The sequence below is a fragment of the Phyllobates terribilis genome, unplaced genomic scaffold, assembly GCF_046119375.1.
Source record: "Phyllobates terribilis strain yellow unplaced genomic scaffold, ASM4611937v1 Scaffold_888__1_contigs__length_569004, whole genome shotgun sequence".
NCBI classification, from domain to species: Eukaryota; Metazoa; Chordata; class Amphibia; order Anura; family Dendrobatidae; genus Phyllobates; species Phyllobates terribilis.
Genome location: NW_027363648.1, coordinates 216653 through 288741, shown reverse-complemented (window position 1 = coordinate 288741; position 72089 = coordinate 216653).

Here is a 72089-nt window from a genome sequence, read left to right as displayed (position 1 = left end):
GATTCTATGGTATTACTAGGAGGCTGATTCTATGGTATTACTAGGAGGCTGATTCTATGGTATTACTAGGAGGCTGATTCTATGGTATTACTAGGAGGCTGTTTCTATGGTATTACTAGGAGGCTGATCTTATGGTATTACTAGGAGGCTGATCTTATGGTATTACTATGAGGCTGATCTTATGGTATTACTATGAGGCTGATCTTATGGTATTACTATGAGGCTGGTCTTATGGTATTACTATGAGGCTGATTCTATGCTATTACTATGAGGCTGATTCTATGGTATTACTAGGAGGCTGATTCTATGATATTACTATGAGGCTGATTATATGGTATTACTATGAGGCTGATTCTATGGTATTACTATGAGGCTGATTATATCCTATTACTATGAGGCTGATTAAATTGTATTACTATGAGGCTGATCTTAAAATATTACTATGAGGCTGATTCTATGGTATTACTATGAGGCTGATTAAATGGTATTATTATGAGGCTGATTAAATGGTATTACTATGAGGCTGATTAAATGGTATTACTATGAGGCTGATTCTATGGTATTACTATGAGGCTGATTCTATGGTATTACTGTGAGGCTGATTCTATGGTATTACTATGAGGCTGATTCTCTGGTATTACTATGAGGCTGATTCTCTGGTATTACTATAAGGCTGATTCTATGGTATTACTATGAGGCTGATTCTATGGTATTACTATGAAGCTGATTCCATGGTATTACTATGAGGCTGATTAAATGGTATTACTATGAGTCTGATTTTAATACCATAGAATGAGGCTGATTATATGATATTACTCTGAGGCTGATTATATGATATTACTATGAGGCTGATTATATGATATTACTATGAGGCTGATTATATGGTATTACTATGAGGCTGATTATATGATATTACTATGAGGCTGATTATATGATATTACTATGAGGCTGATTATATGATATCACTATGAGGCTGATTATATGATATTACTATGAGGCTGATCTTATGGTATTACTATGAGGCTGATCTTATGGTATTACTATGAGGCTGATTCCATGGTATTACTATGAGGCTGATTATATGATATTACTATGAGGCTGATTAAATTGTATTACTATGAGGCTGATTCTATGGTATTACTATGAGGCTGATCTTATGGTATTACTATGAGGCTGATTCTATGGTATTACTATGAGGCTGATCCTATGGTATTACTATGAGGCTGATCCTATGGTATTCTTATGAGGCTGATTCTATGGTATTACTATGAGGCTGATTAAATGGTATTACTATGAGGCTGATCCTATGGTATTCTTATGAGGCTGATCCTATGGTATTCTTATGAGGCTGATTCCATGGTATTACTATGAGGCTGATTCTATGGTATTACTATGAGGCTGATTAAATTCTATTACTATGAGGCTGATTATATGGTATTACTATGAGGCTGATTCTATGGTATCACTATGAGGCTGATTCTATGGTATCACTATGAGGCTGATTATATGGTATCACTATGAGGCTGATTATATGGTATCACTATGAGGCTGATTCTATGGTATTCTTATGAGGCTGATTCTATGGTATTACTATGAGGCTGATTAAATTGTATTACTATTAGGCTGATTCTATTGTATTACTGTGAGGCTGATTCTATGGTATCACTATGAGGCTGATTATATGGTATCACTATGAGGCTGATTCTATGGTATTACTATGAGGCTGATTAAATGGTTTTACTATGAGGCTGATTCTATGGTATTCTTATGAGGCTGATTCTATGGTATTACTATGAGGCTGATTCCATGATATTACTATGAGGCTGATTCCATGGTATTACTATGAGGCTGATTAAATGGTATTACTGTGAGGCTGAATCCATGGTATTACTATGAGGCTGATTCTATGGTATTACTATGAGGCTGATTCTATGGTATTACTATGAGGCTGATTCTATGGTATTACTATGAGGCTGATTCTCTGGTATTACTATAAGGCTGATTCTATGGTATTACTATGAGGCTGATTAAATGGTATTACTATGAGACTGATTATATGGTATTACTATGAGGCTGATTATATGATATTACTATGAGGCTGATTATATGATATTACTTTGAGGCTGATTATATGATATCACTATGAGGCTGATTATATCCTATTACTATAAGGCTGATTATATGATATTACTATGAGGCTGATTATATGATATTACTATGAGGCTGATTCTATGGCATCACTATGATGCTGATTATATGGTATTACTATGAGGCTGATTCTATGGTATTACTATGAGGCTGATTATATCCTATTACTATGAGGCTGATCTTATGGTATTACTATGAGGCTGATTCTATGGTATTACTATGAGGCTGATTCCATGGTATTACTATGAGGCTGATTCCATGGTATTACTATGTGGCTGATTATATGATATTACTTTGAGGCTGATTATATGATATCACTATGAGGCTGATTCTATGATATTACTATGAGGCTGATTATATGATATTACTATGAGGCTGATTATATGGTATTACTATGAGGCTGATTATATGATATTACTATGAGGCTGATTCTATGGTATTACTATGAGGCTGATTATATGATATCACTATGAGGCTCATTATATCCTATTACTATGTGGCTGATCTTATGGTTTTACTATGAGGCTGATTCTATGGTATTACTATGAGGCTGATTATATCCTATTACTATGAGGCTGATTATATGATATTATTATGAGGCTGATTCTATGGTATCACTATGAGGCTGATTATATGGTATTACTATTACGCTGATTCTATGGTATTACTATGAGGCTGATTATATGGTATTACTATGAGGCTGATTATATGATATTACTATGAGGCTAATTCCATGGTATTACTATGAGGCTGATTCTATGGTATTACTATGAGGCTGATTCTATGATATCACTATGAGGCTGATTATATCCTATTACTATGAGGCTGATTCTATGGCATTACTATGACGCTGATTAAATTCTATTACTATGAGGCTGATTCTATGGTATCAATATGAGGCTGATTATATGGTATCACTATGAGGTTGATTATATGCTATTACTATGAGGCTGATTCTATGGTATTACTATGAGGCTGATTCTATGGTATTACTATGAGACTGATTCTATGGTATTACTATGAGGCTGATTAAATGGTATTACTTTGAGGCTGATTATATGGTATTACTATGAGGCTGATTATATGGTATTACTATGAGGCTGATTATATGCTATTATTATGAGGCTGATTCTATGGTATTACTATGAGGCTGATTCTATGGTATTACTATGAGGCTGATTCTATGCTATTACTATGAGGCTGATTCTATGGTATTACTATGAGGCTGATTCTATGCTATTACTATGAGGCTGATTATATGCTATTACTATGAGGCTGATTCTATGGTATTACTATGAGGCTGATCTTATGGTATTACTATGAGGCTGATTCTATGGTATTACTATGAGGCTGATTCTATGGTATTACTATGAGGCTGTTTCTATGGTATTACTATGAGGCTGATTCTATGGTATTACTATGAGGCTGATTCTATGGTATTACTATGAGGCTGATTCTATGGTATTACTATGAGGCTGATTCTATGGTATTACTATGAGGCTAATTCTATGGTATTACTATGAGGCTGATTATATGGTATTACTATGAAGCTGATTATATGGTATTACTATGAGGCTGATTATATGGTATTACTATGAGGCTGATTATATGATATTACTATGAGGCTGATTTTATGGTATTACAATGAGGCTGATTATATGGTATTACTATGAGGCTGATTATATGATATTACTATGAGGCTGATTATACGGTATTACTATGAGGCTGATTATACGGTATTACTATGAGGCTGATTATATGCTATTACTATGAGGCTGATTCTATGGTATTACTATGAGGCTGATTATATGCTATTACTATGAGGTTGATTCTATGGTATTACTATGAGGCTGATTCTATGGTATTACTATGAGGCTGATTCTATGGTATTACTATGAGGCTGTTTCTATGGTATTACTATGAGGCTGATTCTATGGTATTACTATGAGGCTGATTCTATGGTATTGCTATGAGGCTGATTATATGGTATTACTATGAGGCTGATTCTATGGTATTACTATGAGGCTGATTCTATGGTATTACTATGAGGCTGATTCTATGGTATTACTATGAGGCTGATTATATGATATTACTATGAGGCTGATTATATGGTATTACAATGAGGCTGATTATATGGTATTACTATAAGGCTGATTATATGGTATTACTATGAGGCTGATTATATGGTATTACTATGAGGCTGATTACATGGTATTACTATGAGGCTGATTATATGGTATTACTATGAGGCTGATTACATGGTATTACTATGAGGCTGATTCTATGGTATTACTATGAGGCTGATTTTATGGCATTACTATGATGCTGATTATATGGTATTACTATGAGGCTGATTAAATTGTATTACTATGAGGCTGATCTTAAAATATTACTATGAGGCTGATTCTATGGTATTACTATGAGGCTGATTAAATGGTATTATTATGAGGCTGATTAAATGGTATTACTATGAGGCTGATTAAATGGTATTACTATGAGGCTGAATCCATGGTATTACTATGAGGCTGATTTTATGGTATTACTATGAGGCTGATTTTATGGTATTACTGTGAGGCTGATTCTATGGTATTACTATGAGGCTGATTCTCTGGTATTACTATAAGGCTGATTCTATGGTATTACTATGAGGCTGATTCTATGGTATTACTATGAAGCTGATTCCATGGTATTACTATGAGGCTGATTAAATGGTATTACTCTGAGGCTGATTCTATGGTATTACTATGAGGCTGATTCTATGGTATTACTATGAGGCTGATTCCATGGTATTACTATGAGGCTGATTCCATGATATTACTATGAGGCTGATTAAATGGTATTACTGTGAGGCTGAATCCATGGTATTACTATGAGGCTGATTATATGATATTACTATGAGGCTGATTATATGATATTACTATGAGGCTGATTATATGATATTACTATGAGGCTGATTCTATGGTATTACTATGAGTCTGATTATATGATATTACTATGAGGCTGATTATATGATATTACTATGAGGCTGATCTTATGGTACTACTATGAGGCTGATTCTATGGTATTACTATGAGGCTGATTATATGATATTACTATGAGGCTGATTATATGATATTACTATGAGGCTGATTCTATGGTATCACTATGATGCTGATTATATGGTATTACTATGAGGCTGATTATATGATATTACTATGAGGCTGATTATATGATATTACTATGAGGCTGATTCTATGGTATTACTATGAGGCTGATTCTATGGTATTACTATGAGGCTGATCTTATGGTATTACTATGAGGCTGATTCTATGGTATTACTATGAGGCTGATTATATCCTATTACAATGAGGCTGATTATATGATATTATTATGAGGCTGATTATATGGTATTATTATGAGGCTGATTCTATGGTATTACTATGAGGCTGATTATATGGTATTACTATGAGGCTGATTATATGATATTACTATGAGGCTAATTCCATGGTATTACTATGAGGCTGATTCTATGATATCACTATGAGGCTGATTATATCCTATTACTATGAGGCTGATTCTATGGCATTACTATGAGGCTGATTAAATTCTATTACTATGAGGCTGATTAAATTCTATTACTATGAGGCTGATTATATGGTATTACTATGAGGCTGATTCTATGGTATTACTATGAGGCTGATTCTATGGTATCACTATGAGGCTGATTATATGGTATTACTATGAGGCTGATTATATGATATTACTATGAGGCTGATTAAATTGTATTACTATGAGGCTGATTCTATTGTATTACTGTGAGGCTGATTCTATGGTATCACTATGAGGCTGATTATATGGTATCACTATGAGGCTGATTCTATGGTATTACTATGAGGCTGATTAAATGGTATTACTATGAGGCTGATTCTATGGTATTCTTATGAGGCTGATTCTATGGTATTACTATGAGGCTGATTATATGGTATTACTATGAGGCTGATTCTATGGTATTACTATGAGGCTGATTCTATGGTATCACTATGAGGCTGATTATATGGTATCACTATGAGGCTGATTATATGATATTACTATGAGGCTGATTAAATTGTATTACTATGAGGCTGATTCTATTGTATTACTGTGAGGCTGATTCTATGGTATCACTATGAGGCTGATTATATGGTATCACTATGAGGCTGATTAAATGGTATTACTATGAGGCTGATTCTATGGTATTCTTATGAGGCTGATTCTATGGTATTCTTATGAGGCTGATTCTATGGTATTACTATGAGGCTGATTCCATGGTATTACTATGAGGCTGATTATATGGTATTACTATGAGGCTGATTAAATGGTATTACTATGAGTCTGATTATATGATATTACTATGAGACTGATTATATGATATTACTATGAGGCTGATTATATGATATTACTCTGAGGCTGCTTATATGGTATTACTATGAGGCTGATTATATGATATTACTATGTGGCTGATTATATGATATTACTTTGAGGCTGATTATATGATATCACTATGAGGCTGATTATATCCTATTACTATAAGGCTGATCTTATTGTATTACTATGAGGCTGATTCTCTGGTATTACTATGAGGCTGATTATATGATATTACTATGAGGCTGGTTATATGATATTACTATGAGGCTGATTCTATGGTATCACTATGATGCTAATTATATGGTATCACTATGATGCTGATTATATGGTATTACTATGAGGCTGATTCCATGGTATTACTATGAGGCTGATTATATCCTATTACTATGAGACTGATTCCATGGTATTACTATGAGGCTGATTCCATGGTATTACTATGAGGCTGATTCCATGGTATTACTATGAGGCTGATTATATGATATCACTATGAGGCTGATTCTCTGGTATTACTATGAGGCTGATTATATGATATTACTATGAGGCTGATTATATGGTATTACTATGAGGCTGATTATATGATATTACTATGAGGCTGATTCTATGGTATTACTATGAGGCTGATTATATGATATCACTATGAGGCTCATTATATCCTATTACTATGAGGCTGATCTTATGGTTTTACTATGAGGCTTATTCTATGGTATTACTATGAGGCTGATTATATCCTATTACTATGAGGCTGATTATATGATATTACTATGAGGCTAATTCCATGGTATTACTATGAGGCTGATTCTATGGTATTACTATGAGGCTGATTCTATGATATCACTATGAGGCTGATTATATCCTATTACTATGAGGCTGATTCTATGGCATTACTATGACGCTGATTAAATTCTATTACTATGATGCTGATTATATCCTATTACTATGAGGCTGATCTTATGGTATTACTATGAGGCTGATTGTATGGTATTACTATGAGGCTGATTCTATGGTATTACTGTGAGGCTGATTCTATGGTATTACTATGAGGCTGATTATATGGTATCACTATGAGGCTGATTATATGGTATCACTATGAGGCTGATTATATGGTATTACTATGAGGCTGATTCTATGGTATTACTATGAGGCTGATTAAATGGTATTACTATGAGGCTGATTAAATGGTATTACTATGAGGCTGATTCTATGCTATTACTATGAGGCTGATTCTATGCTATTACTATGAGGCTGATTCTATGCTATTACTATGAGGCTGATTCTATGCTATTACTATGAGGCTGATTAAATGCTATTACTATGAGGCTGATTAAATGGTATTACTATGAGGCTGATTCTATGGTATTACAATGAGGCTGATTCTATGGTATTACTATGAGGCTGATTCTATGCTATTACTATGAGGCTGATTCTATGCTATTACTATGAGGCTGATTAAATGCTATTACTATGAGGCTGATTAAATGGTATTACTATGAGGCTGATTAAATGGTATTACTATGAGGCTGATTCTATGGTATTACTATGAGGCTGATTCTATGGTATTACTATGAGGCTGATTCTATGGTATTACTATGAGGCTGATTCTATGGTATTACTATGAGGCTGATTCTATGGTATTACTTTGAGGCTGATTATATGGTATTACTATGAGGCTGATTATATGCTATTATTATGAGGCTGATTATATGCTATTATTATGAGGCTGATTCTATGGTATTACTATGAGGCTGATTCTATGCTATTACTATGAGGCTGATTCTATGGTATTACTATGAGGCTGATTCTATGGTATTACTATCAGGCTGATTCTATGTTATTACTATGAGGCTGATCTTATGGTATTACTATGAGGCTGATTCTATGGTATTACTATGAGGCTGTTTCTATGGTATTACTATGAGGCTGATTCTATGGTATTACTATGAGGCTGATTCTATGGTATTACTATGAGGCTGATTCTATGGTATTACTATGAGGCTGATTCTATGGTATTACTATGAGGCTGATTCTATGGTATTACTATGAGGCTGATTATATGATATTATTATGAGGCTGATTTTATGGTATTACAATGAGGCTGATTATATGGTATTACTATGAGGCTGATTATATGGTATTACTATGAGGCTGATTCTATGCTATTACTATGAGGCTGATTCTATGCTATTACTATGAGGCTGATTATATGCTATTACTATGAGGCTGATTCTATGGTATTACTATGAGGCTGATCTTATGGTATTACTATGAGGCTGATTCTATGGTATTACTATGAGGCTGATTCTATGGTATTACTATGAGGCTGATTCTATGGTATTACTATGAGGCTGATTATATGGTATTACTATGAGGCTGATTCTATGGTATTACTATGAGGCTGATCTTATGGTATTACTATGAGGCTGATCTTATGGTATTACTATGAGGCTGATTGTATGGTATTACTATGAGGCTGATTCTATGGTATTACTATGAGGCTGATTCTATGGTATTACTATGAGGCTGATTCTATGGTATTACTATAAGGCTGATTATATGGTATTACTATGAGGCTGATTCTATGGTATTACTATGAGGCTGATTCTATGGTATTACTATGAGGCTGATTCTATGGTATTACTATGAGGCTGATTCTATGGTATTACTATGAGGCTGATTCTATGGTATTACTATGAGGCTGATTCTATGGTATTACTATGAGGCTGATTCTATGGTAGTACTATGAGGCTGATTTTATGGCATTACTATGAGGCTGATTATATGGTATTACTATGAGGCTGATTACATGGTATTACTATGAGGCTAACACTATAAAGTTGACATGGTCATTACTAAGAGGGTGACATGGTATTATTCTAATCATGAAAGCGCTCATTATATCATGTGGTGCAAGTGTACTTCTCTATATTCCTACAACTTTCAGAGAAGAATGGTGAGAAAATAACTTTCTGCCTCGAGTAAGACAAGACTGGCATCACCATTGCCAACAAGCATCTTAAGAAAACTAATCCCATATCTCACTGCCAAAAAGTATGTCATCCTTTCTTAAATTATCTTTTTTTACTCTACTACCACTCTTACTTTAGAAAACCCAATGTTATACAAAATTGTTAAATGTGATCATTCAAATGGTATTAGATGTGATTTTTAGCAGGGCAATAATACACACAAAATACAAGGTTTTATCTCTTTTTTGAGATTGTGAGCATGTGCGACCACCAATCTTATAGTAAATAGAGCTGTGGTCGCACATGCTCACTAAGGCGTCATTCACACGATGCTCTTTGGGATCCCCGTTCTCATGATCGGAGACGGTCCCAGCGATCATACCCTCATTGATCGTACATTCATCACCTAACCTGTGCATAAGTGATATATGTGTTGATTATGAGAGAGCCCCTTTAATAGGCAGCCATATTTGGTTTCAAGATCATCCTAAAATAATAGGGAATCCTTTTTCTTACCGAGACAGAAGAGTAAGAAGACGCAGAGAAGACACAGACCTCCCATGGCGCCCTGGAGTTGTTCTCAGTAACGATTCCAGTAATGTGAAAGCCGCTGGTGAATTTAATGTGCGGGGGAGGTGACACCTGCAAGGCAATAGCAACTGAATCCTCTTAATTGCATTGTATAAAAATTGCATAGAAATCACGTGTCTCATTAAATGTAGAATTTATATTTATTTTCTATTATTTTTTTTTTCTTTTGGATCCCAGCCAGGGAAGATATGAATGTGGATCCTTATTTACCTCGAAATCTGATGCAATTTAACCCATGCATGCCCTGGACCATAGGCGGATTATGAGGGCAATCTGGGCTACCGCCAGGGGTCTGATACTACAGGGGAGCCCATGGCCAGATTGCCCTCAATATGGTGGTGCACATATCCCGGCAGGGAACTTTCCTGGAGCTCCGCTGCCGACAATACAGAATAGCAGCGCAGCTCCGGGAGAGCCCCTGTCACCTGTGCTGTGATGCGCCGACTCAATGACATCATCAGCCTGCACGTGCCATGCAAGGTTAGCATCAGTTTTTTTTTTTATTAATATGTGTATGAAATGTGTACCTATATATATGGGCTATGTGAGGGCTCGTACTGTATATAGGAGCCTATGTGGGTGCTTATTCAATATAGGAGGCTATGTGGGGGCTTATACTGTATATAGGAGGCTATGTCAGGGCTCATACTGTATATATGGAGGCTATGTGGGGCTCATACTATAGATAGGGAGCTATGTGCAGGCTCATACTATATATTGAAGGCTATGTGAGGGCTCATACTGTATATAGGAGGCTATGTGGAAGCTCATACTGTATATTGAAGGCTATGTGGGGGCTCATACTGTATATTGGAGGCTATGAGGGGGCTCATACTGTATATTTGGGGTTATGTGAGGGTTCATACTGTATCTAGTGGGCTGTGCGGGGGCTCATACTGTATGTAGAGGCTCAAACTGTATATAGGGGGACTGTGTGTGGGCTTATATTGTATGTAGCGGCCATGTGGGGGCATACTGCCCTGGGCTTCTGAGCTGTTATCCTTATTGCAGTATGGCTTATGGTGGTCTCCTTTTCTTGTCCTGATTGAAGGAATTCCCTGATGAACCACTGAATGACCAAAAGAGGGGAAAACGCGTCGGAAGAAGATGCCATTAAGCTAAGTACACAACTGTTTAGGCCATATAGGGTATATATGTATATGTATGTAAAAACACATCTGTTTAGACAAGCCTATCACCTCAACTCACCAACCTAACTCTCCCCTGTCCCCTCCTAAATGTTAATCTTAATCTGCTCCTGCCTATTCACCTGTCTCCACATCCTCCATGCCCCCAAATACCACAGGGTAACTGCCCTTAGACAAATTCTAGCTGATGACCATGTTCTTCCTATTGTGTCCCCCTATTTCCATATAGATTGTAAGCTTGCGAGCAGGACCCTCACTCCTCCTGTAAGTGTTGAAATGTCATACATTGTATTGTTTATATTGTCTGTGCATACATTATATATATATATACACAGTACAGACCAAAAGTTTGGACACACCTTCTCTTCTGCTAAGGACAGGCAACAAGCAGAAGAGACTTGTTTGGGCTAAAGAACACAAGGAATGGACATTAGACCAGTGGAAATCTGTGCTTTGGTCTGATGAGTCCAAATTTGAGATCTTTGGTTCCAACCACCGTGTCTTTGTGCGACGCAGAAAAGGTGAACGGATCGACTCTACATGCCTGGTTTCCACCGTGAAGCATGGAGGAGGAGGTGTGATGGTGTGGGGGTGCTTTGCTGGTGACACTGTTGGGGATTTATTCAAAATTGAAGGCATACTGAACCAGCATGGCTACCACAGCATCTTGCAGCGGCATGCTATTCCATCCGGTTTGCGTTTAGTTGGACCATCATTTATTTTTCAACAGGACAATGACCCCAAACACACCTCCAGGCTGTGTAAGGGCTATTTGACCAAGCAGGAGAGTGATGGGGGCTACGCCAGATGACCTGGCCTCCACAGTCACCAGACCTGAACCCAATCGAGATGGTTTGGGGTGAGCTGAGGGGGGAAGTGTAGGGCAGGCAAAACAGGTTCTGGTAGTGGGTGACTCTATTATTAGGGGGACAGACAGGGCAATCTGTCACAAAGACCAGGATCGCCGAACGGTGTGCTGCCTCCCTGGCGCTCGAGTCCGGCACATCGCGGATCGGGTTGACAGGTTACTGGGTGGGGCTGGCGAAGACCCAGCGGTCATGGTCCACATCGGCACCAATGACAAAGTGAGTGGTAGATGGAGGGTCCTTAAAAATGATTTCAGGGACCTAGGTAGGAAGCTTAGGGCAAGGACCTCCAAGGTAGTTTTCTCAGAAATACTACCAATCCCGCGAGCCACACAGGAGCGCCAACGGGAAGTTAGGGAGGTGAATAAGTGGCTAAAGAGTTGGTGCAAGGCAGAAGGGTTTGGGTTCATGGAGAACTGGGCCGACTTCGCGGTCGGCTACAGGCTCTACCGTAGGGACGGGCTGCACCTCAATGGGGAGGGTGCAGCGGTGCTGGGGAAGAAGATGGCTAATAGGTTGGAGGAGTTTTTAAACTAGAGACGGGGGGGGGGGAACCAAGGAAATAGGTGGGATGTGAGGCAAGGAAGGGGGAAGGGGAGAAGTGAATATAATGAGGGTGGAGAGGGGGGTGGGGATAGTACAGTTAAGCCCCCGTCTCACATAGCGATATCGCTAGCGATATCGCTGCTGAGTCACGGTTTTGGTGACTCACCAGCGACCTCACCAGCGATGTCGCTGTGTGTGACACTTTGCAACGATCAGGCCCCTGCTGTGAGGTCGCTGATCGTTGCAAAGTGTCCTGGACCATTTTTTGGTCGTTGGCCTCCCGCTGGTCAGCACACATCGCTGTGTGTGACCAGCGGGACCAACGATCTGGCTGGTAACTATGGTAAACATCGGGTTACTAGGGGCACGCGCGCACTTAGTAACCCGCTGTTTACCATGGATACCACTCTGCTACAGTGCGCGGAGGCTCCCGCGCACCGTAGCAGAGTGGTATCCATGGTAAACAGCGGGTTACTAGGGGCACACGCGCACTTAGTAACCCGATGTTTACCATAGTTACCAGCCTGCTCCTGCTTGCAGCAGGCTGGTAACGGGAGCAGGACATCGTGGAACGATTCTTTCCATGATATCGCTGCTCCCCTCATCGCTGGTGAGCCTGCCTGTTTGACAGCTCACCAGCGATGTATTATCGATGCAGCAACGATCCCTGACAGGTCGTATCGTTGTCGGGATCGCTGCTGCATCGCTTAGTGTGACGGGGCCCTTTGATCGTTAGAGAAGAATAGGATGCTAAATAACCCCAAAGTTTTATCTTGCATGCTGACCAACGCAAGAAGCCTGACCAATAAGGCGGATGAGCTGCGGGCGCTTATATCGGAGGAGAAGTATGACATCGTAGGTATAACAGAGACTTGGCTAGACGATAGCTACGACTGGGCGGTAAATTTATTAGATTATAGTTTATTTAGAAGGGACCGGAAAGAGGGGAAAGGCGGAGGAGTCTGCGTATATGTAAAGTCATGTCTAAAACCCAGACTAAGGGAAGATATAGGAGAGGGAGAAGAGGGGGTCGAGTCCATGTGGGTAGAGATAGAGGGGGCAAAAAATAATAATAAAATATTACTGGGGGTCTGCTATAAGCCACCAAATATAACAGAGGAGAATGAGAATCTGCTATTAGGACAAATAGACAAAGTAGCAAAACATAATGAAGTGATTGTAATGGGGGATTTCAACTACCCGGATATTGACTGGGAAACAGAAACCTGTAGATCTCAGAAAGGAAAAAGGTTCTTGACAAATATCAAGGATAATTATCTCTCCCAACTAGTGCAGGAACCAACGAGAGGGAAGGCCGTGTTGGACTTAATATTGACTAATAGGCCTGATAGAATAACTGAGGTACAGATAGGGGGGCACCTAGGTAATAGCGATCATAATATTATCGACTTCAAAATGCCCTTCAGTAGGGTTATCAATAAGGGAACAACAAAAACATTAAACTTTAGGAGGGCGAAGTTTGATCAGCTGATAGAAAACCTTCAGCTTATTGACTGGGACAAAGTACTTAATCAAAGGAATACGAATAGTAAATGGGAAACCTTCAACTTATTGACTGGGACAAAGTACTTAATCAATGGAATACGAATAGTAAATGGGAAACCTTCAAAAGAATTCTGAATACTCAGTGCGAGAGGTATATACCGTATGGGAATAAAAGGGCCAGAAATAAGAGGAAACCAATATGGTTGAACAAGAACGTAAAAGGGGCGTTAAATAGCAAAAAAGAGGCATTCAAGAGATTAAAACAGGAAAACAGTAAGGAGGCACTAATGTGTTACAAGGAAAAAACGAGAACCTGTAAAAAACAAATAAAAATAGCGAAGGAGGAAACAGAGAGACGTATTGCTAGGGAAAGTAGATCAAATCCCAAACTGTTCTTTACGTATATAAATAGTAAAAGGATTAAATCGGATAATATTGGACCGATAAAAAGTGAGGAAGGCAAAATCATAGAGAAAGATGAGGATAAAGCTAATCTATTAAATATTTTTTTTCGACAACTTTCACAAAGGAAATAGAACTAACAGGAGAAATGAGAAGTGACAAACTTAATCCTCCACTAAGTATGACAAATCTAACCCAAGCTGGGGTACAGAAACGCCTCAGTAACATTAAAATAAACAAATCACCAGGACCTGATGGCATACACCCACGGGTACTAAGGGAACTAAGTAATGTGATAGACAGACCGTTATATCTTATATTTAAGGACTCTGTTGAGACTGGGTCTGTACCACTTGATTGGCGACAGGCGAATGTAGTGCCAATATTCAAAAAGGGAGCGAAAAGTGACGCCGGAAACTATCGGCCGGTGAGTCTGACGTCCGTTGTGGGCAAAATTTTTGAAAGCTTCATTAAAGAGGCAATTACGGAGCATCTTGATGCTAATAATCTTTTAATCCCGAACCAACATGGATTCATGAGGAATCGCTCCTGCCAAACAAACCTGATTGACTTCTACGAGGAGGTTAGCTCTCGAGTAGATCAGGGGGAACCAGTGGATGTCGTGTATCTCGACTTCTCAAAAGCGTTCGATAGCGTGCCACATAATAGGTTGGTATACAAAATGAGAATGATGGGGCTGGGGGAAAATGTCTGCAAGTGGGTAGCTAACTGGCTAAAGGATAGAAGGCAGAGGGTGGTTATAAATGGAATATACTCAGATTGGGTAAGCGTCACTAGTGGGGTACCACAGGGGTCTGTACTAGGCCCAATGTTATTTAATATCTTTATTAACGACATAGTCAACGGGATAAATAGTAAAATATCAATATTTGCAGATGACACAAAGTTATGTAAAACAATTAATACAAAAGAGGATAGTGAAGACCTACAGAGGGATTTGGATAAGCTGGGTAGGTGGAGCATTAAATGGCAAATGAGGTTTAACGAGGAGAAATGTAAGGTCATACATATGGGAAGGAAAAATGGAAGTCACCAGTACTCACTGAATGGGAAATCATTGGGGAATTCAGAGATGGAGAAGGACTTGGGCATCTTGATTGATAGCAAACTAAATTGGAGTGCCCAAAGTCAGGCCGCTGCTGTAAGGGCAAACAGGGTAATGGGATGTATCAGAAGAGGTATAGCTGCAAAGGAGGAGAACATTGTTCTTCCACTGTACAAAGCACTGGTCAGACCACACTTGGAATACTGTGCTCAGTTATGGGCCCCAATATATAGAAAGGATATAAATGAGCTTGAAAAGGTACAAAGGAGGGCAACAAAATTAATAAAGGGAATGGAGGGACTGCAATACCCAGAGAGGTTGGCAAAACTAGGACTATTCAGCCTGGAAAAGAGAAGGTTGAGGGGGGACATAATAAATGTGTACAAATATGTTAGGGGACAGTATAGAGATCTTGCCCGGGATTTGTTCAAAAGGAGGGATATTACGGTAACAAGAGGGCATTCACTAAGACTGGAAGAGAAAAGGTTCCAGCACCAGCATAGGAAGGGGTTCTTTACGGTAAGAGCAGTGAGAATATGGAATTCACTGAGTGAGGAGACGGTAATGTCAGATTCACTACACCAGTTCAAGCGGGGACTGGATGCATTTCTAGATACCAGGCAGATTTCAGCATATACTTAAAAATAAAATAAAATAGTAGGTTGATACAGGGATTTATTCTGACTGCTGGTTTCAGAGTCGGGAGGGAATTTTTCCTCAGGTGAAGATTGGCCAAATCATTTGGGGTTTTTGCCCTCCTCTGGATCAACTTTAGCAATTACAGAACTAACAGGTCGAACTTGATGGACGCAAGTCTTTATTCGGCTTTGCAAACTATGTTACTATGAGCTGGACCGCAGAGTGAAGGCAAAAGGGCCAACAAGTGCTAAGCATCTCTGGGAACTCCTTCAAGATTGTTGGAAGACCATTTCCGGTGACTACCTCTTGAAGCTCATCAAGAGAATGCCAAGAGTGTGCAAAGCAGTCATCAAAGCAAAAGGTGGCTACTTTGAAGAACCTAGAATATAAGACATATTTTCAGTTGTTTCACACTTTTTTGTTAAGTATATAATTCCACATGTGTTAATTCATAGTTTTGATGCCTTCAGTGTGAATGTACAATTTTCATAGTCATGAAAATACAGAAAAATCTTTAAATGAGAAGATGTGTCCAAACTTTTGGTCTGTACTGTATGTATGTACAGTGGGGAAAAAAGTATTTAGTCAGTCACCAATTGTGCAAGTTCTCCCACTTAAAAAGATGAGCGAGGCCTGTAATTGACATCATAGGTCGACCTCAGCTATGAGAGACAAAATGAGAAAACAAATCCTGAAAATCACATTGTCCGATTTGGAAAGAACTTTTTTTTTTAAATTTTGGATATCATGGATGGCTGAAAGATAAGGGTCTGTTGATGACAGTGGATGTATGGATGAATACATGGAAAGATTGAAGAACTAGGAGACGGATGTTACAGACTGACAAAAAAAACAGTATGCCAATAGGACCAGACCCGTAGATGCAGAACCCAATAATGCAGCGGCCGGAGTCCTATTCGCAGCAGCGTTGGTAAAGGCATGTAAAGACAGACAGGCAGAGAGGCAGGTTACACTAGAAGACCGGGTTCAAGGTAAGGAAGAAGACCCCAAAGATTACTTTTGGGCATTAAGGAGAACTTGGTCAGAAATGGGATTTATTCCCGAAAATAAGACTAGTGAGAGGGTATTAGCAAGTGCTTTCATGAATAGACTAAAGAAGGAGATTGCAGAGAAGGTAAAAGCAAGTAGACCAGACTGGAGATCAGTGAAGGCAGAAGATTTAGCTAGAATAGCTCAGGGGGCGCAGCATGACATAGCGCAGGCAAAGAGAGCTGCCAGAATACATATAGCAGAGACGACCCCCAGAAAGAACAGAGGCAGAGGACGGACTGAAGGAGGAGGACAGAAACTGTGTTATGGATGTAAAAAGCCAGGACATTTTAGAAAGGACTGTAGGACCAACCCGTATCCAAATGCTCAGAGTACGGGTCCTCCAGCCAACCAAACAACACCCCCATAGGATGAGGGTAGCTTGCACATGAACCCCCTCATCTCCTTACCCCCCACTCCCAGTTGTATAGTGCAGGTGAACCTACCAGGGGGACATGAAATCGATTTCCAAGTAGATACGGGGGCCGACAATTCAGTAATTACGCAAGGTGATTGGCCATACACTGACACTGATTTTTCACATCATGTCATTGCCACCCCCTTCAATTCCCCGTCTGTCCTGCTTCTTGTCACTAAGAGAATTCCCCTGCAAATTCAAGGAGCTACTGTACATAGCCAGCTCATGGTATCGCCCCAAGGCCAATGTAATCTATTGGGAAATGATGTGTTGTCCCAATTACAAGCACATATTGAGTATCATCCCGATGGCACTGTCACCATGACCCCAGGTTTAAAACCAAGTACCCTTTGCAAAATTATGTCACTAGATATTGCCAGCATAGAAGAGACAAATGAGTTTCCCCCGATATTGGAGCATGCTGTACCACATGATTTTTGGGCCTCAGACAAAACAGATGTTGGTAGGTTAAGAGTTCAACCAGTAATGGTAAAATTAAAACCAGGAGCAATCTTACCTCAACAGAAGCAGTATCCCCTTAGCTCGGCTCAGGAGAATGCCATAGCCCAGCAAGTCCAAAAATTACTACAGAGGGGAGTCCTAGTCAAAACCCAGTCCCCTTGCAACACTCCCCTATTCCCAGTAAAGAAAAAGAGCGTGCCAGGACAACCAGCCGCATATAGAATGGCCCATGACCTCCGGTTGGTTAACAAAGCCACAGAACTTCTAACACCAGTTGTGCCCAACCCGCATACTCTTCTGTCACAGATACCTTCTAACTCTCTTTGTTTTTCAGTGGTCGATTTGGCAAATGCATTTTTCAGTGTACCATTACATCCTGACTGCCAGTACCTGTTTGCTTTCACGTTCCAGGGTAAGAGCACATACCAGACGCACCGACCAGGTGAGTAGAGGAAACACGATGGCAGATGCTGCAGCAAAAACAGCAGCCTGTAAGCTGCAACAAGGGCCAACAGTACGTCAGTTAAGTGCCCCTAAAAACCCCTTTGTGTCGGAGGACATCTTATCCCAAATGCAGGTTCAAGCTCAAAAGGAGGAGGTTGATAAGTGGTTAAAGGAAGGTGCATGCCTGAATGAAGCGAATGGGGTATGGGGGAAAGGGACACGACGATGCCTTCCAAGGGCACTGTACCCAGCAGCTGCCCAGATGCTACATGGGCCGGTACACCAATCTAAAACGGCTATGATGAGTGTGATGCAGAAACATTGGGTGGCACCAGGATTCTCCACCTGTATTGAACAACTAATAAATGGGTGCATGATATGTGCTACACATAATCAGGGTAGAGTAGTTAAAACACCACCCAAACACACACCCCTGGCCCCTCTATCCATTCCAGAGACTGCAAATTGATTATATTCAGCTGCCAAAGTCAGGATCATGGGAATATATGTTGGTCTGTATTGATTTGTTCTCAGGATGGCCAGAGGCTTTCCCGATTGCCAAAGCCACGGCTGCGGCAACCGCAAAGAAACTGCTTGCGGAGGTGGTCTGCAGGTATGGGGTACCAGAGGTAATTGAGAGTGACAGAGGTACACACTTCACAGGTGAAATAATGAATGAAGTCATGTCAGCTCTAGGAATTCAACAAGCATTCCACACCCCATATCACCCGCAAAGTAGTGGTAAAGTGGAAAGACTGAATGGGACATTGAAATTAAAAATTCAGAAAGCCATGGCTGAAACAGGAAAACCATGGCTGGATTGTTTACCGCTTGCTCTGTTTTCAGTAAGATACACGCCTAATAGAAAGACTGGACTCTCTCCATATGAGATATTGTTTGGCAACGTACCCAGCCTAGGGTGTTTCTATCCGCAAGCATTAGAAATGAACAACCATGTGCTAAGTTCCTACGTGAGGGCTTTACACAAAAAGATTAAGCAAATACATGATAATGTCTTCAGTTCTCTTCCAGATCCAGATCAAGACTCTAGCAGCCATACGCTGCAACCTGGAGACTGGGTGGTTATAAAAAGACACGTGAGGAAAAGCCTAGATCCACGGTTTGACGGACCCTTTCAAGTTCTGCTGACCACAAGCACAGCCGTTAAGCTAGAGGGAAAAGAGACCTGGATCCACGCATCCCATTGCAAAAAGATACTAGGAGAACCAGCGGACAAAGAATGAAGACATTGTTTATACTTACCTGCATCCTTGCGACCACAGGTGCATGGACTACGTTGGGCACTACAGATGGAGGCGACAATAGATTCATTAAACACCATCTTGCTCTAAACGATGGACTAAAGGAGCAAAACCAGACCATTGCTAATTGTTGGATATGTACACATGCCCCTGTGACGTCCACTAGCATACCCTTTCTCGCTGTCCCAGTCTCATGGGAAGAGATAAACTTTTGGGTGAACTGTTCAGATACTTGGGCCAATAATGCCACACAGAGACTGTGGCATACCACTGTTGGGATTCCCGTAGTAGGATGGCCAAAATTTCCCTGGTGGCAAGGGAACCTGACGGGTCAAATAATTCCCAGGTTGTATATAGCATTTAAAGGAGGGGAGTGGGTACCTCGTAACAAAACAAAATTACTGATCTAGGGAAAATACCTGAACAAGGATTGAAAATAAGTTTTAATGCCACTTCAGGAAGCAGTGATGCCTTTAAACCTTCCCTGTTGGAAAGATATCTACACACTTCTAATTGGGTGAATAATGTTTATTTTAAAAACGGGACAAGTGATACCTGTGCCAAAATACCTGGCAATCTACAGTGTAATGTAATCAAGTTATCAGAAAGGTGCACCTACGTGTGGCAATCCTGATGCTGGCTATTGCTCCCCTATAGGTCAAGGGCCTGGGTGGTGTATGATGTCAAATGTCTCTAAGTTTGTTGATTTAGTTCACCGTCTAATACTGCAACATTCAGCATTATGGAATCTCCCCTTATCCATGTATTGGGTATGTGGAGACAAGGCTTTCAAGTGGCTCCCAGTAGGAGTAACAGGAACTTGTACCTTAGCCAGATTGACACCCGCAACTTATATTGTTACTCCAGACCAGCTAGATCCTTTGTCTATCCCAAAACATACACTGCATAAGCGATCAGCAGACAATAAAGAAAGACCAAGTGGGAGACCCCATATAGTTCAAATGGGAGGGGTAAACACATTTTTCAGTGCATTGTTTATATACCCTATGTTGACACAAATGTGGGATAAATTAGTAGAAGCTACAGACTATCTTGATGATCTGATTTCGGATATTTTAGAAGTAGTTAACAGATCTCTTGCAGTACAGAATCAATTGATTATTGTCACGAACCAACATACCCTTGTACTAGATTATTTAACAGCAGCACAAGGAGGGATGTGCCAGATAATAGGGCTCGCATGCTGTCATTATATAGACAATCCTAGTGTATTGACGCTGAAACATAAGTTAGAGGACGTTGTAAAATTGAGGAAGCTTTATGATGAGGCCAACCTCAAGAATCAGGATTCCTGGTGGGCAAACACCTTTTCCTTTCTAAATCCTGCTAATTGGTTTAAAGGTATCGGTGGGTGGGTGGCTGGTATAGTGTAAGCTATTTTACAGGTTTTGCTAATGTGTCTTGCGGTTTATTCGGTTTTTAAGCTTTTTCTAATGTGTATTCAGTGTTGTACTAAAAGAAAATATAGAGATTCATATTGATAAATGAAGGAACCAAAGGATGGAATGTTATAGCAGAAGATGAGGCCCCTTAAGTTCAAAGACCCCATCTATGCTATATAAGTCTGAAAGTTACTTTAGGTAAAAAAAAAAACACCAGCTGTGAATGTTCCTTCTTGAATCAATAATGCGTCCTTGCTAGTCATCAGAATGTATCTGATTAAATGTGTCTAATCAAATGTGTCCGATTGAATGTTTCAACACAAGCACGAGAATAGAAATCAGTCTTTGTGTGCTAAAATTGTATAATCAAACCATATATGGTAAATCCGTTTTCTGCCTTCAGGGTGAATATAAAACCCATGCTTAATAAAGTTTAGAGCTTGTTTGACACACATCCTGTCCTGTATCTCAGTCTCTCCGAGCTCGTAATCCAAAGGATAGAAGACTCAGAATGCAGTGACCACAACAGTGACTGGCTGGCAATCCCTGCATGTTCATTGGCTCTGTAAAGAGCGGCAAACATGCAGGGCGGAGACCTGAGCTCCCGCCCGAGTAACCCGAAAATGCTCGGTGCTCGCCGAACATCCCGAGTAGTGAGATGCTCGAGCGAGTACCGAGCAGTGTCGAGCATGCTCACTCAACACTAACTATTTGCTCTTGTCCTCCTCCTTCTCCTGATCCTCCACCACCATATCACCAGGGTGACCGTGGTCTGTGATGCAACACCCACAGAATTTTTTTGAAGAGTGTTTATGATGCCCGTAAAAAAATTTTTTTACACAGTATGTTCATGTATACCCCCAGGACTAAATGTTGGTCAGCCCATACACTTAGTGCATGGGCATTACAAGTATAGGTCGCCAGCTCCTTTCTAATGGAAACATTTTTTTATGAGGCCCTCCTCCACGACTCTTCCAAGGGGCATTGAAGTGCCTCCAAATTTTTGGCAGCCCTTGCATTCACTGCATAGGCCAACACTATGGGAGACTCTCTCCTTTCTAATGGGAATTTGTCGTTACTGTGGCCCTGCTCTATGTGTCTTTAATTTCTTAGTGGGGTTTTACCTAAATTTGGTCAGCCGTTGGACTCACTGCATACCCTATAACTGTATAGCAGACCCTCTCCTTTCTAAGGGGAACATGTCGTACTCGTTACTGTGGCCCTACTCTATGTGTCTTTAATTTCTTAGAGGGGTTTTTCTAAATTTGGTCAGCCGTTGGACTCATTGAATACCCTATAACTGTATAGCAGACCCTCTCCTTTCTAATGGGAACATGTCGTACTTGTTACTGTGGCCCTGCTCTATGTGTCTTTAATTTCTTAGTGGGGTTTTTCCTAAATTTGGTCAGCCGTTGGACTCACTGCATAACCTATAACTATATAGCAGACTCTCTCTTTTCTAATGGGAATTTGTCGTTACTGTGGCCCTGCTCTATGTGTCTTTAATTTCTTAGTGGGGTTTTCCTAAATTTGGTCAGTAGATGGACTCACTGCATATCCTATAACTATATAGCAGACTCTCTCTAATGGGAATTAGTCATTACTGTGGCTCTGCTCTATGTGTCTTTAATTTCTTAGTGGGGTTATCCTAAATTTGGTCAGCCGTTGGACTCACTGCATACCCTATAACTGTATGGCAGACCCTCTCCATTCTAATGGTAACAAGTCGTACTTGTTACTGTGCCCTGCTCTCTGTGTCTTTAATTTCTTAGTGGGCTTTTTCCTAAATTTGGTCAGCTGTTGGACTCAATGCATACCCTATAACTGTATAGTAGACTCTCTCCTTTCTAATGGGAATTTGTCGTTACTGTGGCCCTGCTCTATGTGTCTTTAATTTCTTAGTGGGGTTTTTCCTAAATTTGGTCAGCCGTTGGACTCACTGCATACCCTATAACTGTTTAGGAGACACTCTCCTTTCTAATGGGAACATGTCGTACTTGTTACTGTGTCCCTGCTCTATGTGTCTTAAATTTCTTAGTGGGGTTTTCCTAAATTTGGTCAGCCGTTGGACTCACTGCATACCCTATAACTATATAGCAGACTCTCTGTAATGGGAATTAGTCATTAATGTGGCCCTGCTCTATGTGTCTTTAATTTCTTAGTGGGGTTTTTCCTAAATTTGGTCAGCCGTTGGACTCACTGCATACCCTATAACTGTATAACAGACTCCTTTCTAATGGGAAATTGTCGTTACTGTGGCCCTGCTCTATGTGTCTTTAATTTCTTAGTTGTTTTTTTCCTAAATTTGGTCAGCTGTTAGACTCACTGCATACCCTATAACAGTACAGCAGACTCTCTCCTTTCTAATGGGAATTTGTCGTTACTGTGGCCCTGCTCTATGTGTCTTTAATTTCTTAGTGGGTGTTTTCCTAAATTTGGTCAGCCGTTGGATTCACTGCATGCCCTATAACTGTATAGCAGACTCTCTCCTTTCTAATGGGAATTTGTCGTTACTGTGGCCCTGCTCTATGTGTCTTTAATTTCTTAGTGGGTGTTTTCCTAAATTTGGTCAGCCGTTGGATTCACTGCATGCCTTATAACTGTATAGCAGATCCTGTCCTTTCTAATGGGAACATGTCATATTTATTACTGTGGCCCTGCTCTATGTGTCATTTAGAGTCCCTCCATCATCAATAAAACAGGATGTGTCTGATGATGTGTCACACACCACATTGCCAGATATGGTTGTAGAATGTAAATATGACATTTCCCTGTAAATGCATTTGCCTTAAAAAATAACGTAAAACAAAACAAAACAGTAGGATCTTTCTTTGTTTTTATACTAAAGTCGCCAATGTAACCTCAATGTAATCACATTGTTCAGCTCCTGCACCTCCTCCTCCATCTCTGAAATTACCACATCAGTCACAAGCTGAAAGCACTGCCTTGGCCAAGCGGCAACAGGCAGTGCTGAAGATAACATGCTTAATGCTTAGGTGACAAACCACCTAGCGCTGTAGAGTTGTTGAAAGCTGTAACACAGCAGCTTGATCTGTTGCTCTCACCGCTGAACATACAGCCAGGCATGGTCGTGTGTGACAATGGGCGGAACCTGGTGACGCAGAAATGACAGCCGGAGTAGATACGGATTCCCTCTATGCCAGTCCTTTCACCAAGCTAAAGAATATGGCTGTGATGAAATACAACTCCCACTGAGAAGCTGTTTCAGATTGAAAAACATTGGGCCCACCAGAGGATTTGATTCTGAGGGTTCACCTTTCTCCCCCGCTCAAGAGCCCCATAGCAGCTGCAAAGTTAGCGCTCTCATGAACTCTCCTGATGTAGAAGCCAGGGCACACCAGAGGATTCTTCGTGGGACCGTCCAACCCTGCCAAGAAGCAGTCCTGGCTAAAAAAAAGTGTGTGGGAAGATTCCCGGACACTCTATGGCTGCTTTTTTACTGAGGTGGAAACCCACGCAAACACGGGGAGAACATACAAAATTCTTGCAGATATTGTCCTTGCTGGGATTTGAACCCAGGATCCCAACGCTGCAAGGCTTCAGTGCTAACCACTGATCCAATGTGCTGCCGTTCACCCTCTGATATCTAACAGGCTGGGGAAACTTGCACCTACTGCCACTCTATCTTCAGCTCCTTTGTGAGAAACTAATGTATTTGGGCAGCCACTCAGTCTACCAAATAAAATTCCTGAGAAGGAAATTGTGGAAGGCTTCGCTACTGGTACTGGGGGCAGTGCTAATACCATGGCATTGTACCATAGTTTACTGGAAATATTCCAGGCTGGTAGGAGGCAAGCAGATTCCCACAGAAAAGTACCAGCAGTAATGTTCAGGGACCCGCGCTTGTAGAAGGCGGAGACAACACCGGGAGAAATAGTGGCCGCTGGGGACCGAGTATGGACACGAGGCATGAGGTTGTGAAAAGCTTCCGCCTTCACGGGCCTAAAAGGCCACATTTCAAGTGAAAGCAGCTTTAGAGGACTTCCTGGGAGAAATCACAGCTGGAGTAGATATGGTTTCCCAAGTCCTTTCACCAAGCTAAAGAATATGGCTATGGTGAAATACAACTCAGCAAAAGAAGCTGTGGACTGGCTCCATACCGTCCCTGGCCACATTCACTTGACCACGTGTTTGTGGGTAGGCGGTCCTTCCCAGTAAGTGCACTGGGAAGGGCACGAGTAATGTTGTGGGACCCGTGCTTGTGGAAGGCGGAGACGATACCGGGAGAAATAGTGGTTGCTGGGGACCGAGTATTGACGCCCGGACGCCGCCGGCATGAGGCTGTGAAAAGCTTCCACCTCTACAAGCCTAAAAGGCTCCATTTCAAGTCCAAGCTGCTGCCCAGAAATCTGGCAGTTTAGTATTGCAGCCTGTGGGTGGGTGGCTGGCAGCATACTTGCGCTTGCATTCCAAGTAACAGAAAAATAAGCAAATAGTGGCCTCTATCATTATCATGGCCTCACCTCGGCACTAAGAACTCTCCTGAAGGAGAAGCCAGGGCCCACCGGAGGAGTCTCCGGTTTTCAGGTGGGTCCGTCCAACCCTGCCGAGAAGCAGCCCTGGCTAAGAAAAGTGTGGGGGAAGATTCCCGGACACTCTATGGCTGTTTTTTTAATGTGGATTGGACGTGCTTGTGCATGTTATTTCTTAAACTGGATTGCAGATCAGGCCATTGCCCAACTCTGTAGTCCTGAAATTAAATGCGCAAAGAAAGATGTTTGTGTGTCAAAGCACCACCGAGAAGTGCTAGTTGATGTTAGATGGGCTGCCATTCCTTCTGCAAAAGCTGCTTCAGAGGACTTCCTGGGAGAAATGACACCCAGAGTAGATACGGTTTCCTTTTATGTCAGTCTTTTCACCGAGCTAAAGAATATGGCTGTGGTGAAATACAACTCAGCAAAAAAAGCTGTGGACTGGCTCCGTACCGTCCCTGGCCACATTCACCTGTCCACGTGTTTGTGGTTAGGCGATCCTTCCCAGTAAGTGCACTGAGGAGGGCACGGGTAATGTTGTGGGACCCGTGCTTGTGGAAGGCGGAGACGACACCGGGAGAAACAGTGGTGGTTGGGGACCGAGTAAGGACACCCGGCCGCCGCCGGCATGTGGTTATGAAAAGTTTCCGCCTCCACAAGCCTAAAAGGCCACATTTCCTGTGCAAACAGCTGTCAAAAATTTGGCAGTATAGTATTGCAGCCTGTGGGTTGGTGGGTGGCTGGCTGCATACTTGCGCTTGCATTCCAAGGAATGGTGTAGGGACAACTGAACGCTGCACTGGAACAAGGACGTGGACGGTGATTGTTGCAAGTCTGCAACGACCGGTGCATGGCGGGAGGCATCTACGCATGCGCCAAGGAACATTTATGATGGGCACACTTTTAGGCAGTGACCTGGGAGTCAGAAATGCTTCCAGAGGTCTTCCCCATGCTGTTCCCATGTCTTTTCAGCACTGTATGCATGTGTCTGATGATGTGTCACACACCACATGGCCAGATAAGGTTGTAAAATGTTAAAATGACATTTCCTGGTGAATGCATTTGTCTTGGTTGAAAGCAATGCAAAAGTGCAAAAACGCATCACAAATGCTACGTGTGAACATAGCCCAAGGTGTGGAGGAGTATTTTTGGTTACTTATTTTGCCTTATATACAAGTCATTACCCTGGCAAAAAAGAAGCAAGACAAAAATATATCTCATACCCTACCATAATTATATATAAATGTAAAGCAAAATTGCATAATAAATATAGGGTACTTAGTGAACTATTTTTGATCAAAAAAAGTATACAAGCCGTCCCACCAGCGGCAAGGTGACCCTAAATTGGGACGGTACCTATACTGCCTATATTAAAAACCTTACTGTATATCAAAGTTGAAGTAATGCATATAAAAGGGTAGACAAATAGGACCGGGTCCCAACTCCAGACCACCTAGGCCCGTGGTAAGCTACATATATACCAATCAGCTCAACAAAGGGCATGCCACACCCTTAAATTGCACAGAATGCAAACAAGTCAAAAAAACAGACAATGTGAACTGAGGTCTAAGATGGCAGACATACAAGAAACAGAGGCATGTTCACACTAGCAAAAAAGAAGCAAGACAAAAATATATCTCATACCCTACCATAATTATATATAAATGTAAAGCAAAATTGCATAATAAATATAGGGTACTTAGTGAACTATTTTTGATCAAAAAAAGTATACAAGCCGTCCCACCAGCGGCAAGGTGACCCTAAATTGGGACGGTACCTATACTGCCTATATTAAAAACCTTACTGTATATCAAAGTTGAAGTAATGCATATAAAAGGGTAGACAAATAGGACCGGGTCCCAACTCCAGACCACCTAGGCCCGTGGTAAGCTACATATATACCAATCAGCTCAACAAAGGGCATGCCACACCCTTAAATTGCACAGAATGCAAACAAGTCAAAAAACCAGACAATGTGAACTGAGGTCTAAGATGGCAGACATACAAGAAACAGAGGCATGTTCACACTAGCAAAAAAGAAGCAAGACAAAAATATATCTCATACCCTACCATAATTATATATAAATGTAAAGCAAAATTGCATAATAAATATAGGGTACTTAGTGAACTATTTTTGATCAAAAAAAGTATACAAGCCATCCCACCAGCGGCAAGGTGACCCTAAATTGGGACGGTACCTATACTGCCTATATTAAAAACCTTACTGTATATCAAAGTTGAAGTAATGCATATAAAAGGGTAGACAAATAGGACCGGGTCCCAACTCCAGACCACCTAGGCCCGTGGTAAGCTACATATATACCAATCAGCTCAACAAAGGGCATGCCACACCCTTAAATTGCACAGAATGCAAACAAGTCAAAAAACCAGACAATGTGAACTGAGGTCTAAGATGGCAGACATACAAGAAACAGAGGCATGTTCACACTAGCAAAAAAGAAGCAAGACAAAAATATATCTCATACCCTACCATAATTATATATAAATGTAAAGCAAAATTGCATAATAAATATAGGGTACTTAGTGAACTATTTTTGATCAAAAAAAGTATACAAGCCGTCCCACCAGCGGCAAGGTGACCCTAAATTGGGACGGTACCTATACTGCCTATATTAAAAACCTTACTGTATATCAAAGTTGAAGTAATGCATATAAAAGGGTAGACAAATAGGACCGGGTCCCAACTCCAGACCACCTAGGCCCGTGGTAAGCTACATATATACCAATCAGCTCAACAAAGGGCATGCCACACCCTTAAATTGCACAGAATGCAAACAAGTCAAAAAACCAGACAATGTGAACTGAGGTCTAAGATGGCAGACATACAAGAAACAGAGGCATGTTCACACTAGCAAAAAAGAAGCAAGACAAAAATATATCTCATACCCTACCATAATTATATATAAATGTAAAGCAAAATTGCATAATAAATATAGGGTACTTAGTGAACTATTTTTGATCAAAAAAAGTATACAAGCCGTCCCACCAGCGGCAAGGTGACCCTAAATTGGGACGGTACCTATACTGCCTATATTAAAAACCTTACTGTATATCAAAGTTGAAGTAATGCATATAAAAGGGTAGACAAATAGGACCGGGTCCCAACTCCAGACCACCTAGGCCCGTGGTAAGCTACATATATACCAATCAGCTCAACAAAGGGCATGCCACACCCTTAAATTGCACAGAATGCAAACAAGTCAAAAAACCAGACAATGTGAACTGAGGTCTAAGATGGCAGACATACAAGAAACAGAGGCATGTTCACACTAGCAAAAAAGAAGCAAGACAAAAATATATCTCATACCCTACCATAATTATATATAAATGTAAAGCAAAATTGCATAATAAATATAGGGTACTTAGTGAACTATTTTTGATCAAAAAAAGTATACAAGCCGTCCCACCAGCGGCAAGGTGACCCTAAATTGGGACGGTACCTATACTGCCTATATTAAAAACCTTACTGTATATCAAAGTTGAAGTAATGCATATAAAAGGGTAGACAAATAGGACCGGGTCCCAACTCCAGACCACCTAGGCCCGTGGTAAGCTACATATATACCAATCAGCTCAACAAAGGGCATGCCACACCCTTAAATTGCACAGAATGCAAACAAGTCAAAAAACCAGACAATGTGAACTGAGGTCTAAGATGGCAGACATACAAGAAACAGAGGCATGTTCACACTAGCAAAAAAGAAGCAAGACAAAAATATATCTCATACCCTACCATAATTATATATAAATGTAAAGCAAAATTGCATAATAAATATAGGGTACTTAGTGAACTATTTTTGATCAAAAAAAGTATACAAGCCGTCCCACCAGCGGCAATGTGACCCTAAATTGGGACGGTACCTATACTGCCTATATTAAAAACCTTACTGTATATCAAAGTAATACAGGGTGTGGCATGCCCTTTGTTGAGCTGATTGGTATATATGTAGCTTACCACGGGCCTAGGTGGTCTGGAGTTGGGACCCGGTCCTATTTGTCTACCCTTTTATATGCATTACTTCAACTTTGATATACAGTAAGGTTTTTAATATAGGCAGTATAGGTACCGTCCCAATTTAGGGTCACCTTGCCGCTGGTGGGACGGCTTGTATACTTTTTTTGATCAAAAATAGTTCACTAAGTACCCTATATTTATTATGCAATTTTGCTTTACATTTATATATAATTATGGTAGGGTATGAGATATATTTTTGTCTTGCTTCTTTTTTGCTAGTGTGAACATGCCTCTGTTTCTTGTATGTCTGCCATCTTAGACCTCAGTTCACATTGTCTGGTTTTTTGACTTGTTTGCATTCTGTGCAATTTAAGGGTGTGGCGTGCCCTTTGTTGAGCTGATTGGTATATATGTAGCTTACCACGGGCCTAGGTGGTCTGGAGTTGGGACCCGGTCCTATTTGTCTACCCTTTTATATGCATTACTTCAACTTTGATATACAGTAAGGTTTTTAATATAGGCAGTATAGGTACCGTCCCAATTTAGGGTCACCTTGCCGCTGGTGGGACGGCTTGTATACTTTTTTTGATCAAAAATAGTTCACCAAGTACCCTATATTTATTATGCAATTTTGCTTTACATTTATATATAATTATGGTAGGGTATGAGATATATTTTTGTCTTGCTTCTTTTTTGCTAGTGTGAACATGCCTCTGTTTCTTGTATGTCTGCCATCTTAGACCTCAGTTCACATTGTCAAGTCATTACCCTGGAAAGGATGTTCCTTAACATATTTCTCAGGAAAATCCATTTTGGTTTCGTTTTTGTATGTTTGAGTCCGTAAAAGTGGCATAATACTCTGACATTGTTGTTGACAGCAGTGATATGAGAGTCAGAGATGCTTCCAGGGGTCTTCCCCATGCTGTTCCCATGTTACTTGAGCTCTGTTCCCATCGATTTGGGCAATTTTTAGGCCCTCTGCAGACCGCCGGGGGGAGCCGCCTGAAAAATGCTCGAGATTCCCATAGACTTACATTGGGCTCGTTGCTCAGGTCGAGCACCCGAGTATTCCAATGTGCTCGACCCGAGCAACGAGTACCCGAGCATTTTAGTGCTCGCTCATCACTACTAGACACTTATAAGAAAGGGGAGTGTTTTTTCTTCCTTTAAATCTTCCATTTAAGAAGGGCCCACAAGCTCTCAATAGGGTTTAGGTCAGGTAAAGAAGGGGCCATATAATTATTCTGTAAGGCCTTTAGTTGAACCAAGCAGTGGAGACTGATGCTGCGATGGAGCATTGTCCAACAGAAGAATCATGATTTTCTTGAAAGATGCAGACTTTTTCCTGTACCTCAGCTTGAAGACAGTGTCTTCTAAAGACTGGCAGTAGAATTGGGAGTTTATTTTGAGTTAATTTTCTGCTCTAAAAAGTCCAACTAGCACATCTTTAATAATTCAAGTTCAGAGCAGTGCCCACCTCAATCTTGCTGGCATCCAAAGGGAGATCTGTACCCATTTAAGATCCAGTCACAGGCCCATCCATCTGGTCCGTGAAGAGTTACTTTCATCTCATCAGTCCATAAAACCTTTGAACAATCTGTCTTCAGATATTTCTTGGCCAAGTCTAGATGTTTCCATTTCTGTGTCTTGTTCAGTGGCGGCTGGGTTTCGGCCTCCTCACCTTGGTTATGTCTCTGAGCACCTTGTACTTCTGGTCCTCCAGGGAGGTTGCAGATCTGGAATATGACAGCACTGGAGGACAATTTCTTCTTTGTCCCTTCATGTTTGATTCTTCTCAAATATTTGGTAGTTAATGTGAGTCTTATTTTTCTCAACATGTTTTTTTGTGTCCCTGTTGACTATTGGCAACAAAACTTTTGCTGGTTTTGTGATCGCACCTCAATATCTTAGCAATTTTAAGAGTGCTACATCCCTCTGTAAGACTTTTCAGTCAGTTAAATCTCTTTTTTTAGCCCATTTTGTCTGAGGAAAACAAGCTGCCTAATAATTCTGCACACCTTGATAATCGTATCCTTAGTCCGCACCCCCCTCATTACAGAAATACACATCACCCTGAGCCATAGTTTTTTTATTATGATGCAGGGTAAACCTGTATTTATTACCTTTGGGTGTTTCTTCTAAATATGCAATATACAAATGTTCCTATCCGAGAGTGGCTTCGTGATCCTGCCTTGCAAATGGAGGCAAAGTTGTTGCTTCAAGAGATGTAAATTTTGAATTAATAGTTCACATTTATCGAGACTCCAGAGATTAATTTTCTGTACATCAAAATGTTCATATGGTCACCTAAGCACCTTCAGCCCTGAATTGATTGAATGACCAAACACCATTGATCCTTTCCAACCATTGGATTTACTGGTGACATATGTTGGGAGCGGGCTCAGGATATGAACCTGCTCTGTACTCTGCAGGTGTCATCTGTGTTATACAGTCAGTGCCTGTGTGAACAGCAGCAACCAGAGCTAGCTTAGACTGCTGCTGATTTAACCATCTAAATGCCGCTGACACTCTCACACAGCTGTAGTAAAATATAACTTCTGTGGCGCAATCATCAGCAGATGATATAGGAGAGCATGTAGGAGGGACGCATATGTGGGTGTATTTAAAGGGGTTGTCCAGTCAAAACTGATAAGTCTGTAATCACACAGAATGACTGCAGACTTATGAATTATGCAGGCACTGTGCGCTGTGGGGATTCGCCGGTTTCAGACTCGGGAACAGAGGGTATGTATGAGTTATACATGCCCTCGACCAGTGGGTGCAGCTTCGCTCTCCATACACTTGTATAGAGCCAAGGCCGCACCCCATCTAGTGACACGGATGGCCAATAAGCGTGTCCGACTAGAGGGGGCAGCCTTGCTCCTTACAAGTGTATGGAGAGCGACTCTGCGCCCACTGGCCAGGGGTATGTATATCTCATACATGCCGGTCTGAAACCTGCCAACCTGGGGGATTCATAAGTCTGCAGTCACACAGAGTAACTGCAGACTTATCTATTTTGACCAGACAACCCCTTAAAGTGAAAATTGCAGGTGTTGTGGGAAGAAGGCTGTTATAATTACTTTTTGGAGGCTCTTGTGACAATTCTGGGTAAGAGGCTGCTTGTATCCACCATGGGGTGGGTGGAGGTGGCTTTGGCTGCTTTGTTGGTGGGAATAGAAATTGCATCTAGTGACTAAGACCATTTTGTTATAGTGCTGCTGAGATTACCTAAGGGTAACTAACTTTTTGAGGAGTGGGATATACTACTGTGATATGAGGGTATCTGAAATTCCTCAGTGTGCATTATCAAGCACTACCAAAAAGAAAAAGGAAAAAATATAAGGCCCGGACACCTGAAGTGTTAAATTAATACACAGGTGCACAAATACGCTACACGGCCAATATACACACATATACTGTATATTTCTTCCATACGGCACTGTTGGTTTGGTATGAGTCGGACATATTTCTGTGTATAATACATGAACCATGAGACTGTTGTCTTTGTGGCAGCTCTAGCGTGATCTATATATACTAGTGTCTATCAATTATTTTTACAGATGGTTGTTGTGGAGGTCCTGCTATGTGGGATGTGCTCTTCTTTCTCTGACTGTTTTACATCTGCCACTATTGGTCATTTCTCTCACCTTAGCCACTTAGTGGACCGTATATATCTTTCTATTTTGTGGATAATAAATATATATTTTTATTAATAGCTCTATCTCTGGCAGTTTTTTTTAGATCAGTGCCATTTACAAATATTGTTTATATATTGGCTACAATTCTCTCTCCTTCGGTATTATATTCTGATAAGAGATAACTGTAATAGGTCTAAATGAGCCGGGAGAAGAGCTGAGTGGAGACGGGACGCAGGACAGTCCCGCCGAATACGGGACGGTTGGGAGCTATGGCTCCTGTCAGTCAGCTTTCCCACACTCTGTAATATGAAATCTACCCAACTAAGCAGGTAATGTGAGGGGACGTGTCATTACACCATGTACTATTCAGGATGTATGAGGGCTTAGTGATGCCCCCTGTAAGAGCAGTAATGGCAGCCATATTGGTTGTCATCCTGCATTCCCAGATAGAGATACCTAGGGAATGAAACAATAACTGCTCCTATCATGTACCTCGCTGTGGACGCCTCTCTACAGGGGATTCTCCTTCTTCATGAATGTTCTCTGGAGGATCTGATCATGTGGCGTCCATGATATGTGGGGTCCTGACTGCAGGGGGCAACATTGTTGCAGATCCACCATCTCCCACTGAGCCACATCCAGCGTATCCAGTCCAGGCAATGCTCTGTGAGTTTCATAGTTCCCAGCTGCACTGACACATTGTAACAAACCCTCTCCCCTATTATATGAGCAGTGCAATTACTGTCTGGTTTAGAAAACCCATTCTTTCCAATGTCCTTTGAGGAACATCTGGGTAATTAATGGAGGAACCCAGCTCAGTGTTCTCATTTATTAGCCAAAATGGAGAAAGGTAACAGCATCTCCTGCTCCGGACCCAACACTCCCAGGAATCACAGCAATTAGCTGATTTATCACCATAGGATAGTAACGATATCAGGGGCGTTCGATCAAATTTATTCTAATGTGTATTAGGCCTTAAGACATAAGGGGCAGCATAATAATGACTACATGGACGTCCAATGAAATAAAGACAAGCACAAAGATATAAGGGGGGTAAAAAGAAGATTTTATTTATAGATTGAATTATTTTATATTTTAGTATTATGTATATGTGAAAATTATTCATCTATCAGACTTAACCTATTTATGGGCCGTGTTGATCCAGAGGAAGGCGAAAACCCCCTGTAAGGAATAAGCTAATTGTCCTCGTATCAGGGGGGAAAATTCCTTCCTGACCCCAAATAAAGTATGGCGGTCAGAATATATCCCAGGATCAAAGGCTGATACCTAATGTAATGTAAATACAAATGAAAAAAAATATATAAATTATTTTTGTAGGTTTGGATTTGATTATTTCAATGTCTGAAATTACATATCTTTTCAACTAAAATTATTGTAATTTTATACCTTTTTTGTTCTGCTACTATAGTGTGAGTCTCCTTACTAACCTAGCATACTAAATGTATTATTATTTATTGTATTTATTTATTATTATTTATTACTTTTTGTATTCATCTATCAGACTTAACCTATTTATGGGCCGTGTTGATCCAGAGGAAGGCGAAAACCCCCTGTGAGGAATAAGCCAATTGTCCTCATATCAGGGGGGAAAATTCCTTCCTGACCCCAAATATGGCGATCAGAATGAATCCCAAGATCAAAGGCTGATACCTAACCTGTGTAATGTACCTAACCTGTGTAATGTAAGTGTGATATATAAAAATCATTTTAGTTACTTAGACTAATTATCCTTTTTATTTTTGAGAACTAATTTTAATGGTCAACAAAGAAAATTAAAATTTTTCTAAAATTTCTCTTTTGCTACTAGTGTGTGAATCTACTTATTAATTTATGATACCAAACCTATTTAAGGCCGTGTAGATCCAGAGGAAGGCGAAAAACCCCTATGAGGAATGGGCCAATTGTCCTCATATTAAGGGGAAAAATTCCTTCCTGACCCCAAATATGGCGATCAGATTAAATCCCAGGATCAAAAGCCAATCTATGTCCTATATCTATGTGCGGAAATGTACGGTGTGCTATATGTATGCCTATAGTAGTGTGGGTGATGTGATGGGTGATGGGTGCGGTACTTACCAGGCCTGTGCTAAGGTGATAATGGCCGCTCTATACATTCTTCTGCTCAGCTGCCCAGGACTATTGCTTTTGAACACATCAGATGGAAACTTAGCACAGGCCATTCCTGGGGTAGAAGATCTTCTGGATGGAGGGATGTCAGTTGCCAGCCCAGTATTAGAGGAGGCCAAGTCAAGGGTCTGGGGCAGCAAAACAATGGCAGTGGTCCGGCATGAAGATGTTTTGGAGAGATATGATGTTGAAGGGCAGCCGAGGTGAAGTACACCAGCAGAGACGAGGTACGGGTCAGGAGGCATGAAGTTCTGGGCAGTTGGCAGGGGCTCATCCTGCAAGACATAAAAGGAAGACATTGATTATTCTCTCTGCCAGATCTTCTGTTATATTAGGGGAATGGTCTTTATAATGAACCATTCCCCTATGTAACATCAGATACAATGTACTGATATCATAGGTGTCCTGTGTGAACAGAGGTCACTCACCAGATGGTCGTGGATTCTTTTACAGTCCAGATCTTTTCATCCACCTAAGAGAAACAGAGACATAAAGTCATTGTTAGAAAATGTGAAAAAAGACAAGATGAATGATGATGATTACCACAATGTGAGAACACCTGATGGGAGTTATCCCCAGATGAAGAGATCCTTACCGGGCCCAGCTTGGTGACACGTACGTAAATCTGTCCACGGGGTGAAGGACTGTATGCTCCGGCCACTGCAGATGATGGTTCTCCAGAACTTGCCTGAATGGTGAAAATGGTGGCTCTGCTCTCCTTTCCTCCAATTCCTCCCAGCCGATGGTGGTAAAGAATGGATGCTCCCGAATGTTCCCGCTCACACCCAGGCGTGTCTGAGGGTCTTTGCGCAGCAGCTTCTTAATGAGATGTTTCACATGAGCATCAAGCCAAGATGGAAATTTTGGCTTTTCATTGATGATAGCTTTGAAAGCCATTTGCTTGATGGGGCCGTTGTAAAATGGGAATCGTCCTGCTGCCATCCTGGAAACGACAATCCCCAGGCTCCACCAGTCCACTGCTGCGCCGTATCGTTTTCTACGAAACACCTCAGGGGCCATGTAGTGGAAAGTGCCCGTCACTCCAGAGATGTTTTTGGAGGAGGTAACGCCATCTTGGGCGAGCCCAAGGTCGATTATACGGATGTGGCCATCTGCATCCAACATGATGTTATCTGGCTTTATGTCTCTGTAATGAAAAAAAAAAAAAGAGAAATCTGTCCAGTGATAAAAGAGATGGAAATTGAGTCATTGCCAGATCAGATAGAATAAGTGGCAGGACACAAGGAAAGCTGGGGGTCATATCTCTAGAATGTAAAGGGGACAGAGAGAAGGAGGAATGTCCTGCTTACCGGTGGACGATGTTGTGTCCATGGAGGAACTGGAGGCCACATACGATCTCTGCTGTGTAGAATCTGATGGAGAGAACAGAGTGTAGTATCAATGTCATCAAATCCTTCTCTAGCAATCCCCAAATACCATGGCACCCCACCTGCTGCATCCAGCACACTAAATACTGTATATGACCTGCCATTGCTACCTTAGCTACATGCTGACCCCAGATTTTTTTTCCATCTCCTTAGTTCTCTTTTACATACATTCTCCACTTTCTCACCTCACATTGCCGATGTTCAGGCAGCCGCACATCCTGATCAAATTCTCTAGGCTGCCACCGGACAGATACTCCGTGATGAAATATGCCCTCTGCAGAGACTGGTGTGCGGCATAGAGGTGGCATAAGAATGGGCAGTCTCTGGCAGCCAGGAGTATCTGCCGCTCTCTCATGATGGTGTCCTCATTGTCCTCTTTTTTGGTTATCATTTTGACAGCCATTTGGATGTTTCGGCCGGGGACTGATGCCAGGACCACCTAAGAGAGACAAATGGAGAATACTTAGAAGGCATCTGCAGGGAGTGGAAGTAATCTGGATTTTATAGCACACAAGGCACATGAGTAAACTGAATGGTCGCTCAGTCTGCTGGTAACCAGGTCTAGGTAGAGGAGCAAATCCATCTATCAGCATAATGCACTGCCTGCTCCATGGATGGGCTATGGAAAGGTCTTAAAGAGAACCTGTCATTCCCTGTGCAGAATCTAAACTGCTCCTATTGCGTTAGTGATACAATGTGTATCACTAACACGCTTTTTTCATTAAAATTGGCGCTAATATAATATGTAAAATCCACTTTATATGTTTGTATCATACCTGCTCTTTTAGTCATAGAGGTGCGATTCTTCGCATTTATTCAGAGTTTGTGCCGCCCACGTATTTAAATTCTGCTCCTGGCTTGTGCTGATGTAAGTATGGGGCGCTTGCGCAGTATGTCATGCCAGCAAAGCTTGTAGCGCTGGGAGCCGCACATGTGCTGTGACGAGCGTCTCCGGCCGCACACAGTGAAGCTGGGAACTACACAGCAGTGTCACTGTGCAAGCGCAGGGAGCCGCTAGTCACAGCGCATGTGCGGCTCCCAGCGCTACAAGCTTTACTGGCATGACATACTGCGCAAGCGCCCCATACTTACATCAGCGCCAGCCGGGAGCAGAATTCAAATGCGTGGGTGGCACAAACCCTGAATAAATGCCAGGAATCACACCTCTATGACTAAACGAACAAGCTCCTAGCCTTTCATCAATGAGAAGCAAAGGAGAGCCAGGCTGAAGTTTGCCAAGACCATAAGGATTGGATCATAGAGGACTGGAGTAAGGTAATCTTCTCTGATGAGTCTAATTTTCAGCTTTGCCCAACACCTGGTCGTCTAATGGTTAGATGGAGACCTGGAGAGGCATATAAGCCTCGGTGATCGGTGATGATCTGAGGATGGTTCAGCAAGGCTGGAATTGTGCAAGTTAATCTTTGCGAGGGACGTATGAATCAAGCTGCATACAAGGTTATCCTTGACAAACACTTGCTTCCTTCTGTTCAGGCAATGTTCCCCAACTCTGAGGACTGTTTTTTCCAGCAGGACAATGCCCCATGCCACACAGCTAGGTCAATCAATGTGTGGATGAAGGAGCACCACATCAAGACCCTGTCATGGCCAGCCCAGTCTCCAGACCTGAACCCCATTGAAAACCTCTGGAATGTAATCAAGAGGAAGATGGATAGTCACAAGCCATCAAACAAAGAAGAACTGCTTACATTTTTGTGCCAGGAGTGGCATAAGGTCACCCAAAAGCAGTGTGAAAGACTGGTGGAAAGCAGCCAAGACGCATGAAAGCTGGGATTAAAAATCATGGTTATTCCACCAAATATTGATTTCTGAACTCTCCCTGAGATAAAACATGAGTGTTGTTGTTTCTAAATGAATAAGAACTTGTTTTCTTTGCATTATTTCAGGTCTGAAAACACGGCTTCTTTTTTATTTTGACGATCTCTCATTTGCTACAAATAAATACAACATTTTTAGCTTTGAATTTTGGAGACATGTTGTCAGTAGATTATAGAATAAAACAACAATGTACATTTTACTCAAAAATATACCTAGAAAGAGAAAAATCAGAGAAAAGGAACATTTTGCAGTGGTCTCTTCATTTTTGCCAGAGCTGTATTATATTGCGCCAATTTAAATGAAAAAAGCGTGTTAGTGATACACATTGCATCAATATCAACGCAATGGGGACAGTTTACATAGTGCACAGGACAAGACAGGTTCCCTTTAATGAATAATTATCATTTTAATTTGTATTTCATAAATCAATAGCACACATGACAATAAGCAACTTTGCAATAAATCTTTTCAGAGAAATCTGTTTTTTCTCCGCCAGGACTGATTTTTAGCCTTCAAAATTCTCTATTTCATGGTAAAATCTATATTCAGTGAAGACAGATTGTTACATTACTGAGATAGGAGATGACAGTTGGTGCTGAAAATATTCTATGTAAGAGGGATGGGGGAGGAGGGGGAAAGTGGAGGGAGGAGTTCTGCATTTAGCTCCTCGATCTCCCTCCCTCCCCTTTACATGGAATACTATCAGCACCAACTGTCATGCTTTGAGTTGCCATTAGTGTGGTCAATAGCAATGTCTATCTATATTTAATAAAAACACAGAGATCAATGTCATTGACAATATGGCAGCCTGATTGTAGCCTATATTGACAATGACGTGAAAAAAAACAATGTCCCATACCCCCTACAGCTGTGACCCCTGAGGAAAAACATCCAGCATAAAAAATACCATGTTACAGCAGCACTAGACCTAACTATGGTGATATCTTAAATGTAATCTCACAGAAGAACGCTACAATGACAAACAACAAAGCATGACATGGCTGACAGCAGAGAAGAATACATGGGGATATAATAAATACTTCAGATTTCAAATAAATAAAAAAAGATGCAGGACTTACTTTGCCAAAGGCGCCCCTACCCAAGACTTGGTGGATGTTGAAGCGGCTGATGTTAAGCCTGGCATAGGGGCTGGATGATCCACGGTCTCCGCTGCATCCAGGTGTTGGCTCGTCCAATCGCCTCTTCTTGAATCCGGTCACGCTGGGCTCTTCTCTCGCTCTCTTCCCTTCGTTCTCTTGTCCATGTCCAGTAGACGCCATTCTCATAATTATCTTCCCGCCTGCAGACCTCGGTCAGATCGCTTCAGTCGACAGTTGAAAGTAAATGGCAGTTGGTCGTGTGCAGGTGATGCTAGAGGTGACGGAACCCTCCTGTGCTACCTACCAGGCAGCGGCTCATGGCCTGCTCTGCCCTATACACTGATGTGGGCATCATGGGTGATAGTTTAGAGTCCAGAGGAACGGCAGAGAACTTCATGGCGACTGTTAGTGATTTTTTTTTATATTCCATATACATCAGAAATAAAAAAAAATCATATAAAAAATAATACTATTAATTTACTAGCTCTTCCCCTTACCAATATAATTATTCCATATTCCAGAATTTTTTTCTTCTTTTCATCTCATTATAAGATGCCACTTTTTATATGTCGTAGTTAGAGATTATTTTTCTATACACTATGTGGACAATTATTAGGCAATTTATATTTTTGATGATTACTTTTAATATTAAACAACTACAGTGCTGTCGGTCAATGCAAAAGGTTAATAAAAGTAAAACCTGAATATTTAAGAAAGTAAAAGTGTGGTTTTGTCTTTCTTTGGAGAACAATGTGTGCAGAATTATTGGGCAACTAAATAAAAAAATATATATTTTCCATCTCAATTACAGTGTACTTATTTTCATCTGTTAAAATAGAATAAGAACCAAACAGCTCAAAATGTACAAAATATATATCAGATGTTCAAAAATAATATCAGTGACCAATATATTAATATAGTCACCTTACATCCTTGGAGTCTGTCAGTTTTTTAATCTGTTGATGATTAACTTCATAGGCGACACCAACCAGAGTTTTCTAGACACTAGTGATGAGCGAGCATGCTCGCTACTGCTCGGTGCTTGCCCGAACATCTCACTGCTCGAGATGCTCAGCGCTCGCCGAGTATTTCCGGGGTTGCTTGGCGGGAGCTCGGGTCCCCTTCCTGCATGTTTGGCGCCCTTTAGAGCGCCAATCAACATACAGTGATTGCCTGCCACTCTTTATAATGCCGCAGCCATGATGGTTGTGGCATTACAGTGATTGGCTGGCCGCACAGCGTCATCAGGTCTATATCAGACCTGGCGCCGCTGTGCTCGTCACAGTCACTCTGTAATCAGACAGTGTAGGGAGAGGTGCTGCTGCGTCACGGAGAGATTTGCTTGTGTATTAGGTAGTGTAGGGAGAAAAACCGTACATTACGCATATCCATCTTATCAAACAGTCATTTTGAGGACTAACTAATCCATCTGCAGAGATATCAGGCAGGCAGTGTATATAGGCAGGCAGGCAGGGTATATAGCAGACTGCAGTGCATATAGCACAAGAGGCTCCATTCCAATTCTGCGTCCTGCTGCTGTTAGATATTTCTATACAAAGGCCCAGGTCTCAGAGGCCAGGAATGCTTTTTTTGGATCTTAATCCTCATTATTTGCTTAAAAAGCAATCCAGGGAACACCATTTTTCTGTGCCATTTCCTTGTTGAGCCTGCAGAATACAGCCAGGTCCTTTCCATATTACAGCGCTAAAAATCCAGCTATTTAAAACTGTGGTTTCTCCGTCAAACGGATCACATATACGTTGTCAGAAAATACTGCCATTTCTGGCCTCCATTAAAAATTTCTTTCAGTGTGTCAGTGAAGCAATTCACAGCAGTTTGCTGTTCAAACTACTTACCTACAGGCCAGGTATTTAAAACTCTGTTTTTTCTGTCACATGGATCACATATAAGTTCGCTCCAAACTCAGTCATTTGTAGTGAGCGTGGAAGATACTGTCCTCAATTTAAAATGGGCAAGGCACGTGCAAGGGACGGGGTACTGGACGTGATGGTGATGGTGCATGCAGAGGCCGAGGACAAGGCCGTGGGCAAGCTGAAATTGTGCCACAGCAAACACCCACATCTTCTCGCCTGACCTTCCTGTCCCAATTTCTAGGGGACCACAGCACACCACTATTGAACCCAGAGTAATGTCAAAAGGTTGTTGGTTGGATAGCGGATAATGCTTCCAGTCACTTAGCCACCACCACCACCCTGTCTTCCACATGGTCAAGTCTCAGTAGCCGTGAGTCTGGACCCCATATTCCTCAACCTGATCCTCCTTCCTCCCACCTTGCCGAGTGCCCGGAGACAACTGATCCCACACTTGGACACTCTGAAGAGCGGTTTACTTTTACATTTATAGATTTGGGCCTCTCGCCCGGTCCACTTGAAGCGGGGCAAGAGGAGATCGCGTGTAGCGATGCCCAAATATTTGAGCAGCCACGGTCACACAAAGGCGACGGAGGGAAAGTGTCACAAGAGGTGGACGATGATGAGACACAATTGCCAGAAACTCAGGAGGAGGACCAGGGTGCGGAAGTGGAAGACGAGGTGGTTGATGATATAGTAACTGACCCAACCTGGCAGGAGGACATGCAGAGCGAGGACAGCAGCACACAGGGGGAGCGAGGCAGAGCACCCCAAAAGGCAGGAAGAAGCAGTGTGTTGGCCGCAGACAGAAGGCAGGCAACCGTTCCCCGTAACACCAATACGAAGGAAGTTGCCAGTACAACTGTTCGGTCTTCCCGAGTCTGGTTGTTTTTTAAAGACTCTGCTGATAACCCCAAAAGGCCATTAGCACCATCTGCCAGGCCAGCATCAGCAAGGGTGGCAAAACGACCAGCCTGACCACCACCAGCATGATCAGGCACATGGCAGCAAAGCACCTGACTTTGTGGGCCGAACCCTCGAGTCCAGGAACAGTGTCTGCAGGTGACACCATTGCTTCTTCCACTCTTGTGCATGCAAGCCAATCCCCTGTTCATGGTGCATGCGAAGATGCCTCCTGCCCTGCACCATTCCTTGAGCACTCTCAAGTAGCAGCCTCAGTAAGCACGTCCATGTCCTTGTCCCAGCAGCGTGCGCTCAGTCGTCCATACCCCAGTCCTTGGAACGCAAGCGTAAATATGCAGCCAACGCCCCACAGGCCACACTACTAAATTCTCACATTTCATGACTGCTTGCGCTCGAAATGTTGCCTTTTACGCTCGTGGAGACGGAAGCGTTCCCCAACCTGATGGCGGCTGTCCCTCGGTACTCGGTCCCCAGCTGCCACTATTTCTCCTGGTGTGCCGTCCCCGCATTACACAAGCATGTGTCCCAAAACATTAGCTGTGCCCTCAAATACGCAGTTACTGGGAAAGTCCACCTAACCACGGACACGTGCACAAGTGCTTGAGGGCAGGGACGGTACATCTCGCTGACGGCACACCGGGTTAACATAGTGGAAGCCGGGACCCAGTTGGACCTTGGGATTAGAGATGAGCGGTGTTCGAATTGAACTGTTCGCCAATCTCAAATTCGAGCTGTTTTGGGCGGTGTTCGAGCCGTTCGACGAACCCGAAAGATTTGAAAAAAATCCGTCTGTTCGAGGTTATGTTCGATAACTGTTCGTGCACCAAAATCGTAACTGGATTTTTTCACAGTAATGCTGATAATCAATGTTAATACACAGTTTGAGTGTACAGCAGGGCGGGGATAGGGGCATGGGATGGATCTCTGCAGAAATAATGAAGATCTCTATTTATTTTCTCTTTCCCGCATTTACAGTGGGGAGGTGCAGTCTGTCAGCCTATCAGCAGCGCACACACGGAGCGAACTGCTTTTTTTCACACAAGCAAGGGCATGTGTCATTGGCTGTGTATGTCACATGTCCTTGCCCTATAAGACACAGCCATTTTTCCCGTCGCCACCATTTTCTCACTGCTGCAGCTGAGTGTTAGCCCGCACCGCTGCTGCTGTGTGCGCGCTATACAGTATAACTGTGAGAATTGCAAGCGAATTTTATCTGAAATAGACAGATAGCTTGGAAGTAGGGACTAGTTCTAATTGCAGCTCTATTGAGGGCTAGGTTACAGCATTTCCTACGACTTTTAGCAGGCAGGTCTGTGCTCTTAAATAGACAGATAGGTTGGGAGTAGTGACTAGTTGTAATTGCAGCCCTTTTGAGGGCTAGGTTACATCAGTTCCTATCACTTTTTCCCAGGCAGGTCAGTTTTAGTGCTGTGCAAGTGTTTTTCACAGCATTTGGCTAAAACTAGCTAAGCAAATGCTTTAGGACCTCTTGCAGTGTGTGTAGGTCAGTGGAGTCGCCTATCTGTGTTGTAAGCTACACCACCTGTGTATGTAATACACATTTTTTACTTCACGTAGCCAAGTAAAACCTTTTGGGCATATTAGCAGTGTGTGGTACTCATTCTATCAGGCCATCTATACTAAGCTCCACCAGCTTTCAAATTACTAATAATTTTTAGCTGCATCTTGCCTGTAAAATAATTTTGGGCATAGTAGCAGTGTGTGGTACTCATTATATTAGGCCATCTATACTAAGCTCCACCAGCTTTCAAATTACTAATAATTTTTGGCTGCATCTTGCCTGGAAAATAATTTTGGGCCTGTAGCAGTGTGTGGTACTCATTCTATTAGGCCATCTATACCAAGCTCCACCAGCTTTCAAATTACTAATAATTTTTAGCTGCATCTTGCCTGTAAAATAATTTTGGGCATAGTAGAAGTGTGTGGTACTCATTGTATTAGGCCATCTATACCAAGCTCCACCACCTTTGAAATTAATAATAATTTTTAGCTGCATCTAGCCCGGAAAATAATTTTTCTTCCCAATAGTGGTAGCAATAGAAATATGGGGCGCGCGCCTGGCTAACAAAAATATACGCTTCATAACAAAAAACACCAGCCTAGCGCACTGCATTAATAAGATGGCATCATCGTCTCTCCCGGTCCGGTCATCTTAGTCATACAGGCCGGGGGAAACTACCTAGGTCATCACAAGAGCGCAAAATTAATGGCAATAATGAAACTAGACACTGAGCGCTTCAGAGAATTTTTCACAAAACTAACTATAGTATGGTCAGAGATTGTGCCGATAGCGGTATGGCAAGGTGCGCGAAACATCACGGCCATCGAATGGACAAGGCGGGTAATAAATATTTGGATGGCAAAATTTAGAAGAGACAGAGGCGGTGTAGTGATATGACACCGACAACTGGAAAGAGATAAAGCAGGCCTCATAAGGCCCGATGGTGTTCACTTAATGGATATTGTACTGGACATATTCCTGTCAGGACTCCAGGACGGAGTGGAACAAGCGTTAAGAGTGATGGATGGGGGTCAGAGTCCTGCATACGAGTACGCAGGATCCTTCGTGGCCTGGAAATAGAAAGGACATGTTGGAGAGTTACACTTGTTGACCAACTTGCCCATGTGGAGACACAGGGCATGCTGCAACAAGCTGAATTATTTTAGAAATAAAATGCCTTTCTAATGGAATGAGTAAAAAGAGTTAATAAAGCTGTGACCGATCCTCACCCATCCAGTTGTAAGAGTTACATTATTGTATTGTCAAGGAAAGGGGGGCGGTAGGGGGGCTGAGCATCTGGGTTTGGTTGGGGGTCCCCACAGTCTGCCTAGGCTAGATGCAGTTAAAAATTCTTATTAGATAGACAGGCGGTGTAGCTTGCTTCAGAGCTGGGCTACTACGCTGACTAGCAGACACTGAAGCTTTGGAGCAGACATCTGAGTAAACAGCTCTTCAGACTCAACCATCTATGTTACCCCAAGCCATAGTGTATGTAGTTTCTTACGGTTAAAAGAGGGGGGGGGCAACCCAACCCACCTGGAATTGACGATGCCAGCGTCACGTAAAACACAGCAAGGGGACTCCAAAAAGAGTCTCCATTTTTTCCAAAAATTGTGGCACAGACACCACTTAAGTGGCATCAATTGCCCCAGAGTTGCTTAAAACGGTTGGTGAGGTGATTTTACCAAATCCTCAAGCTTTTAGTCTCCCCAGGATGACACAGGGGTAGAAAAGTCCTTGCGGATCCATGATTTGTTCATCTTTATGAACGTGAGTCTGTCTACATTCTCAGTGGACAGCCCGATGCGCTTATCTGTCAGCACACCACCAGCAGCGCTGAACACGCGTTCAGAGAGAACGCTGGCTGCAGTGAATGACTAGATCTCCAAAGCGTGAGTGGCGAGCTCCGGACATGTTTCCAGATTAGAAGCCCAAAATGAGCAAGGGTCCAGTGACACAGTCATGGCTTTGATGTTCACTTGGAGATACTCCTGTACCATCCTCTCTAGGCGTTGACTATGTGTCAGACTTCTTGTCTCCTGTGGCCTTGCAAAGGATGGTCTAAAAAAGTGGTGAAACGATTCCACAAAATTGCTGTTACCAGCAGATACTGTGATACTGTTACGGTTTGAGTGATGAAGACTTGACAGTCCCACGGTTTGCAAGTTAGAACTGTGAGATTCACTACGTGCACCACTGATGTTTTGTGGAAAAGCACATGTAAGATACTGCAACAGCCTCTGCTGATACTCCTGCATGCGTGAATCCCTTTCTATGGCAGGAATTATTTCGGCAAATTTACTTTTGTACCGGGGATCTAAGAGTGTGGCAACCCAGTAGTCGGGATTACTTCGAATTCTGACAATCCGAGTGTCATGTTGCAGGTAGTGCAGCAAGAAGGCACTCATGTGTCTTGCGCATCCAGGAGGACCAAGTCCTTGTTGTGTTGGTAGCGAGGTAAGAATCATGCTTCCTTCCTCTGCCCTCTCCCCCCAACCTCGCACAACAGAGATGTGATCAAGGTCTCCCTCATCTGATGAGTCTTCCATGCCCATCGCCAGTTCGTCCTCCACTTCTTCCTCGGCTCCTGCACCTTCCTCAACAGTTTGGCAGCTACCTTGCGCCCTGGTTAATCCCTCTCCCCCACCCTCCCATGCCTGCCGCCTTGGTGCTGCCGACCGTCTGGACCTTGTAGATGTTATCCCTTCCGCATAAGACTCCTCCTCTACTTCCTCCACCTCCTCTTGTGCCACCACCTGACTCCGAATTCTGTTTAACGTGTGCTCCAGCATGTAAATCACCGGAATAGTCATGCTGATAATGGCATCGTCAGCACTAAACATCTTCGTCGCCATTTCAAAACTGTGCAGAAGGGTGCATAGGTCCCTGATCTGAGACCACTCCTGCAGCGTGATTTGCCCCACCTCTGGATCTCGTTGGCCCAGGCTATACGTCAGAACGTATTGCACCAGGGCTTGTCGGTGCTGCCACAGTCGCTGAAACATGTGCAGAGTTGAATTCCACCGTGTCGCACATCGCATTTCAGCCGGTGAACTGGCAGGCCCAACGACTTGTTTAGAGATGTAAGTCGTTGAGCTGCGAACGGCGGAAGTGAGCACACAGCGACCGTGCCCTCTGCAGAAAGCCATCTAGTCCGGGATAGTGGGCTAAAAATTGCTGGACAACCAGGTTCAACACGTGAGCCATACAAGGCACGTGTGTGACATTGCCCCGGCGAAGGGCCGCACCCAGGTTTGCAGCATTGTCGCACACAGCCTTCCCTGGTTGCAGGTCCAGTGGAGACAACCATTCATGAAACTGGGTCTACAGAGCTGACCACAACTCCTCAGCTGTGTGACTCACATTTCCCAGACATTTCAAAGTAAACACCGCCTGATACCGTTGAGTCCTGCTGCCAGCATAGTAAGGAGGTGTGCAAGATTCCTTCTGCGCAGTTAGAAAGCGGGTGGCATTACCAGACAGGCTTTGGGTGCAGGTGGAGGACCGAGAGGAGGCTGAGGAGGCAGAAGCAGTGGAGGAACTTCTAGATAAAGAGGACTGACGCATAACTCGTGGGGACGGCAAGACTTGGACAGCAGCCCCTTGTCCTGCTGTCACCATAGTTACCCAGTGCCCCGTCAGCGACATGTAACGCCCCTGTCCATGCCTACTCGTCCAAGTGTCTGTGGTGAAATGCACCCTGTCACACACAGAGTTTTTCAAAGAAGCGGTGATGTTGTGTGCGACATGCTGGTGTAGCGCAGGCACACCTTTGAGAAGTAGTGCCGACTGGGCATCAGGTACTGGGGCACTGCGACGGACATAAGGTCTCGAAAATCCTCTGTGTCCACCAGGCAGAAAGGCAGCATTTCTGTAGCCAACAGCTTGCAGATGGTGAAATTCAACCTCTTAGCTTTGTCATGGCTAGGAGGAAATGGTCTTTTACTTGTCCACATCTGAGGGACCGAGGGCTGGCTGTTGTGCTTAGACGGGGTTGAGAAGGGTGTCCCCAGCAAACTGCCGGTCTGTGAGGAAGATGCAGGCAGAAAAGTTAGGTTGCCTTGATCCAAAGGTAGTGCTCTTGATATCTGAGAGCGCTCAACACCAGCTGGTGTTTCCACTTCCAAATGAAATGATGACCTGCCAATCACACTGGCTGTTGCGGGTAAAGAGTTGGCAGGTCTGCGTCCAAAAACATGTGACTGCTGACCCTCCAGTCACAGAGGATGAAGAGGCCGCGGATGCACAAGATGGGGCAGACGGTGGTTGGCCCGGCCCGCTAGGCCGCATTGTAGCACAGTGAGCTTCCCACTGCAACTTATGCTTCATATCCATTTGACTTTTCATGCATGAAGTACTCAAACTATGGATTTTTTGGCCTCTACTTAGCTTTTGGTGACAAATATTACAGATAACACGAGTTTAATCATCCTTATCGATCTGAAAAAATGCCCAGGCTTTACAAGGCTTAGAGCCCATGCGACCTGAAGAGCCACCACGACTTGTGGTCAGAGGCAGAGTTGTGGTTGAGGATGCAGTTGTTGACGTGCTTCCAGTACTCCGTCTCTGTCCAGTAAGGCGCAACCTAACCTCGTCGTCAATAGCATCTGTGACGCCCAGCTGCGCTTGGTATCACAGATCCTAGAAGAGTGCATTGATGGAATCCTCCACAAGAGGCCCCCATAAACATTCACACATCTCCACCTTCCACATCAGACCAGCAGAGGGAGCCCGTTAGGGATATAAATAGGGAAGGTGGAGCTAGGCAGTTCAGTTCGTCTGAAGAGTTCCTGCAGTAGAGAAGCCTAAGAGAGGTCAGTGTGCAGTGGAGCTCAGTCCAGTATAGAGAACTCAGTTAATAGTTCAGCAGTGGAGCACGAGGCTCCTGCTAGCTAGATTCAGGGAGCCCAGTTAGAGCTTAAGGTGTGCCGGTGCCATAAGATCGGTGAAGCGCGGCAAGCTGCCGTTAGTGTGTATAGCCTAGTGAGGGCCCGAGTAGGCCGAAGGCGAGTGGAGAGTTAGTACATAGAGGGCAGAGGAGCTTAACCAGCTCACCCCGAAGCTTTACCGGACACCGGATCCGAGTTTACCGGGACCTCTATGACCCAGTAAGGCATAACCGGAATCCCTGGAGAACTATAAGTCCCAGGATCGCTAAGGTGCTGATACGTAACAGAGCCAGGAGACGCTTAGGCCCCGCATACTGAGAGCGTGAACTCCAAGACAAGGCCCTACCACAAGGTCAGCCATCGCAGGACAGAGACAAAGTTAGGCCTAGCTCCAGGCAGGTCATAAACTTACTACGCAGAGGCAAGAAACAGGAGGCCCTACACCCGCTCATTGGGTAGGATCCTGATATGCACCCTTCACCCTACAGTGCTCCGGGATGTGACTGAATTTCCACCAGTAAAAGGTACTGAAGTGACTACCGTGGCCGTTCCCATTCTTGCTCTGACCCAGCTCGCCTGTCCTGCATTCCCCCTGCATAAGCTGCCCTGAGGCCTAGCTTCACCTGTGGGGAGCTATACCATCGAGCTGCCTTATCACCGGCCTCAGTGGACTGCTGCAGCGCTGGTGCTTCTCACCAGATACCACAGGTGGCGTCACGAACTCTTATAAAAGTAGCAATTATCCACCCTTTTAAAGAGTGACCCCAGGGTACAGGCCCGGGAGCCGACCACCGCGACATCCCCAAGGCCAGGCAAAGGCCCGGGTACCGAGTCATCCCCATCCCTTGGGCTAGTCACATTCTCCTCCACCTCCTCTGCTGACCTCATAGACTGGCTGACTGTGGGTTGACAGTAAGTGGGATCTCCAACCTCGTCATCATCACCCTGTGTGTTGTCACACCCATCGTCCTCAGAGCCAACCTCTTCCTGCCCTGACCGAAAAGTCAAGTTGTCGCTCCGATCAGGTATTTGAGTCTCATCATCTTCTTCATCGCTGTCTCCACCAACAGGAGTTACAGTTTGGGAACGAGGGTCTACATTATGCTCAGAACCTTCTTCATCTGGTCCTGGATCCGACTCATAAAGATTCTGGGCATCAGTGCAGATCATTTCCTCATCTGGATTAATAGAAGCTCTGGAGCAGACCTCCGTTTCCCAGGCTATAGTATGAGTAAACAGCTGTGCAGACTCAACCATCTGTGTTACCCCATACTCAGACGGGCAGCTGGAGACTTGGGAGCTGTGAGGAAGCCAGTGCGATTGGGGTGACACCTCTGAGGACTGGAGTATTTGTGATGTTGAAGTTGAGGTGGAGGAGAGCCCACTTGAAGGAGCACTTGATATCCGTTGAAGCACCTGCTGTTTTTGTGCCTCATCTGGAATTTGTAGCGATGGGCGTGTCCGTAAGAAAGGGATCGTACCACATTGTCCACGAAAAGAAGCAGACATCTTAGTTTGGCTGGAAGATGGTCTTTCTTCTGCAGATGTTACCCCCCCACCGTGGTTGGGCTCGACCCACCAGCGGACAGGCACCAGTATTGGGAGAGGGGGCTGGCTGTCAGGGTCCACCGCGGCTCTGGCACAAACCTGGGGACACGGAGGTCGCACGGGCAGGAACGGACTGGCCGTGTCGGCTTCGCACTCCAGCATAGTCCCTCCGCCCGCTCGCTCCCGTAACCTCAAAGGGATGCGCAAGCGGCTTTTCTTCCCAGGGCTGTTCCCCGCCCAGCAGGAACGTGGGGGAGCTCAGGTCGGCCTTCCACTGTACTCCCTTACCTCCCTCGCCCTCTTTCCTTCTTCCATTCTCCATCTAACCCCTCGGCTCTGTGGTGTCCGCTCTCCCTCCAGCTCTCTCCTTCTCACAGGTGGACTACCACGTGTATTCACACTGTGGCGAATCTTTTGGGCCCAGGCATAAGAAGTTGTCGAGGTAATGGATAATATGTGCCCCCTTAGAAAAGTCCATTACAACCCATTCGAGGAAGCAACTAAACGCCTCAAATAGTGAGCAAGATCTGGAGCACCCCATGGGCAAACAGCGATCTATATAGTATGCTCCTTCCCAGAAGCAGCCCAATAGGTGGACACTATTCGGAGGCACAGGTAGTAAGTAATCGGAACGCCGCATCTATGTCTGTTTTGGCCATTAGGGTGACCCTTCCCAACTTCTTGATCCGCCTGATTGCCTTGTCAAAGGATGTACAGTATATACTACTGTACTTGGTTCCGCGTCGATGTTGTCGTTTACGGACCTGCCCCTTGGATATGACAAATGGTGGATTAGTCTGAATGTATTGGGTTCTGTTTTTGGCACAACTCACAACGGGGATACCACTACGTCTTGTAAGGAAAGTGTTCTGAATGGAACCACCATTCTACCTAAAGATATTTCTTTTTTTAATTTTCTTGTCACGACGTCTGGGTGTTGGTAGGCTGATTTTAGATTTTTTCTCCAGCCTTTCTTGATTTTAGAAGGTCATGACATGCCTATATCTGTGTCTCCCCCTCCTTTTACTCCTCCACCTCTTTTCTTTTCGCATGACTATATGTACTTGTCACTTTTCCTTGTGTTAGTTGTGTCTTCTGAGCAGTTTGTCAGCTTTTGGACACCTTTGAAGTGTTTTCTATGTGTTTTCTATGTGTTTCTATATGTTTTTGTTTGCCTGCCATTGGTTTTAACAGTGTTCGAAGGTGTTCGACGAACAGTTCGGCGAACATACAGGGGTGGCTCAACACTACTTTGGATGGAACACATCCTCCCGACGCCAAGGATTGCGGGCCGTAGGTCAATCAGGGTTGCCCCCACGGTCTACAACTCCTGCATCTCATCCTTCTTAGCCTCCTCCTCTTCAGCCTCCATCTCCGAAATGACCACATCAGTTGCAAGCTGGAAACACTGCAGCACTGCCTCGGCCAAGCGGCAATAGGCAATGCTGAAGCTAATATGCTTAGATGACAAACCGCACAATGCTGAAGAGTTGTCGACAGCTATGAAAGAGCAGGCCGATCTGTGGCTCACACCGCTGAACCTACAGCCAGGCATGGTCGTGTGTGACAATGGCCGGAACCTGGTGGCGGCTCTGAGACGAGATGAGCTCACACACGTACCATGCCTGGCCCATGTGCTTAACCTCATGGTTCAGCGGTTTCTCAAATCCTACCCGGAGCAGCTGGATCTGCTTGTTAAAGTACGCCGCCTGTGTGCCCATTTTAGAAAGTCAGCTACAGCTTCCGCCGCCCTTGCCGTGTTTCTGCAGCGTTTGCAGCTTCCGGCTCACAGACTGGTGTGTGATGTCCCCACGCGTTGGAACTCTACACTGCAGTTGTTGGGAAGGATTTTTGAGCAGAAGAGGGCAGTTGTTGAGTACCAGCATCAACAAGGCCGTCGGTATTCAGTTCAGAATCCACACATAAGACCTCTGGAGTGGACCTGGATGTCAGACATATGTACCATCCTCCAAAACTTTGAGGACTCCATCACGATGGTGAGCGGCGATGACGCCATAATTAGTGTCACCATCCCGCTTCTCTGTCTTCTGAAATGCTCTCTGCTCACAATCAAAGAGGATGCATTGCAGGTGGAGCACAATGAGATGGAGCAAGGAACCATACAGGTTGATTACACACAGCCAAGCCTCATCTCATCACAACGTGGATTGGGTGAAAATGAGGAAGAGGAGGAGGAGGAAGGACAGGAGCTAGCTTCATGCACTATAGACTGTTCTACCTGCACAGCTGTCATACCGTCTGTTCAGCGTGGATGGCCAGAGGACAGAGAGGAGGATGAGGAGGAGAGCATGGTCAGTCATCCTCTTTGTGAGGACACGGAAGTCTTGCCTGTTAGTAGTCTGGCACGCATGGCTGAGTTTATGTTACGCTGCCTTTCCCATGACCCTTGCGTTCTCAAAATTTTGGGTGACAGTCATTAATGGTTGGTGACACTTCTAGACCCACACTACAAGGAGAACTTTATATCTCTTATTCCTGAGGTGGACAGGCCTGCAAAAATGGGGCTGTACCAGAAGGCCTGTGTTGCGGCACTATTAAAAAAATTCCCATCTGAAAATGCTGGCAGCAGAGGGCACACTTCATTGGACAACCAAGGAGTACAAGAGAGAGAGACGCAACTTCAATCCAGCAGAGGCAGGGGAACACTGTCAAAGTTCTGGGAGAGTTTTCTCAGACAATCCCATCGCAGAGAGCCTGAGGTGCGGGGTACTCTCACAAGGAGTTCAAAGTTTGGGAAGATGCTGAGGGAGTACCTTGCCGAACGTACCAACGTCCTCTGTGATTCCGCTGTGCCTTATAATTATTGGGTATCCAAGCTGGATATGTGGAATGAATTGGGTCTCTATGCCTTGGAGGTCCTGGTCTGCCCTGCCGCCAGCGTTTTATCAGAGCCGGTTTTTAGTGCCGCTGGTGGAATTATAACTGATAAGCGCATCCGCCTGTCAACTGAAAATGCTGACAGGCTGACTCTTATAAAAATGAACAAGTGCTAGATTGGGCCAGACTTCTCAACACCACCGAATGATAGCAGCGTAACATAAACTCAAATCCAGTGTCTTTTCTTGGGAGGTCTAACTGTATTCCCATGCACCTTTTCACACCCACACATGGGTATACACTTCCTGATTTTGACTATTTGCTCTTGTCCTCCTCCTTCTCCTCATCTTCCACCACCATATCACCAGGGTGACCGTGGTCCGTGATGCAACACCCACAGGATTTTTTTGAAGGAGTGTTTATGATGCCCGTAAAAAAAATGTTTTATACAGTATGTACATGTATACCCCCCAGGGGAGAATGTTTGTCAGCCCATACACTTAGTGCATGGGCATTACAAGTATAGGAGGCCCGCTCCTTTCTCATGGGAACATTTTTTATGAGGTCCTCCTCCACGTCTCTTCCAAGGGGCATTGAAGTGCCTCCAAATTTTTGGCAGCCCTTGCATTGACTGCATAGGCCAACACTATGGGAGACTCTCTCCTTTCTAATGGGAATTTGTCATTACTGTGGCCCTGCTCTATGTGTCTTTAATTTCTTAGTGGGGTTTTTCCTAAATATGGCCAGCCGTTAGACTCACTGCTTAACCTATAACTGTATATGTGGCGCCCTGCTGCGCTTGGTGGCACAGAACCTAAAAGGGTGCATGATTGGATTTCTCCACAAGAGGCTCTCACTACATCCAAACACCTCCACCTTCCACCTCATACCAGCAGAGGGAGCCCTGATAGGGATATATAAAGGGAAGGTGGAGCCAGGCAGCTCAGTCAGTAGTTAGAATCTAGCTAGAGTTGAGAGTTAGTGCTCAGACAGTGTCACCAATCTGTACACAGTAAGCAATGGTTGTAAGCACGCCCCAGCCCTTTGACTGACAGCTAGCTCTACAGTGCATCAGTGCAGAGCCACCTGTCAGTGGAAGTTCCAGGGCGTGCTTACTGCCACTGCTCACATTGTATGGAGTGGTGAATAAAGGCACGCCCTGCATGACTGAAAGCCGGCGGCTCACGGGAGGAATAAAGATCATTTACTCCCATGTGCTGCACATTCAGTATAGTGGCCAAGCACTTCCTAATGGTATTACCCTGCAGATTAACCCTACATCAGCAGGTTAATAGCGTTATCCAATGTGACAGGTTCCCTTTAACTTAAAGGATCATGTTCACAACAGGAAAAGTCTTCAAACGCTTGTTTCTAATCTATTACTAGTTATTGGCCTTCTTGGTTGATGGTGTGTGGTGTGGAGTATTTTTACCGAATACAAGTTTCCATTTTGATAAAAAACAACACATTTTTACCCACATGGAGGCGAGTTCCCTCCTCTTCACCAGCCTCCATTATTGGTTTTATCACATCGTATACTCACTTTATCAAAGTTTAGTGGGTACTGTGCTGCAGACTCCAGCTGACGAACCACCACTTCATTAGGAGCCACGTTTCTGTTCCTCATGTCCCGCAGAATATTGGTCAAGTAGACGTCATCTAACCTCTTTATGGCCGCATTAATCAATGTGCTGTATACATTGATATTTGGATGGAATCCACAAATCTGTAAAACAAGTTACCGATCAGATATGCTAAAAGATCCTTGTCACTTGTTTTCTATAAAAAGGCAAATCAGTTTAAAAATGACATTATTTTCTAGACTTTATCAAGTAGGAGTAAAAAAAAAAAGACACTAAACTATGTAAACCAGCAATGTCATTACCGCCATGTCTTCCAGGAGCTGTAAACCATCTTTTTCTTTAAGGCATGCCCTAGCGAGATTGCAAAAGGTATGGATGTTTGGTGCAATGCCTCTCTGTGCCATCATAGGCAACAGCTGCTGTAAAGAGACCATTCAGACGATCAGTTTTTACACTGTACGTGTGGCATGAAGTGTGGAAGAATCGGCACTAAGTTTCAGCATGTGTCAGTGTTCTCCATGACAGCCAACCAGATGCCACGTTTCATTTTACCAGGGCAATAAAAGAAGAGCTCTGATTGGTTGTTATGGGTATCACTGTCCGTTTCGACAAAAAGTATGTTTCTGCATGAGGCCCGACGCATTTTCAGAAAAAGGGAAATGCTAAAATCTGTATTAAATAGTATTCACACATAAAATATTGCTGCGTCCAAGTGAATGTTGCATTTTGGCGGCAGCGCACAAGACGCCTTCATATAGGCTCAGTGCACAATTCCCTGCCGAAGCGCAAATTCACACAAGCACAATGCTTTGTGTTCAGGGGAAAAAAAGGCCATTTTTGATCCGTACAGCGTCCATTTGTCATCCATAACTAAAAAAAACCTAATAGAAGGCCAGACACACTTTCCTATGTAATCTATGCAGTGCGTCCGGTAAAACATACCTGCCACACGGATTGTGTCTGATTGTTGTGCAGCCTTTGAAATCTACGGTTATATCTCATTTAAGAAACGGATGGATGAGATAAGCGCCTGTAGCCATTATTCCCCCACAGTCTGGTGGTCAATCCATTCATGTGGAATATTACACTGGGTGACATGGACATCACACAGACCAAAAACACAAATGGAGGAAATCTTTCTTGATGGTGCGGCCAGAAAAAGCAAAAGGCCTCATTCACACATCATGTTGCACGTGGAGGTTTATCCCTTTTTTCATGGATACAACACATACCCAGTATAATCTATGGTGCTATTCACATGTCCGTCTGTCTGTCTTTTTCCGATATCACAGATGAAGAGACGATACAAGTCTATGGGTCTGTGCAAAAACATTCAGCACCCGGATGGCAAAGAATAGGAGAAGCTCTGTAATTCAAGGATTTATTTATCCATCCGTCAAACATTGATGGGAAAAACGGACACACAGACCGAACACTGATGACACACGGAACAAAAACTGGTGACAGCTTGTTGAAGATACACGGTCCTCGTACTCTGGGCTTGAGGTGAGGATGGGTTAGAGTTAACCGCTGTCTCTACCCGGTCAAGGTCCCTACCTAAGAAGGCCTGGAGGGGAGCGGAGGAGTAAAGCTCCACAGGCAAAAGGATCCCAGGAGATACGGACGGAGCAGCATACACCACCTGTATTTCTTACTCTGGCCTAGTCAGAGGGATTCCTGCTGCAAGAGGGGTACCGGCCCCCGATATCTGACTCTGTTACTTCACGTCTCAGTCGGAAAAGCCCAGAGGCCTTCTGGATCCCTAAGGGGGATATGGACGGAGCGACGTACGCCACCCGTATCCCTTAAACTGCGCTGATGCAGCGGGAACCAGCCTTTCACCAAGTTCATACCACACACACAGTCAGGAGGAGACTTAATGGGAGAACTCACCAAGGAGAGGAACATTCTGGTCCAGGGGTCTCGTTAAGTGCACCTAAACTACCCGGAGTGTGCTGAACCCCTTCCTGGTGGTCGCAGCGCGCCGTGAGGAGCAAGGAGAAGCTTTGTGCTTACTACTGAAACAAAGTGAGTAAAGCTTGGAAGACTTCACCCTTGCCTCCGTTATCCTTTCCTGCGCGGCACCGCACACACACCACCAACCTCCAGACTTTCCTCTCTCTCTGCCCTGAGGCCCTGCTCCGCCTGTGGGGAGTAGTACCAGCTGAGCTGCCACGACACCCGCCTCAGAGGACTGCCGCAGCGCTGGTGGTAATCACCGGGAACCACAGGTGGAGTAGTCGACAAATAACCACTCATCTGCTAGCCCATATTTTTAATGTGTGCGCCCTGGGCACGGACCGGGTCAAGGCCGCGACTGCATCCCCCTCTTCCACCGGCCCGCCGTCCAAGTACACCTTTCCCAGGGAGGGCTAACGCTACCTGAGTAGTAGTGGGTCACACAGAACCATTTGCTTTGGATTGTTATTAAGCCATAGTAAAAAAAAAAGGTATTCACTTTTAAGAAAAAAATATATATAAAAAGTCAGGCAGATCTGTCACACACTTTACAAATGATTTCATGAAGCAAATATAATCCCACAATGCGGTAACATCATTCACCTACTGTACCTCAGCCTCTTTACTGTCAGATAGCGTGGATCTTCTCACAAGCCGTGTTAATTATTTTATGATGGCTTTTTAACATTTAAATGATAAAATAAAAACCATTCCCTTACCAAAGCCGACTGCAGCTTCAGAGTTTTACTCCTCTTCAACACCAAAGTGTTAAAAAAGGTGAGATCTGGCTGTACTCCGTAGGCGTCCATAGTGGCCCGGACGGCAGATTCTGACCCCACTTCTGCTCTCATGACTGCCGCTAGGAGGGTGAAGGTCTTTATTGTAGGACAGACGTTGTCTTCTTTAATCTTCTGAAGAACGCCCCCTAAGTCGCCAATCACTGCCAATCGGTCAGATGGGGTATTGACATTTGCAAGTGACACAATTTTTCCTGTATTTACAGACAGGTCCAGGAGGTTTGGCACATTACTGGCATCAAAAGAGGGCACGCTGGGAAAATGGTCAGCCGTACTCACCACGACCAGTGCCTGTGAGCCTGCCAAGTCCTCAGCTGTGCCATAGTTGCCACTTGGAATTGAGGAATGGCCCAGGAGCATGGGCTGCCCACCTCTTCAGGACTATCCTTTCTCTTCTTCACTTGCTGGCTTTTCCTGTCTTGCTTCTCTTTGCCTGCACTTAAAGTCAGGGCTGCCAGTTCCTTAGAGTGCGTGAGTAAATGTAGAGCGTCAGCGGTGTCTCCAATCCCACAGTCTCGGGGGGCACAAAGAAGCAGGTTATAGGTGATTACATCCGGCTTTACCCCGATGTGCCGCATCTGCCTCCAGACCTGAAGCACAAGATGGCGTATACAGTCATTATCCACATTACATTCACGCAAATATGTACACCCCGTCACAGAGAAAGCAGTAACTGGACACGGACTAGCTGGCATATAATGGCAGTACCCTATTATAATGATGCTCCCATATGTCAGAGGGTCACATTGGTAAAGCCGGTGCCCTCCAGGATGAAAAGCTTTGTGGAGGGCTTGGGCCATCTACTTATGTCATTTCCAAACGTGTGTCTACATAATAAATAGGCAACTCCTACTAGTAAATTCTGTGCTATTTTCTGTATCTGTGAAGCCTTGCCCACTGGTTTTCCCATTGTCTTCGAACAGCGCGCCTACCCGTGTAATAAGACCCGGATGCCAGCGAGCCTACCCGTGTAATAAGACCCCGATGCCAGCGAGCCTACCCGTGTAATAAGACCCCGATGCCAGCGCGCCTACCAGTGTAATAAGACCCGGATGCCAGCGAGCCTACCCGTGTAATAAGACCCCGATGCCAGGGAGCCTACCCGTGTAATAAGACCCCGATGCCAGCGCGCCTACCTGTGTAATAAGACCTGATGCTAGCGCGCCTACCAGTGTAATAAGCCCCCGATGCCAGCGCGCCAACCCGTGTAATAAGACCCCGATGCCAGCGCGCCTACCCGTGTAATAAGCCCCCGATGCCAGCGCGCCTACCCGTGTAATAAGACCCCAATGCCAGCGCGCCTACCCGTGTAATAAGCCCCCGATGCCAGCGCGCCTACCCGTGTAATAAGACCCCAATGCCAGCGCGCCTACCCGTGTAATAAGACCCCGATGCCAGCGCCTACCCGTGTAATAAGACCCCGATGCCAGCACGCCTACCCGTGTAATAAGACCCCGAAGCCAGCATGCCTACCCGTGTAATAAGACCCGATGCCAGCACGCCTACCCGTGTAATAAGACCCCGATGCCAGCGCGCCTACCCGTGTAATAAGACCCCGATGCCAGCATGCCTACCCGTGTAATAAGACCCAATGCCAGCGCGCCTACCCGTGTAATAAGACCCGATGCCAGCGCGCCTACCCGTGTAATAAGACCCCGATGCCAGCGCCTACCCGTGTAATAAGACCCCGATACCAGCACGCCTACCCATGTAATAAGACCCCGATGCCAGCATGCCTACCCGTGTAATAAGACCCGATGCCAGCGCGCCTACCCGTGTAATAAGACCCCAATGCCAGCGCGCCTACCCGTGTAATAAGACCCCGATGCCAGCGCGCCTACCCGTGTAATAAGACCTGATGCCAGCGTGCCTACCAGTGTAATAAGCCCCCGATGCCAGCGCGACTACCCGTGTAATAAGACCCCGATGCCAGCGCGCCTACCAGTGTAATAAGACCCCGATGCCAGCGCGCCTACCCGTGTAATAAGACCCCGATGCCAGCGCGCCTACCAGTGTAATAAGACCCCGATGCCAGTACGCCTACCAGTGTAATAAGGCCCCGATGCCAGCGCACCTACCAGTGTAATAAGACCCCGATGCCAGCGCGCCTACCCGTGTAATAAGACCCCGATGCCAGCGCGCCTACCAGTGTAATAAGACCCCGATGCCAGTACGCCTACCCGTGTAATAAGACCCGATGCGAGCGCACCTACCCGTGTAATAAGACCCCGATGCCAGCTCGCCTACCCGTGTAATAAGACCCCGATGCCAGCGCGCCTACCGTTGAAATAAGACCCCGATGCCAGCACGCCTACCCGTGTAATAAGACCCCGATGCCAGCACGCCTACCCGTGTAATAAGACCCGATGCCAGCGTGCCTACCCGTGTAATAAGACCCCGATGCCAGCGCGCCTACCCGTGTAATAAGACCCTGATGCCAGTGCGCCTACCTATGTAATAAGACCCTGATGCCAGCGCGCCTACCCCTGTAATAAGACCCAGATGCCAGCGCGCCTACCCGTGTAATAATACCCCAATGCCACAGCGCCTACCCATGCAATAAGACCCCGATGCCAGCATGGGTACTCCGACTGGCCATTACAGGTTGCAGATGGAAGTGCCGTTGGGGGGGGGGGGGATATGCCAACCGAAGACAGCGAAAATCTTGCAAAACGTCAAAAAATAACTTGTCAGCATGCTGCCTACTGTCACAGTCCACCTAAAATGGCCGACCGCGGTATTCCCTTTGTTACTAAAAATCAGGCACAAAATCCTTATCTACTAGCCAGTCTAACCACTAGCCAGTCTAACCACTAGCCAGTCTAATCACTAGCCAGTCTAATCACTAGCCAGTCTAATCACTGGCAAACTAATCACTAGCCAGTCTAATCGCTAGCCAGTCTAATCGCTAGCCAGTCTAATCGCTGGCCAGTCTAATCACTGGCCAGTCTAATCACTAGCCAGTCTAATCACTAGCCAGTATAATCACTAGCCTTGCGCCAAACTTCTAACAGAAATCTCCTATCAGAATCGCAAGAAAGGAATCAGCAGGCGATCTCTTAGACCAGTCTGAACTAGGACTAAGTAAAGGAGCTAATACAATATAAAGAGGTGAAACTGTTACCAAAGCCTTGTTATTCCGCTCACAGTAACGTCTGAGCCAGCGTCGCTGACACCTCTGCAGGCCGATTTATGCTTTTAGAAAAGTCACATGAGTATCACTACACATGAGACTTCTGCAGCCGGACAGGAGTCCTACCCCGGCTTCTGCCCTCCGCCACGCGTCATCTACAAATATGACAGGCGGGTGGGAGACGCCACATCTCTACTTAGATAAATGTCCTGCTTTATCTCCTGGGCATTGGTACAAGGACGGGTATGTGCCTGCGGGCCGTCAGCATCTTCCCTGAGGAGAGCGGGCACCTTCCCGGCCGCCGCACACCGGAGATGCAGGTCCGGTGCAGGAATAACTGTGCTCCTTTGGCAGGATTGCCAGAACTTGTTCCCTCTACTTGTCGGCACCACCTGGACTAACTACACAGCAATAAATCTCCCCTCCTGGCAGTGATGTGGAGCAGGTTGCTCTGTAGCTGCACGCTCCGGCCCCCAGAGCCTGAGTAGTACAGACATACACTACATGGCTGCACTGACCACCAGAGGGAATAACGGACATAATAAAGGTGGACAGGATAGGGGGAAATAACCACATGGATGCAATTAAAGGGTTATTGCCAAAATAGAAAATCATCTCTTATCCAAAGGTTAGGGGATAACTTACTGATCACTGAGGGTCTGACTGCTGGAACCCCTAGCAAAGCCAAGAACAGGCAGCATGCTCAGCCTCCCCTCCATTCACTGTCTATAGGACTGCCCAAAATAGCCAAGAGCAGCGCTCCACTAGTTCTGGCAGTCCCACAGACGATGAGTATGACGCAGCCAGGGGATGGGGACGACTCGGTACCCGGGCCTTTGCCTGGTTTTGGGGATGTCGCGGTGGTCGGCTCCTGGGCCCGTACCCAGGGGTCACTCTTGAAAAAGGGGATTGCAACTTGGATAAAATAAATAAACAGTTTGTGACGCCACCTGTGGTACTTGGTAATGATTACCAGCGCTGCTTCAGACCTCTGGGGGGTGATGGGATGGCAGCTGACATGTTTCTGCTCCCCACAGGTGCAGTGGGCCCCCGGGGCAGTGTGGAGTTTGGTGGGTGGTGATGCTGGGACTTGTAGTGCAGGCGGGATGGCGCAGCAGGAGTAACTGACAGAGACTGGGGATTCGCTTCAATATCTTTACTGGTGCGGATGTCAGGTACGGTCCAGGGTACTCAGTAGGATGGGTGCACTTCAGGACTTCTCCCCAGTGAGAGGGTATAAGGCCTCCTGGTCCGTGTCTGCCTCTCTGTATGCTCCTGGCCAGCCTGCAACTGGGCCTAGTTTATGTGTCGTGCTGTTCCTTCACCTGTCGCTCGGTAGTAGGACCTTCTGCTGGCAACCACTATCCCTGGTCGTCGGGGTCTTCGTGGTTCCTGGTCCTGTAATGGGTCTAGCTTCAGGTCTGCCAGGGACTTGTAGTCCTCCAGGAATGCCGGTGGTCCCTACTGGGTATAAAGGACCCTGTAGGCGCAGACCCGGTGTCCGGTTTGTATCTTCGGGGTGAGCCTTGTGATGCTCCTCTGCCCCCTCAACTCCTCTCATCTCTCCTCCTTACCGTCGGCCACACTCGGGGCCCTCAGAACCCAGCAGCAGACGCGCTGCGTCTTCGCTGCTCTCAGCGTCAGCACGCTCTCAGACTCTCTCTGTCTGACTACTAACTCTGACTGAACTGCCTGGCTCCACCCTCCATATATATATATCCCTAACGGGCTCCCTCTGGTGGTAGGAGGTGGAAGGGTGGAGGTGTTTGTATGTAGTGAGGGCCTCTTGTGGAGAAGTCCATCCATGCACCCTGGGTCCTGTGGTACCTGTTGTAGCAGGGTGCCACAAATGGAGTGGTGGTTGAGTATACGCACTGCTCCGTTCATTCTTAATGGGAGTGAAGACCAGCCGAGCACAGAGCTTCAGTCGTCCCATAGAGAATGTATGGTGCAGCAATGATCGACCATCACATCAGTCACTAAGGACTCTTCAAATCCCCAGTTTTCAGGATTGGTGAGGCTCCCAGCAGTCAGACCCCATCCATCGGGAAGTTATCCTATGGATAGGAGATATCTTTTAAACTTTGTACACCCCCTTTGAAGGATTATTCAATCTAATTCTAAAGTCGGGGGATACTGACAGCCGCCCTCCACTAATCACACCATGTTGGCATATTGTAGTGATATCCCACCGCATTGTGATGGAAAGAAGAATATAACTGTATACAGAATAACATGGAGATGTTTGATAGAATCCAGCAGCCCGGAGGTTATGGGAGCGCCGCCAGCTTCTGTACCTCTGTACTAGATGGTATACAGCAGTGACCGTCCCTACACGGGACCCTGATCATCAGGAATATTGCCTCTTACACCCGAGCCCAGGGAATTCTAATTACTAGTGTACACGGTTATATCAGTTTATTATCACCTCCGGCCATGAAAGAATTGTCACATTATTTATTTTATAGAATTTTGTCTAGCATGGAAGTTATGAAACCTTACAAATCCATGCTCAGTACTCTCTATATACATGTATAAATTAGATACATTGTAAATGAAAACATCATATATTTAGGAGTTTGTGAGCTACATATCCTTATATACTCCCTGCAACCACTTTGATGTTGCACTTTACTGCAATGCTGTGGCAGCCAAAAAAACGTCATTCTGGCATTTTGATTTTTTTCCCCATTACAATGTTTACTGATCAGATTAATTAGGAGACTTGAAGCGGCGATCGTCTGATCGCTTGTGCTGTACATACACTGCTATCTATAGCAGAAATCACCATCTTCTATGAACGCCGGCCCATAGGAGGGTCATAATGACATGTATGGGAGGTCATCAGCAGACCCCCAGCTGTCATGACAACCCATCGGTGCCCCACAATCACGTGGCAGGATGTATGACGCGCTTCCAGCCGACGTGCGTTAAATCCCGCTGTCAGCGATTGACAGCTGGATTTAACGGGTTAATAGCAGCAGGTGGAGCAACAGTACATCAGCAGCTATTAAAGGCAGATGATGGTTGATTAAATCAGTCATCATGTGCAGGGAAATATGTGGGCTCGGTGTGCGAGATCACATCAAAGGCAGGGACACGACCTTTGACGTAAATATACGTCAAAGATGGTGAAGCGGTAGAGCAAAGCACAGGTTGCAGCCTCTTCTCTAATATTCAAAGACTGGCTAAAAATACTCCTGAAAAATACTATGAGGAGGATTTTTACTCTTCTGTAAAAAATGTAGAGCGACCTCTGCAATGCGGTATACATTTCTTTACAATGGGTCCCAATAGTGGACGGATGCCTCATCATCCATCCTGACAGTGGCCACTAGGGGGCACACACCTTCTATGTGTATGCGCCCAACAATGGCCACAAACGTAATGTGCACCTAGCCCAACAGAGTCATCAGAGAATCCAAGAGTCCCACCCTCAGCCGGCATGCCCCATCGTCACTTCAGCAGAAATACTGCAGCAAGAAATATCTGTATTAGTAAAATGAACAGTCGCTCCATGATTCCTCAATGTTTTTGCGTCTCTCATCATGTCGGAAGTGTGAGACATAATTCCCAGGTAAGTGTGCACTGTACGGATATAGGATGTAGGATGTGTGCAGCAAGCCATACCTGCAGAGCTTGTAGGAAGCCCAGCTCTTCATCCTTTATGCATCCCATAAACAGGACGGTGAATGTTTCAGGGCCAACGACACGGAATTTTTGTGCAATTTCCTATAAACCCAAGAAGACCATATTAGCTTGTTATTATCCAGCTCGCGACATCACTGCTTGAGTATTGCAAGAGAAATCTAACCAAAATCAAAATCTCAGGAAAAGCGTCACTTTGCCGTTCCCAGAACAGCCGGGTGGCCAGTGAAAAACACAGTGAAGGGGGCGCAGTGCTGCACCAGTGCCCAGGATCAGTGGGGTCCAGCGCCGGACTGGAGTACCTGGGGCCCACCAGGAAACAATCAATCTTGGGGCCCACCAGCACCATGCAGATACCGTATATAGGAATAACATAAGTCCACAAACTCTTTCAAAATGAATCAACTTTATTAACCAATAAATAACCAATATAACGAATAAATGACAAACTAAAGAAACACTCCTGGGGAAAGAGGAACACTGTTATCTTATTCACACCAGTGTGTGATAAAGTGCCATAACAGAACAATAACAAGAAATACTTTCAAGGTACATTCTCTTAAAGTATAAGTGCCACAAATTGAACCTGCATCCATCTGGCATCCCAGCACCCGGCATCATTGTAGCAGCACCAAACTTGGCCGCTGGGAAAAGTAAAAGAATTCTGTAAGCATTTTGGAAGTTTGTATTGCACGTTTTCCTCTCCTCTATAATACAATATCATTCAATTGTTAGTGAAAGGCCCAAAACAACAAATAAACTCACACTAACAGTCAATCAGCAGCAAAATTACAAACGTTTTTTTTTCAGAACAGAAGATGACATTGCATACGTATTAATAATGTCATCATAGTCTAAGTTCCTTGAAATGTCATACTCAATGTTCAACAGAAGGAGGGACTCTAAAAGCTCCTGTCCAATCGAAGCCCTCAGACGATTTTTTACAATTTTCAGCTTTGAGAACACTCTTTCACATGAAACCTGGGTGCAAGCAAGTGTAAGAAGCGTCTTGTAAACTGCAAAAATGTTTCCATAAGCAGCAGAATGTAAATTGTAGTCATATAAAAGTCTGTAGCAGCAGGAAAGACAGTTTTTTTGTGGGACGAGTTGTACTTTCAGATGCAATCATTTATTTTACCATATAGTGTACAGGGAAATGGCAACAAAAATTCCAAGTGCAGTAAAATTGCAAAAAAAGTGGAATTGCACGTTTGTTTATTGGGTTTTTTAGTCACCATGTTCACTATATGGAAAAACCGATGTGACAGGGTGATGCCTCGGGTCAGTACGAGTTTGTAGATACCAAACATGTATACCTTTACTGGTATCTAAGTGGTGAAAACAAATTCATAAGTTTGAAAAATCACACTTTTCACGCCATGTTCTGCGCACCGTAGTGTTCTCATTTTTTTGGATCTGGGGCTTTGTGACGGCTTATTTTTTGCGTCTTGAGCTGACGTGCATCTCTGCTGCTCTGTAGTAGTCACAACACAGGGAGAGGTTAACCATCCAAGTATTTAATATGTATTGCAAATAAAGAATGTTCCCATTCTTAATATCCAAAAAAAACAAATGACTGACAACTATCCCTAGACTAATAATACCATATAGAAGAGAGAAATACCGCCACACCATGACCAGAACACATACCACCACATAGTGATCAAATACTACCAAGTACAAGGTATATATACTGCCACACCATGAGAAGACCACATATTACCACCACATAGTGACTGTCCGAATAATACCACATACAAGGGACAAATTCCGCCACGCCATGACCATGGCACATAATGGCACCAGATAGTGACTGATAATGAAAATGTAAAAAAGCTCTGTATATAGAGTCAGTGTACAGATAATGTAGAGATTATCAGTGACATTATGCACAGGAGTCCTGTGTATAGGGTCAGTGTAGAGGTAATACAGTGATCACCAGTGACATTACACACAGGAGCTCTGTATATAGTGTCAGTGTGTGTGTATAGGTAATACAGTGATCACCAGTGAAATTACACACAGGAGCTCTGTATATAGTGTCAGTGTGTGTGTATAGGTAATACAGTGATCACCAGTGACATTACACACAGGAGCTCTGTATATAGTGTCAGTGTGTGTGTATAGGTAATACAGTGATCACCAGTGACATTATTCACAGGAGCTCTGTATACAGTGTCAGAGTACAGGTAATACAGTGATCGCCAGTGACATTACACACAGGAGCTCCGTGTATAGTGTCAGTGTGTGTGTATAGGTTGTACAGAGATCACCAGTGACATTACACATTGGAGCTCTGTATATAGTGTCAGTGTGTGTGTATAGGTAATACAGTGATCACCAGTGACATTACACACAGAAGATCTGTATATAGTGTCAGTGTGTGTGTATAGGTAATACAGTGATCACCAGTGACATTACACACAGGAGCTCTGTATATAGTGTCAGTGTGTGTGTATAGGTAATACAGTGATCACCAGTGACATTATACACAGGACCTCGGTATATAGTGTCAGAGTGTGTGTATAGGTAACACACATACTCACCAGTGACATTACACACAGGAGCTCTGTATATAGTGTCAGTGTGTGTGTATTGGTAATACAGTGATCACCAGTGACATTACACACAGGAGCTCTGTATATAGTGTCAGTGTGTGTGTATAGGTAATACAGTGATCACCAGTGACATTACACACAGGAGCTCTGTATATAGTGTCAGTGTGTGTGTATAGGTAACACACATACTCACCAGTGATGTGTCTAGGTGAAGTTCTTTATCTGCCGCAGACCGATATATCTCATCTTCTATGCAGGACTTATCTCTGCAGAAAATAACATAGTTAGCTATAACTGATCACTTCCAGAGCACAATCTACACTTTTCCCAAGATTTCTACACTGCATGAAATGACAAAGAAAGAAATCTAGTGCCGCACTACACAGTAACATTGCCCCAGTGTCATTCTGTGCCGGCTCATCTCTGTCAGCAGATATATTGTCAGATGGCAAAGATGTAGCAGAGCTGAAGACAGAAGACCTATGGATTACGCTGGAGTGAGGATTTTTCTTTATTAAAGATGGAGTCCCTAAATGTGTTTTATTTTTAATAAAAAAAAAAAATTCTGTCTTTTTTTTTCTGTTTACTAGAAATTCATGGTGGCTATGTCTAATTTGGCGTGACACCATGAATTTCGGGCAAGTACCAGCTGATAATACAAAGCTGGCCTGGTACTAACCCTATTATTACCTAGGGTGCCACTCACCACCAGGGCCGCTGGAAGAGCCGGGTAAAGCACCTGGAAATGGTGCTATGATGAATGCGCCATTTTCAGGGGTGGCTGCGGGCTGCGATTTTCAGCGTGGGGGGCCAAGAACGCTTGGGCCTTACCATGCTGCGAATCCCAGCCCCCAGCTGCCTTGTTTTATCTGGCTGGCGATCAACATATGGCGGGAGCTGGGCAATGGGCATGATTATCAAATAATATATACCTGACAGGGGCCCATAGATTCTGCTGGCTCCAATAATATATACCTGACAGGAGCCCATACACTCTCCTGCCTCCAATATATATACCTGACAGGAGCCCATACATTCTCCTGCCTCCAATAATATATACCTGACAGGAGCCAATACATTCTGCTGCCTCCAATAATATATACCTGACAGGAGCCCATACATTCTCCTGCCTCCAATAATATATACCTGACAGGAGCCAATACATTCTGCTGCCTCCAATAATATATACCTGACAGGAGCCCATACATTCTGCTGGCTCCAATAACATATACCTGACAGGAGCCCATACATTCTGCTGGCTCCAATAATATATACCTGACAGGAGCCCATACATTCTCCTGCCTCCAATAATATATACCTGACAGGGGCCCATAGATTCTGCTGCCTCCAATAATATATACCTGACAGGAGCCCATACATTCTCCTGCCTCCAATAATATATACCTGACAGGAGCCCATACATTCTGCTGCCTCCAATAATATATACCTGACAGGAGCCCATACATTCTCCTGCCTCCAATAATATATACCTGACAGGAGCCCATACATTCTCCTGCCTCCAATAATATATACCTGACAGGAGCCAATACATTCTGCTGCCTCCAATAATATATACCTGACAGGAGCCCATACATTCTGCTGGCTCCAATAACATATACCTGACAGGAGCCCATACATTCTGCTGGCTCCAATAATATATACCTGACAGGAGCCCATACATTCTCCTGCCTCCAATAATATATACCTGACAGGGGCCCATAGATTCTGCTGCCTCCAATAATATATACCTGACAGGAGCCCATACATTCTGCTGGCTCCAATAATATATACCTGACAGGAGCCCATACATTCTCCTGCCTCCAATAATATATACCTGACAGGAGCCCATAGATTCTCCTGCCTCCAATAATATATACCTGACAGGAGCCCATAGATTCTCCTGCCTCCAATAATATATACCTGACAGGAGCCCATACATTCTCCTGCCTCCAATAATATATACCTGACAGGGGCCCATAGATTCTGCTGCCTCCAATAATATATACCTGACAGGAGCCCATACATTCTCCTGCCTCCAATAATATATACCTGACAAGAGCCCATAGATTCTCCTGCCTCCAATAATATATACCTGACAGGATCCCATACATTCTCCTGCCTCCAATAATATATACCTGACAGGAGCCCATACATTCTCCTGCCTCCAATAATATATACCTGACAGGGGCCCATAGATTCTGCTGCCTCCAATAATATATACCTGACAGGGGCCCATAGATTCTGCTGCCTCCAATAATATATACCTGACAGGAGCCCATAGATTCTCCTGCCTCCAATAATATATACCTGACAGGGGCCCATACATTCTCCTGCCTCCAATAATATATACCCGACAGGAGCCCATAGATTCTGCTGCCTCCAATAATATATACCTGACAGGAGCCCATACATTCTCCAGCCGCCAATAATATATACCTGACAGGAGCCCATACATTCTCCTGCCTCCAATACTATATACCTGACAGGAGCCCATAGATTCTGCTGCCCCCAATACTATATACCTGGCAGGAGCCCATACATTCTCCTGCCTCCAATACTATATACCTGGCAGGAGCCCATAGATTCTGCTGCCTCCAATAATATATACCTGACAGGAGCCCATAGATTATCCTGTCTCCAATAATATATACCTGACAGGAGCCCATAGATTCTGCTGCCTCCAATAATATATACCTGACAAGAGCCCATAGATTCTCCAAACTCCAATAATATATACCTGACAGGAGCCCATAGATTATCCTGTCTCCAATAATATATACCTGACAGGAGCCCATAGATTATCCTGTCTCCAATAATATATATCTGACAGGAGCCCATACATTCTGCTGCCTCCAATAACATATACCTGACAGGAGCCCATACATTCTCCCGCCTCCAATATATATACCTGACAGGAGCCCATACATTCTCCTGCCTCCAATAATATATGCCTGACAGGAGCCCATAGATTCTGCTTCCTCCAATTATATATACCTGACAGGAGCCCATAGATTCTGCTGCCTCCAATAATATATACCTGACAGGAGACCATACATTCTGCTGGCTCCAATAATATATACCTGACAGGAGCCCATAGATTCTGCTGCCTCCAATAATATATACCTGACAGGAGTCCATAGATTCTGCTGCCTCCAATAATATATACCTGACAGGAGCCCATACATTCTCCTGCCTCCAATAATATATACCTGACAGGAGCCCATAGATTCTGCTACCTCCAATAATATATACCTGACAGGAGCCCATACATTCTGCTGGCTCCAATAATATATACCTGACAGGAGCCCATACATTCTGCTGCCTCCAATAATATATACCTGACAGGAGCCCATACATTCTGCTGCCTCCAATAATATATACCTGACAGGAGCCCATACATTCTCCTGCCTCCAATAATATATACCTGACAGGAGCCCATAGATTCTGCTACCTCCAATAATATATACCTGACAGGAGCCCATACATTCTGCTGCCTCCAATAATATATACCTGACAGGAGCCCATACATTCTCCTGCCTCCAATAATATATACCTGACAGGAGCCCATAGATTCTGCTACCTCCAATAATATATACCTGACAGGAGCCCATACATTCTGCTGCCTCCAATAATATATACCTGACAGGAGCGCATACATTCTCCTGCCTCCAATAATATATACCTGACAGGAGCCCATACATTCTCCTGCCTCCAATAATATATACCTGACAGGAGCCCATACATTCTGCTGCCTCCAATAATATATACCTAACAGGAGCCCATACATTCTCCTGCCTCCAATAATATATACCTGACAGGAGCCCATAGATTCTCCTGCCTCCAATAATATATAACTGACAGGAGCCCATACATTCTCCTGCCTCCAATAATATATACCTGACAGGAGCCCATAGATTCTGCTACCTCCAATAATATATACCTGACAGGAGCCCATACATTCTGCTGCCTCCAATAATATATACCTGACAGGGGCCCATACATTCTGCTGCCTCCAATAATACATACCTGACAGGGGCCCATAGATTCTGCTGCCTCCAATAATACATACCTGACAGGAGCCCATACATTCTGCTGGATCCAATAATATATACCTGACAGGAGCCCATACATTCTCCTGCCTGCAATAATATATACCTGACAGGGGCCCAGAGATTCTGCTGCCTCCAATAATATATACCTGACAGGAGCCCATACATTCTGCTGCCTCCAATAATATATACCTGACAGGAGTCCATACATTCTGCTGGCTCCAATAATATATACCTGACAGGAGCCCATACATTCTGCTGGCTCCAATAATATATACCTGACAGGAGCCCATACATTCTCCTGCCTCCAATAATATATACCTGACAGGGGCCCATAGATTCTGCTGCCTCTTATAATATATACCTGACAGGAGCCCATACATTCTCCTGCCTCCAATAATATATACCTGACAGGAGCCCATACATTCTCCTGCCTCCAATAATATATACCTGACAGGAGCCCATACATTCTCCTGCCTCCAATAATATATACCTGACAGGAGCCCATAGATTCTGCAGCCTCCAATAATATATACCTGACAGGAGCCCATAGATTCTGCTGCCTCCAATAATATATACCTAACAGGAGCCCATACATTCTCCTGCCTCCAATAATATATACCTGACAGGAGCGCATACATTCTGCTGCCTCCAATAATATATACCTAACAGAAGCCCATACATTCTCCTGCCTCCAATAATATATACCTGACAGGAGCCCATACATTCTGCTGCCTCCAATAATATATACCTGACAGGAGCCCATAGATTCTGCTGCCTCCAATAATATGTACCTGACAGGAGCCCATACATTCTCCTGCCTCCAATAATATATACCTGACAGGAGCCGATAGATTCTGCTGCCCCCAATACTATATACCTGGCAGG